The 59,447-nt window shown below is 57.3% G+C and overlaps 1 protein-coding gene across 1 annotated transcript; it reads right to left on the bottom strand.

Moving 5' to 3' along the window:
- Nucleotides 1-6,494: 6,494 nt before the first annotated feature.
- LOC308233555 (uncharacterized protein) lies at nucleotides 6,495-56,782 on the bottom strand. The gene is made up of 13 exons (XM_080640578.1): nucleotides 56,648-56,782; nucleotides 26,869-26,931; nucleotides 26,273-26,311; nucleotides 26,080-26,154; nucleotides 25,467-25,503; nucleotides 24,793-24,842; nucleotides 16,436-16,508; nucleotides 15,546-15,667; nucleotides 8,876-8,914; nucleotides 8,625-8,699; nucleotides 7,108-7,144; nucleotides 6,927-6,957; nucleotides 6,495-6,657 (listed from the first exon to the last, which is right to left on the bottom strand). Exons 2-12 carry the CDS (start codon nucleotides 26,924-26,926, stop codon nucleotides 6,933-6,935), a joined length of 630 nt encoding a protein of 209 aa, XP_080496704.1. The 5' UTR covers nucleotides 26,927-26,931; nucleotides 56,648-56,782; the 3' UTR covers nucleotides 6,495-6,657; nucleotides 6,927-6,932.
- Nucleotides 56,783-59,447: the final 2,665 nt, after the last annotated feature.

The raw sequence follows: 59,447 nt of genomic DNA, 5'->3' as shown, positions 1-59,447 counted from the left end.
AGGCTCGGGGGTAACTTGCCCATAGTCCCAGAGTCCACGACTGGCTAAGCCAGGGCTCCAATCCGGGCCCGCCAGCTCCTTGCACCTAACCTTAATGGTGATGCCCAGGAGAAAGTGCCGCTGTCCTGGACCCGGCCCAGGCCCCACCCTGTGGGCACGCACCCACACCCACATGCACCCACACCCAGCCGCTGCCCAGAATGTAGCACCCAACGGCCCTCCTTGCCCCTTAGGGAGCAGGAGGCAGAGGACCCAGATGTAGGTAATCCCTGTACACTCACGCACTCCCTCGGTCATCAGTGGAGCTCACTCACCACACACTCACTGAGCAGGAGCCCGGTGCCGGAATGGCTGGGAACTGGGGACAGGAAGGCTCCTCATGCAGCTGGTGGGGGTAGGGGGCAGACAGACAGGGAGGGGTGGTCGGAATCAGGGAGACGCGAGGCTGTCCCCGAGCCCCCTGGGCCAGGAGTGGTGGGGGTAGCCACGGCCCAGCCGGGCCCATCCTGCTCCCGCTCCAGATGGGCAGGCCCCGAGGGCGGTGGCCACTCTGCCGCTTGTATGACCTGCACACGGAGCATGGGGTCCCCGCACAAACCCTGAGCCGTGTTTACCTGGGAGCAGAGCGCGCAGGCCAGGCGGGCATGAGGTGGCTGCCGGCCTTTCAGGAAACACAGAGCAGGAGACTCTCGCGGGCCTGGCTCGCCGCCAGCGCTCCTCAGCTTTGTCAAGCGGGTCGTCTTGTCTGCCTGCACTGCCCGCCCAGCGCCTCTGCGCTAACTCCTAGGAGGGAGCAAGTGTGTGGTGTGTGTGTGTGTGTGTGTGGTGTATCTGTTGTGTGTGGAGTGTGTGTTGTGTGTGTGTGGTGTGTGTGTGTTGTGTGTGTGTTGTGTGTGTGTGGTGTGTGTGTGGTGTGTGTGTGTGGTGTGTGGTGTGTGTGTGTGGTGTGTGTGGTGTGTGTGTGGTGTGTGTGTGTGTGGTGTGTCTGTTGTGTGTGCAGTGTGTGTGTGTGGTGTGTCTGTTGTGTGTGGTGTGTGTGTGTGGTGTGTGTGTGTGTGTGGTGTGTCTGTTGTGTGTGGAGTATGTGTGTTGTGTGTGTGTGGTGTGTCTGTTGTGTGTGGTGTGTGTGTGTGGTATGTGTGTGGTGTGTGTGTGGTGTGTGTGTGTGTGGTGTGTGGTGTCTGTGGGTGGTGTGTGGTGTGTGTATGTGGTGTGTGTATGGGTGTGGTGTGTGTGGGTGTGGTGTGTGTGGGTGTGGTGTGTGTGTGTGGTGTGGGTGTGGTGTGTGTGTGTATGGTGTGTGTGTGTGGTGTGTGTGTGTGGTGTTTGTGTGTGGTGTGTGTGTGTGTGGTATGTGTGTGGTGTGTGTGTGGTGTGTGTGTGTGTGGTGTGTGGTGTCTGTGGGTGGTGTGTGGTGTGTGTATGTGGTGTGTGTGTGTGTGTGGTGTGTGTGTGTGTGGTGTGTGTGTGGTGTGTGTGTGTATGGTGTGTGTGTGTGGTGTGTGTGTGTGGTGTTTGTGTGGTGTGTGTGTGTGTGTGTGTGTGTGTGGTGTGTGTGTGGTGTATGTGTGTGGTGTGTGTGTGTGTGGTGTGTGTGTGTGTGGTGTGTGTGTGTGGTGTGTGTGTGTATGTGGTATGTGTGTGTGTGTGGTGTGTGGTGTGTGTTGGTGTGGTGTGTGTGTGTGGTGTATGTGTGTGGTGTGTGTGTGTGTGGTGTGTGTGTGTGGTGTGTGTGTGTGGTGTGTGTGTGTGTGGTGTGTGTGTGTGGTGTGTGTGTGTGGTGTGTGTGTGTGGTATGTGTGTGTGTGGTGTGTGTGTGTGTGTGGTGTGTGTGTGTGGTGTTTGTGTGTGGTGTGTGTGTGGTATGTGTGTGTGTGGTGTGTGTGTGGTGTTTGTGTGTGTGGTGTGTGGTGTGTGGTGTGTGGTGTGTGTGTGTGTGTGTGTGGTGTGTGTGTGTGTGGTGTGTGTGTGTGTGGTGTGTGTGTGTGTGTGTGGTGTGTGGTGTGTGTGGGTGTGGTGTGTGTGTGTGGTGTATGGTGTGTGGTGTGTGTGTGTGTGGTGTGTGTGTGTGGTGTGTGTGTGTGGTGTTTGTGTGTGTGTGGTATGTGTGGTGTGTGTGGTGTGTGTGTGTGTGTGTTGCACCCGTGCCCACACACTGCTTTTCCCAGCCCAGCTTTCTCGGGAGGAGGGACTGAGGGTCAGCCAGAGCTCCCACTCACCCTCCCTGAGCCCCTTCCCTTGGAAGCCAGTGCCTGGGATTTTGTCCTGTGTTTGCTTTTCCCAAAGCCAAGTCCAGAGATAGACCATGGCCTTCTCAATGTCACACAGGGCAGCACTGGCCCGGAGCCAGTTCTGTGCCTTCCCAGCTGGCCGTGCTGAGCTGCAGGGGACACGCTGGCCCAGAGGGGCCGCCCCAGCGTGGAGCCCCCCTCCCTCCTGCTGTGCTCACCTGGGAACTCTCAGTAACAGCATGGGAGCCCCGGGGGGTGACAGTGGGAGTTTCTTGAAAAGGGAACCAAGTTTAAGCAGCTGAAGGGACCAGCACCCAGGTGCAGTGTGGAGAGGCCCAGGCTAGGGTGGGGCTGTGAGAGGCACCCGGGTCAGGGCCGCAGCCCCAGGGCCAGAGCGGAGCTGCCGTCCAGGCTGGGAACTGCCACCCCACAGCCTGTGCCAGGGCCTGGCAGGGTGACGCTCACCCTGCCTCCTATGTCGCCTCCCAACCCCCGTGTGTCTGCTAGGCTAAAGCGGCACCATGTCCCGGTTCTAACGGATCTCTTCCCAGGCCCTCTGTCACTCCTCCAGCAACAACGGAGGGCCCCTGTCTGGGAGGCTCCATCTGCCACCAGCGGGTAGGAGCCGAGGCTGAGCACAGCTCTCCCAAAGGCTGGGCCCTGCGCCCAGCTCTCCCAGCCCGGCTGGCTCTGCCCTGCCTTCCCAAGGCCCCAGAGAGGGGCTGCCAGGCCCTGGATCGAGGCCCAGGCCAAGGACTCCCCACGACGGCAGGACAGGCTGGGTGGCCCTGTCCTTTGCCTCGTCCCCTGGCCAGGCAAGGACTGGGTCTGGCTGAATCACATGCAGCTCAGCTGCCTGGGCCGAAGGTCAACAGGGAGACGGTCCATCTCTCCAGCAGCAGCCGCCACCCGGGGCCCAGGAGTGAGGGGGTGCAGGACACATCTGAGGGGAGACTCAGCACCCCCCTGTCCTGGACCCCCCTTCATCACAGCCCCGCCCCGACCCTCCACTGTCTGCTCAGGGAGCCCACTCCTGAGCAGCGGTAGGACCAGGGGAGCGGTAGGGCCAGGGGAGATGCCCAGGGTGTGTTTTGGGGGGCCTCCTTCTTGCTCAGCTGGGGGAAGTTGAGATTGCTTGCAGGGTCTCCCCAAGGTCCCGAAGTTTAGAAAAACCAAAGGCTTGTGCCAGGGGCGCCCTCCCTCCGGAAAAGATGTCAACGCCTGTGGGGTCAGAAGTCATCCATCCCAGTCCACCCTTCTGGTTCCCCAAGGGTAACCCAGTACCCGGAGAAAGCCCCCCCACCCCCGGCCACCAGGCCGGGGGGCCCGTCAGGCCCAGAGAGGGAACCTTCTCCCCAGGCTCCTTCTCTGCCCTCCCCACCCCACATGTGTGAGTGCCCATTCATTAAAGGGTGCAGAGGGGTTGAGACTGGGCAGTAGACAGGGGTGTGGGCTGATGGGCTCACAGTGCCTGCTCCTTGCCCACCCTGGGTCTGTACCTGCTCCTCCACAGTGCAGTGAGGAGAGGCCGGGGTGGGGCAGGCTCAGAGGGGCCCCAGGCCCCGTGTCCAAGGCCACCCCAGGCCTCTGGGTCCAGAAAACACTCCCTGGAGGTGGGAGGGAGCAGAGGGGAGGAGTTCTGGGGCAGGGGGGCTGCCTGCTCCTCCCCTACACAGCAGGTCCAGCTGAGCTCTCCGGGACCTCCCAGCCCCCACTCCTAGGTCTGGCCACCACTCTCCTCAGGCCCCGCCTCGGCCCTGCCCACCTACCAGGCCAGTGATTTCCCACTAAGTTCACCTGGGGGGGTTCCAAACCCCCAGGCCCCAAACATTGAGTCAGACTCTGCAGCTGCGTCAAGAAGGCCCCTCCCCCTCCCCCTGCACCACACAATGTCCCAGCCTGAGGGCTGTGTCCTCAGGTCCTGCTCCTGATGCTGAGGAACTCAGACTGCTGGTTGGAGGCTGTGGGTCCCCAGCCCTGAGGAAGGTGCAGACCTCCTCGCTCCCCACTTCCCAGAACAAGCGAGGGCTCAGGACCCCGGCCTAGAATCACCCCACAGGAGAGTGTGGTGCCCCTGAGAGGTGCAAGGGAAGGAGGCGAGCTCAGCGCTCTCTCAGGAACCTGGCCTCCTGGCAAACCATTCTGGGGGCCCCTCCTCCCTGCAAAGGCCCTCACGCCCAGCCCTAAGCAAGAGGGTGCAAAACCCAGGTTTGAAGAGTTCCAGTAGGACACGCGCCCCCTCTGGTGGTGAGGATGGGACTGCAGGCCCTCAGACAGGCCTTTTCTGTCGCTGTTGTGATGGAGAGAAATGCATCCAATCGCTTCTCGGGCTGGGCTACTCCGTGATTCCATTTGCATGGATTGTGGAAGGTCCCCAAAGGAAACGAGAGTCTACGTAGCTCCCGTCCACGAGACCTTCATGGGAAGGGAAGGGCCCAGGCCGGGAGCGGGTCCAGGTCGGCAGGATGCCACTGGGTCCCTGGCTCTAGCACAGCCGCTCTCCAGAGCACCTGCAGCTTGTCGGGCGCCAGCCTGAGGGGTCCCAGCCCAGTGGACAGTCCGCAGGCCTGGAGGTGCTGGGTGTCTGGTGGCTGAGCAGCACCCCAGGTCCTCCAGCCGATACCCTGGTCCCCACAACGCCTCGGGTTCCCTGGGATGGAGGGTTTGCAGCAGCGACAGAGAGGGGCCGTCTCCCTCCAGCGCAGCCGGCAGACGCGGGGCCTGTGTGCAAACACTCCCTTCACGCTGCTGCGTTCTCCCCGGTGGCCACGGGCCTCTTCCTGTGGGTGCTGCTGCTCATCCAAGAAGCTGCAGGAGCCCCTGAAAGCCTGCAGGGGACCCGCCCCTTTCCTGTCCCCGTCCCTCACTGCCATGGACAGCCCACATGTGTGCCCATCTCGTGGATAAGAATACTGAGTTCTATGCAGGGCTTGGCCCGTCACATTTTATTTGTCACCAGTGCGCCCCATGCAGGGCACATTCTGAGGAGCGAGGCTCTCCTTTACTCTCTGAAGGATGGTCTGCGTCTTAAGGGGGTTCTGTGTGGGCTGTGGTCTGGGTCCTGGGGCAGCGGGTAAGACAGAGAGCTCCATTCTCACGTGGAATGGTGTCTCACCCTGCCTCTGCTCCCCAAACCACCCTGCTCATTTTATTTTATTTTTAAATATATTTTCATTAATTTCAGAGAGGAGGGGAGAGGAAGACAGAAATAGAAACATCAGTGATGAGAGAGAGTCATTGATCGGCTGCCTCCTGCACGCCCCCTACTGGGGATCAAGCCTGCCACCCGAGCATGTGCCCTGACCGGGAACTGAACTGTGACCTCCTGGTTCATAGGTCGACGCTCAACCACTGAGCCACTCCAGCCAGGCCCCCCGGTCACTTTAAACTCCGCACACTTGCTACTGACGTAGCTTCCCGGCCAGTCCTCCCCTCCCTGCCTTGGAGGCCTGCAGACCCAAACGGGGAAACTGGACACCAGGACCCGCCATCCCTCTAGCCCCCTGAAGGCCTCCGTGGGGAAGGCAGGGAGAGGGCAGACACTGCCCACGGGGAGCCTGTGGCACTGCAGGGCCCACAGGCATTAGGAAGTGGGTGTGGTGGGAGGGCCAGCCTGACCACCTTGGGCAGAAGCTGTCTTGACCGGGGCCCGCCGGGATAGACAGGGGCTGCAGGAAGTGGTAACAAGACCCCCCTCACTACTCACTCCCTAGCCCCTCGTCCTGGGATCAACCAAACAAGCACCCAAATACAAATACACGGGGGTCAGGGGAAGAGGGGCAGGAGGCCTCGATGAGTCCCCGCACCCAGAACAGAAAAAGCGCGGCTGGGGCTCAGCACCAGGGTCAGAAGGCCGGCAGGGGAGAGCACGTGCTGGGCCGCAGAGCACCGACCTGGCATGTGGGTGCACGTGGGGAGATGGTGCACAGTGTGGCCACCACCTGCTGCACATTGGGCAGCCCAGGCCGGTGCACAGCAGCCTGCAGTGGGTGCCTCCAAGCGGCACCCAGGGCCTGGCCAGCTGCCCTAGCAGCTCTGAGCCTGTGGCCTTTGGACTCCTGGTCCCTCTCGGCCTGGCATTTGGAAGACGGGCTGAGTCCTCGTCCAGCGCATGGTGATTCAGGTCAAGGAGAGGCCTGCAGGCTCTTACGGGCCCGGGCGCCTGAGCCATGAATTAGAAAGCCGGAGACAGGGCTGTATCGCACCCCAACCTGGAGGAGTGAGTCAGGGCGGCTAAGGGAGAGGCGGGAGCAAGGCAGCAGAAGAAGCCATGTCTGAGCTCTGCTTTATTATTAGGAAGAGGCGGCACTGGGGGGAGGGGGGACCGTCCAAGGTTTCCACAAAGCCTGGTGATCCCTTCAGCCCAAGGGCCTGGCCCCGCCGGGGACAGAGGCCTGCGGTGGTGGTGGTGGTGGCCTGGCCGATTCTGGAAGACAAAGGCAGGGTGTGGGCAGTGACGGGCCAGACCAGGATTTTCCCGTCTTTCCTTATTTCTCTCACCTTTCTCCAGGGCATCTCTGCAGCCCCCCTTGGCCGCACACGCCATGCCAGGCACTTGGCCATCATTTGAAACGCATGATGGGTGCCAGGCTGCCTGGTGGATGAATGGATGCCCTACCACTCTCCCCGCCCAGCCCCAAACTCCTCCTTTCTCCACTGCCACCCGGCCGTGCCCACCCAGCCCTTCCTGCGCACCTGCCATCACAGCTCCTCGTCTGCGCCCGGCCTGGGTGGGGAGGAGAGGAGGCGGGTGAGAGGCCAGTAGGGAAGATGGGAAGTCTAGGGTCCTGAGGTTGGGGACCCTTCCTAAGGGGCCTCAGAGACCTCGGCGGCCCTCCTCGTCCCCGCCCACCTCGGCCATCCTGCAGGCACTCACCGGTGCTTCCTTTGGCCCCCGCAGCGCAGCCTTTTGCCTTAAAGAGAAAAGCGGTCGGTTTCCGTGGGTCCCTCACTTCCAGGAGGCCTCCTCCCCTGGAGACTCATCTCTGGCCGGAACTTCCCTCCCCGCTGCCAGCTGCACAGAGGGCCAGGCCAGGCCCAGGGCAGTCTGTCGGTCAGCGAGCACCGACTCAGTGGGTCCACGGTGGACCTGGGCCCTGGCAATGCCCTCATCCCCGTGCTGGGCACAGAGTAGCTGCTCAGTGGGCCTTGGAGACCGACGGTATGAGTCCACGGTGCTGCCTCCGCGCTGAGAGTTCAGCACCACCCTGTGCCGCCTCCAGGGGCCCAGGGAGCCGGGCGTAGTGTCTGCAGACAGAGCCCGAGGTGGAGAGCGCTGCCCAGGCGCATTAGGTCCCGGGACACCGCCCGTGCCTCTGTCCACTCAGCGCATTTCCGTGTATTTTTCTTCTGGTTGCATCAAAACAAATCAACGCATCCTTCTTGTCCCTGTCCTTGCCATCCCCGGAACCCACGGCCCACGTCGGCCCCTCTGCGTGCCTGCTTCCACCTTAGGGGGCGAGTGGGATCACCCCTACTCCACAGCAGAGCAGCTCTGGCCCCGGGAGCTGGGGTTCCACGTGAACCGGCAGCAGGGCCCCCGACCTCAGCTCCCAGCCACCCAGGCTTCCCAGCAGCAGGTGGGAGTGGGTGCAGGGTAGGCACCCCTGGGTGCAGCTGAACCAGCTCTGCTCTGAGCAGCTGGGAGCCCGTGGGGTGAGCCTACTTTCTCATCTGAAGAATGGGGACAGGCGTGGCCAGGGATGCTGAGAAGAGTAAATGGGCTGGAGGTTGCTCAGGCCAAGAACGTGCCGGATCTGAGGGTGTGAGTGTCCGGTAGAGGCTAGCAGAGGGAACCTCCCTTCCCTACCCTCCTCCATTTATGGGGGACCTTCCCAGCATCAGAGGGAGCCAGTAGCCCATCCTGGCAGCTCCTGGGTGCCCTAGAGGGTGCACTTTATTTCATTTTTTCTTTTTCTATATCTTTTTATTTCAGAGAGGAAGGGAGAGGGGGAGAGAGAGAGAAACATCAATGATGAGAGAGAACCATTGATCAGCTGCCTCCTGCACACCCCCTACTGGGGATCGAGCTCACAACCTGGGCATGTGCCCTGACCGGAATCGAACCTTGACCTCCCGGTTCCTAGGTTGACACTCGACCACTGGCCCACACCAGCTGGGTTAGGGTGCACTTTAGAAAGATGGAACCTCCTCTGTGTGGTCCAAGGACCAAGCAGGGAGACACCCCAAGATGCCTCCCTGCATCAGGGCGTTGCTGGGTCCCCACATCCAGCCCGGGGCAGGGAGAAGAGAGGAATGGAGGGGAGGGGAAAGAAAGGGGAGACTCATTCCTCCCCCAGGGCCTGCACAGGGGAGAGGGGTCCCCCCACCGGGAGGCAGGGATTCAGGAAGGATGTGCCCCCTGCCCCCCTAATATGAGGCAGCCCCACTTACTGAGGATGATGATGAGCCCCACCACGAAGGCCAGGCCGGCAAAGATCAGGCCCCCTTTGCGGACGGCCTCATAGTCTGGAGACGGAGAGGCAGGGAGGGTGGGTTACAGGTAACCTTTCCTGTAGCCCAACTGACAGACCCCTTACCCGTACCTGGGGAAGGTGGGGTCACAGCCCGGGCCGGGGAGGGCTGGGCACCCAGTGGGGGAGCAGGCGGCAGCTCAGGGCCTGCAGAAGGGGCACCAGGCTTACCGTAGTGGAACGGGTCCACGTCCCCCCCAGGGCTGCCACCTGGAGAGACAGGGGGAGGGCAGGTCATGACGTGAGGTGTTCTAGCCACAGACACGTGGGGCTCTGTCCCCTGCCCCACACTCCCAGAGCCCAGTGGGCAAGAGTGGGCTGGTGAGGGGAGTCCCCTGGGAGAGGAAGCTGGCAGTGCGTGAACACCTCTGCCCAGGGCTGCCTCGGAAGGACGCGGCCAGCCCCAGCCGGGGACCAAACGCTGAGCAGCCACGCGCCCGGCCTGGCGCTGGGAGGGCCGCCTCCCTCCTGTACCAAAAGCAGGAAAAGGCCGCGAAGACGCCTCCCACTGGACTCCCTGTGGCCTCCCGAATAAGACTCATCCCCGCAAGGGGCTTTGCGACGCCTGCGAGGCGGACCGACAGATGGACAGAAGGGGGAGGGAGCTGAAGCCCAGTTGGGAGACTCATCTAAAATCCCAGGAAGGCGGGAGGCAGGACGGTCCTGAACCAGGCTTCTAGATGCTTCTCTCTGAGCTGCTCTCAGTGGGGAGCAGGCTAGTTGAAGAGACATTGCCACACGGTGCCCCATGCGCCAGGCCGCCCCATCCTCAGGAGCCGCGGGCACTGATGGTCCAGCAGCCACGGGGAGGGTGCGGCTTGGAGGGGCCGCGCATCTCACCCCTCAGGCAGCCGTGAGGGGCAGCCCTGGGGTTGGAACCCAGAAAGTAGGTGTGAGGATGGAGGGACTTCAGCCTCTTGCTGGGCTGCCTCTCAGAGAGTTGGAAGGAAGGAGACCTGGAGGCCACGCTGCTGGGCAGCCCCGCCTCCTGCTGCCTCACCCTGGCCTCAGCCCTGGTACCCACCTGGCACAGAAGTGCCCGCAGCCTTGCCCTCGGCCCTGGAACTGGACGCACTCGTCCTTGGGGACCTGGAGGGCAGCCAGAGCTCCCCGCCATGGGGAGGCCCCTCTCCTGCCCTCTTTGAACCCCTCCTTGGCACAAGGGAAGTGGTGCCCGAGGTGGAAGGGGAGAGCAGGTTGGCACCTCCTGGGCTGTGCTGAGCTGTGCCCTGGAGGCCGCAGGGCTGGCGACCCAGCTGTCCTGACACAAGCTCCCTTGGCCTGAGTGAGCAGCTGGGAGGGCCAGCCTGGGCCTGGCTGCCGCCAGAGGCCGAGGGGAGGCAGCGGGGCCGGGCCATCCCCACACAGAGGCCTGGAGGCTGTCCGAGTTCAGGTCTCGTCCAAGGTCCCATGGGAGTTAGTGTCAAAGGCCTGCCTACAGGGGCCCCTCACCACACAGGGGCCCACCTCCTCCTGAGTGTCCGAGAAGCCCCCAAAGTCAGCAAAGGCCCCTGTTGGCATCCAGGCTGAGTCCCCTCCATGACGGCAACCCTCTGGGGCTGGGCCCTTTATTGGGGCCTCGCCAAAGCCCAGGGAGGCTGCTGCCCCCCATCACCCCCACCCTGAACTGCCGACTGACTGAGCCCAGGCAGTCGGGAAACGAGGAACCAGGACAGGCACCCATGCCCAGGCCCACGCTGGCACCCCCTGGGGCCCGAGGTTCTGCATTCAAGCTGTGGTGAAGGCAGGATCCTTTTAAAAGCAAATTTCCTTCCATAGGAGGCAGCTCTGGGGAGGGAGGGCACTGTGTGGGGAGGCAGAGGCCAGCAGGGGACACGTGGGAGCCGGCTCCCCCTCCAGACGTGGTCCCAGCGAGGCCGCCAGTGTCCCCATGCATCTGGTCTGCACACACTCACCCTCAGCTGTGGACACCCCTGCCATTGCCCGTAGACTGGACTGGATCCCGCTGCCTCTGCCCACCGCCTCTGCCCGGAGATTGCCGGGCGGCCGCGGGGTGGCCGGGATGAGGTGGGGGCATTAAACATTAACAGTGCCAGCTAATGTTTACCCGGGACCCAGAGAGCCTGGTGTGGACAGGGGGCTCCGCTGGGGCGTGAGGAGGTGCCTGGCAGGCAGGGCAGGAACTGGCTGGGGTTCCAGACCCTCCCCACGGAAATTTCCAGAGCACGGGTGGGCCAGGAGGGTGGGCCAGGGTGCTCCTCCCCATGCCGGGCCTGAGGAATTTCAAACTGTTCAGTGTGTGCTGTCCCCAGGGGCAGGGCAGGCCCGCGGAGGCCCCACCCTGCAGCTACCCCTGAACCTAGTAGTGGAGGTCCCTGTCTCAGCTGAGTTTCACCAGGTACTCACTCTGCAGGGCGGTCCCCTCCCACCTCCAGGCCCCCTGCGCCCTCCAGACATGGCACACCCCCAGGCCTTTGCTGCTTCCCTCTCTCATCCCCTCCCCCCAGCTGCACCCAGCTGCTCACACCTCCTCAGAGAGCTCAGCCTAGCCCCGCCACTGCACTTCCCTTTCCAGCCACTAGGGGCGGTTGGCATCCAGGTTCCAAGGTTGCAAAGGAGGACCCACAAGAGGGGGCCAAGCTCACACAGGGCAAAGGCCCTGCTTTTACAATGTACGATGCAGGCTCCTGACTGGTGCTTTGTCTTATTTCCCCATTTCCCAGGGGAGTTGCATGTGGCCCAGAGAGGTCAGGGCTCTGTCCCAAGGTTGCACAGCCATGAGGGGGAGGGGGAGAGGACAGCCAGGCGCTGGGCTGTAGGTCAGGTGCTTTCCCATGCCTCTGATACCGCCCCCCTCCGCTGTGGCCTCCTTTACCTCGGGGACCCTGGCGCTGGGCAACCCATAGGTGCTCAGCTTCCTGGCTGGGTGAGTTCTAGTCCATTGAATTGGCCTCCAAAAAAAAAAGCTGATGCTCAATAGCACCAAGGCCAGGGGTTCGTGCAGGGGGAGGCTCGTCACTGCAGGGGGACCCTCCTTGAGCAGTGGTTGGGGTCAAGGGGTGAGTTCAGGGCCTCTGCCATGTGACTGAGCTCTCTGTGCCTCAGTCCCCTGCTGTGAGGTGAGGTGGGGTGCCCCCCTCACAGGGCATAGGGCTGGGGTGCGGTGTCGTCATGGCCACTGGCTGTGTTGACGGAGGAATCATTGCACCTGTAACTTTGTGTGGAGCGTCAGCTGTTGGATGCAGAAACCACCCTCCAATGAGAAAGAGATGGGCCCTGCAGCCGGGAGCCAGGCCCACTCAGCTCCCCTTGGCATTCGGGGCTGTGGCCTGGCCAGTCACACTCGCATGCACTGACCCCGGAGGCCAGGCGTGCTCCTTCTACAGATAAACAAGCTGAATCTGTGCTCCCCACAGGACCCCTGGAGGTGCCTGGGGTGGTCATGGTGCCACTGGGTGTGCCGGGAAGACTGGGCACAGGAGGCCGAGGGGCTTGTCTGAAAACCCCCTCAGAGGCCACACCAGGGCTGGACACCCAGGCTCCGAGGCTGTGCCCGCAGCGCCTGCACTCTCCCCAGGGCACCGCTGTCCTCAGTGCACGCTCTCTCGGCATCTTGGCATCTGTTTATGTTGCAAGCCATCCTGAGTCTTTCTGGAATAATAGGGGATACAAGCACAGGTGGAAAGATGGATAAATGGATGGATGGATAGATAGATAGATAGATAGATAGATAGATAGATAGATAGATGATAGATATTTAGGTGAATAGATAGGTGATAGATGATAGATGACAGATAGATGATAGACAGATAGAGAGACAGGCAGGTGGTCATAGACGAAAGAGGACTAGGAGAGCGCGCTGATACTGCATTTTTGAACTCTGTGTGCAAGGCCCTGTGCTAAGCTTTACAAAACCCTCATCATGTAACCCTCACGGTGCTGCAAGTGAGGAAGGCGCTCACCCACTGGGGTGCGATTTTAATTAACTTCCCAGCAAGTATGGGAGAAGTGGAAAAGCCAAGATCTGAACCCAGCAGCCTGGCCTCCGAGTTCCTGCAAACGGACGGACGGATGGACAGACACAGAAAAGGAGGCTTTGGGTGGTCGGCTCGCCAGCACTTCAGCTCAGAGCGGGGACGGCAGTGAGCCCAGGCCTCGGCACACTCAGCACCGAGAGGGCCTCCCTTGCTCCTGCCCGGCCCCTCTGGGAGGTCAGGAGGTGCACACCTGGGTCGGAGTCTGGGAGGGGGAGGGACTTAGGGGCTTAGGGGACTCACCCAGGTACCACCTGCCCATGGCGGAGCTGCTGTGTCCCTGTGGGAGAGCCAGGAGTGCCTGTGGCTGAGGGCCTGGGCGTCCCTCCCTCCACACCACAGCCACCCGCGAGGAGGAAGAAACGAGCCAGGAGGAGGGGCTGGCCAGGCAGCCTCACCTGTGCCAGCATGCCGAGCGGGCGCGTGAGGCCCAGGAGCCACGTGAGGGCCAAGGAGGGGGGAGCTGGGAGCACTGCAAGGCACACCGCAGCCCACATGGCCCTCCGCCCAGGCCCCGGCCACATCCAGACCCTCCAGGCTGCCAGGTGCCCGCCAAGGTCATAGGGACCTAGCAGGGTGACGGCTGAGGCTGGGCCGCTGGTGGCTGAGGGGGACGCTCAGGGGCATTTGGGGGGCCCTGAGCCTTTATTCAGCTGTACCTCATTCCTCCAGCCTGGTCGGCCTTTGCCCTGATAGCCCTACCCCAAGGCCCCATCTGTAGCCACGAGTCCCTGGATATGGGACAGCAGCCTGGGAGCCGCCCTGGGGGCAACAGGTGCTCTTGGGGGCCCCAGCAGCCACTGAGGTGATTCCCGCAGGAGGAGGGGCTGCTGGGCTGTTGTCCCGAGGGTCCTGCCCCCTCAGGTGCCCCCCACGGGGTCCTCGGGGACCACAGTAGGTGTGATGTCAGGCCTGCACCCCAAAGCCGCTTGGAGACACCAGCAGCCCTGTGAGGCCTCCAGGACTGCAGCTGGTGGGGGGCATGGCCGGCAGCCGGTTCCGAACGAGGGGCAGGCATGGGGGCTGCATCCCAGGGGCAGGCGTGGGGGCTGCGTCCCAGGGGCAGGCGTGGGGGCAGGACCAGCAGGGGCGGTCCCCACAGGCTCAGCCTATCCCGTCCCCTGGCTGCTGGCTGGGCAGCACCTCATGGCTGCCTGCTTGGGCCCCAGCACAGAGGCTGAAGAGCAGGGCCGGGAAGGTGCTGCTGTGACCCAGCCTCTGACCTGTGACCACGCACCTCTCTGTCCCTCCTCAGCCACACTCCCCCCGAGAGGACCCAGGTGCCCACAGGGAGCAGCGGGACCTCCGTGGGAGTGGAGAGAGCTGGCCAGCGGGGCTTCACCTAGTGACCAGGCTCTGACCCGGGCCCCACCAGGCAGCCCTGACCCAGGTGCCTTGCGACTCTTTCTACGGCCTGGCAGACGGGGCAAACCTGCCCAGGGCAGGGCCGCTGACATGACCAGGCCGTGCCACGTTCCCAGGAGGAACTCTGAGCACCCAGGCAGCCCAAAGCGACCGAGTGGAAAGTGCCCACGCTGGGCCCTTGTGGGGGTTCCTAACCCTTGGGGTTAGATGGTACTTCAGGTTACCTGTGCAACACATCAGTGGTCCAGAGAAGTGGGCATTTCAGCCAGTCTCCCCCCACCCCTGCCCCCGGTGCTCCCTGCAGACCTCCCCCAGGAGGAAGCAGCTCCATCTCACCTGGAGACCTTGGGCCACGGGCCGATTGCTTCGGGAGGACCTGCAAGGCCATCGCCTGGCACTGTACCATGAAGGGGCTCACTCTCCGCTCAGACCCTCCTAGGGCTGCGGTTAGGCCCAGCCCTTCCTGCGTCTCACAGAACCTCCATGTGGCCCTGCGACCTCTCGGCAGTCACCGGCTTCCTGTGCGCTCCAGCCCGCTGTTCTCCGGGAGGCCTCTGCCTGCTGCTCTCTCAGGACCTTTGCACTGGCCATCCCGCAGGGAACGCCCTCCGCAGAGCGGCTCGGCCAACCCACTTCCTTCACAGGCCCCGCAGGCCCCGCCTCTCACCCCTCTGCAGGGCTCAGACCTCCGTCGCTGTCTTTTCCTCAGTCACACTTACTGTACCTGACCAAGTACCTGTCCTCCTTCTTTTGTTTCCCTCTCTTTTGACTGAAATGTGAGCTCCCGGAGCCCAAGGATTTTTGTTTCCTGTGTTCATTCCTCGACCCCCCGGCCCCCGCCCCAGAACGGGGCCAGGCACACAGTGCCTCCCCCCCGCCCCGCTCCCCGTTTTGTGAAATGAATGAATAAGTTCCAGAGGTAAAATGACTTACTTGCCTGGGGGCCCAGGCGCACCCCAAACTTGCAGCCTCTTCCCAGGAATCGCTGGCCCTGTAGCAGGCAGCGAGGTCTGATGGCTCCCACAGAGAGTTCCCCAGCCCTTCTTGGGGGTTCGCCTTCCCTGCCCTCCTCACGCGGCCCTCGGGCTTCCCCGGGGCCCTGCGCGGTTTTCACAAAAGAATTCATTTGTCCTTTCCAGGGAGGCTGGCAGGTGCAGGAGGTCCCACCCACTCACCTTGCTCACACCCAGCCTCCCCCGGGCTCTGCCCTGTCCCCATACCCCGCGGACTGAAGTGCTTGCTCAGGTTCTGGCTGACACTGGTGACAGGAAGCCCTTCTCTCCGAGGGAACCCTGGTTCCTTTAACCCGAGGCCCAGGATCCCCGGAGAGCAGCAGGGGAGCGGCAGCGTCGGGGGGAGGGACAAGCATCCTCCTGGTCTCACATGCCGAGGCCAGGCACCCCCTGACAGCCCGCACCGGCCCCTTCCCCATGGCTGTGGCCTGGTCTCCCTCGTCTACAGAATGAGGCGGCGGCACCTACCTCTCAGACCCGCTGTAGGATTGAGAGGACGTCGATGCGCGGCCAGAAGGTCCCGGTGAGCCAAAACCATCGTCCTCTCCTGAGCTGCTTCCAGAGCAAGGACACTCGCCACAGCTCCTTCCCTGGAGGGTCACCCCTGCCCATGGCCATTCCAGCAAGACCCCCAGGCACCTGCCCTCCCTGACCCTCAGCGTGGTCCCCACAGCCTTCCCCACCGGGCACCCTGACCCGCCTCTCCTCCTAGACCCCACGCAGCATGGATGTTCCCTGTTGGGTCTGGCCTCACTCTCTGTTCTCCCACTTTCCCAGGGTGGGCCCGACGGGGTGGGAGCGCTACCCTGCTGCCCAGAAAGGCTACAGAGGGGATAGCAGCCCTGCACCCCTCCCTCTGATTGTTCCAAGCTGAAGCCACTGCCACCAGGGGTCAGGGAGTCTGTGAGGAGTAGGAGAGGCAGCCCCACCTCCCCTGTCAACACGGCCATCCCCTTGGGACAGTGCCCCCAGCGCCGCCTGTCCCCCATCCCTCCCAAGCAGGCCTCCATTGGTCCTGGCCTCCATCTTGTGGGGCAGCAGCCGGGGCGCCCTGCTGGTTCGGCGGGGCAGAGAGGGGCCCCCCAGAACAGCAGCTGGGCTCTGTCTGCCTGGAGCTCAAACAGCGAGGCACAGCCCTCCCCACCAACCTCCCTGCTGGGGCTTCTCAGCTCCGCCAGCCACACGGGGCTGCAGGGAGCGCGCCCAGGCTCCAGGCCCCAGCCATCGCCCCACATGTGGCTCACAGCTGTACAGAGGCCCCAGAAAGCCCCACTCCCTGCTCAGGTCTCCATGGCACAGCGGCCATCGGCAGGGAGGTGGCGCCTCCCAGGCCCCATCTATGCTACCAGAAGCCTGACCCCCAGGGAGCGCCAGCTCCTGCCTCCTGCTGTGGCCACAGAGCCAGGGTCACCGGGGTCTTATAAGGCGGGCCTGGGAGGAGGTGGCCGAGGGTCCGTTCCCTAAGTGCTGGCATTGAGATGGCCAAGCGGGGGCACCGAGGTCCTGGGAGCTGCCAAGGGCGATGTACTTGGAATCAAGGTGACTGTGTCCTCTGCTCCCTGGGCGGGGGGGGGGGGGCGGGGGGGGGGGCCGGGGCCTGGGACCTGCCTGACCCCTCCCGCTGCGAACCCTGGAGAGACGCGCATTCCTGACTTGTCCCAGCCCACGCCTGGGCCTCACCGCAGAGGCTGTTTCACCCCCGCTGCCTCCTTCCCTGCCCCTGACCACGTCCCTCCTCGTCTCTGACAGGCAGCTGCAGGCTCACCGCCACCTCCAGGAAGGTGGCAGGAGCCACGCCACTCCCAGCCCCGCCCTGTCCTCGGCTCAGCAAACACCTCTGTCGCTGATTCCACAGGCTGCTGGTGATCCGGCCTCTGTGCGGACTCAGCACGGTGTCTGGTCACTGTGGTCTCGTGTCTGCTGCCACTCTCCTCACTAACAGGTGCACCCACCTCAAGGCTCCAATCGTTCCTGAGAGCCTGGGCCTTCCTTGGCTCCCTGCCCCGACAGCCCAGCCCAGCAGGTTCTGGGACACCTGCGTGACCCCGCGTGACCCTGCTTGACCAGGGAAGCTGCAGGGGGACACGGACAAGTCAGAACTTGAAGCCTGGTCAGGCAGACAGAGGGAATCTGCTATTAAAGCAAGAAGACAAGGAAATGGATGGCAGTATTCATGTTAATAACACGTCTTCACATAGAATCTTCTAAGTGTCTTTATGTCCACCAGTCTCATTGACCTTGGGAGGTCACAGGAAGGGTATTGCTGAGCCCATTGCACCGTTGGGGAGACTGAGGCTTTGGTGGCCCAGCATACCCTCTGGCTTGGAAGGGCTTCATTCTGCAGAGAAGGAAATGGGCAGAGATGCTAGGCTGTGCCCAAGCTCATGCAGCTGGAGGCAAGGGGGGACCTGAGAGAATGAGTATGCCCGAGACTCCTGCCCCACCAGCCACCCCCATCCTGGCTCAGAGGGGCCCGTACCCCAACAGCCCGTGCTACCCGTGACCTTCAGAACATCCCATGGCAGCACCACCTGAGGCTTCCATTGCCACCTTGGCAGGCGCCCCACCATTACACAACCAGGCACGGGCTGGGGCTGGCTCCGTAAAATCAACAGCTCATGCTGGAGCGGCTGCTTCGGCCCCTGGGGGTCAGCGTGACAGCAATGAATCACACTAATGCTGAGAGGTGACCATGCTTCCTCTTCGTGGCCTGGAGACAGGTATTTCCAAAGCTCTCCCCTGGTCCAGCAAAGGCGCCTGACTCTCTCTCCCCCTTCCCTCCGTCCCTCCCCAGGTGAGGCAGAGCAGCCAAGGACAAGGTGGGGTGAACCAGACCCAGCTGGACAGCCCTCCCTCAGCAGCTCTACTCGCCCCCCTGCCTGCATGACCCTGGGGAGGGCAGGCCTTCCCTCAGAGGGCGGGAGGAGCCCGTAACCTTGGGTGTGCTTCACCAGCATCCCTCTCACCCCCGCCCTCCCTGCAACTTGCTCTCTGCCTCTCTTTCAAGAACAACTTGGCCAGGTCCAACCCACAACCTGGAAAACAACTGGAGTGGTGGGGGGGCCGGAAGGCAGCGTGACCTGGTTTGATGTGGTGTTAAGTAACACAAACACCTCCACGCAAATAGACTTCAAAATCTGTAGAGTGGACCTCATGGGGGCGTCGCTGAGGCGGAAGGTGCAGGACCCCGAGGTCACTGTCACTAGCAGACTCAGCTATGGCGCCGCAGGGCAGCTCTCCCACGCAGTCTGCATCAACCAGGTTACAGAGAGGAGTCGTGCGCCTACCGGGCTGAGTGCACAGACATGGGTGCGGCAGGAGAAAGACACGTTAACCAGCTCCGTGCAGGGATCCTGGATTCTCCTTCCCAGGCCCTGCCGTGCTGGGCCACAGAGGGAGAAGGCTGACCCGCAGGCGAAGGGGCGGGTTCTCCCAGTTTGGGCTTGAACACTTTGTCACCTGGGTAGTTTCTCAGTGTCCATTTTGCCTGGAGGACCCCACTAGCTGCTCACTTTCCTGTAGCTCAAACACCTCCTGGGGTGGGACTCACTCTGGTTTGGGGTCATAACACCTGTGTGGACGAAGGACTCCTTCCCACAAGCCAAGTCCTGCCACCTCTCACGCCAACCTGGCGGGCCAGTGCCCTTCTCCGCAGCGCAGAGCGGCACTGGCCTGGGCTGGGCCTCGGCTAGGCCCCAGCAGTGCGGACTGGGGCAGACCATCTGGGAAGTAGATGGCATCGCCTAGGGTTGAGTTCTGAATGTTGCTACCTGGAGTCCTCCACCCAGAGTTCAGCACAGCCAGTGCCTGGAACATGTTTGCTGCTTTCATTCATCACTAGAGGCCCGATGCACAGAATTCGTGCGAGAGGAGGCCTTCCATCCCCCAGCTGCTGGCACCAGCTTCCCTCTCGCACCCGGGACCCGGGCTTCCCTTGCAGCCCCAGCTTCATCTGGAAGGACGTCCAGTCTAATTAGCATATTATGCTTTTATTATTACTAGAGGTCTGGTGCACGAAATTTGTGCGGGGGGAGGGGGAACCCTTCAGCCCGGCCTGTACCCTCTCCAGTCTGGGACCCCTTGAACATCCCTCTCCAAATCCCGGACCACTGGCTCTTAACTGCTGGCCTGCCTGCCTGCCTGATCGCCCCTAACCCCTCTGCCTGCCTGCCTGATCGCCCCTAACCGCCTCTGCCTCGGCTCCCAGCCTAAGCCGCAGTCTGGCCTCCCTCTGCTGGAGGTGATCTGGCAGATCAGGGGAAGGCGCTGCCCCATCACCCTGCTGCTGCTGCCACTGGTGGCTACCATGGCTGCCTGAGCCTGGGGCTGGCCCTGGGCAGCAGCAGCCGCCATCCACGGCTTGCCTGAGCCTCAGGCAGCCCCTGTGGCTTTGTCCGGATGGACATCTGGAAGACGTCAGCCCTAATTAGCATATTACCCTTTTATTAGTATAGATAGTTATCACCATGGTTATTATTTTGATGACCAGTCTCTGACCTTTATGTGTGGTTTCCAGGCTACTCACTGCCACACAACCCTCCCCAGAGCAGCCTCGCCCCAGGGGTGGTCTCTCCCCTGGGTCTGGACAGCACACACACACACACACACACACACACACACACACACTCACTCCCCGGGCAGGGAGCCCAGCCACGCGTGTGCTGTGCAGAGCCTTGGAGACAGACTGTGTCCCTGGATCCGTCACGGGTTTTTCAGCGAGAATCCCCCCTCCCTGCTTCCCTGGAGAGCATGTTGGGCACCAGGAGACAAGTGGCTGCGTGGAGCCAGGCAGAGCCAGGCAAAGTGTCCGTACGTGCCAGAAAGGAGCAGGCTCTGCCGTCAGTGTCGTTACTGGAAAGCCAGCGCCTCCCTCCTGGACGTCCTTCCGCTTGTTTGTACAGGTGAGCCTCCTCTTTGTGGGTGTGGGAGATGCCCAGTCTTTGTGACCCTGGCCTCTGCAGACCTCCTGGGGCTGAGCACAGCCAGGCCTGTGAACCCCGACCCTGTGCTCCCCAAATGGGCGTGAGCTGGGTTCACAATGGTGAACTTGACCTCAACTACACAACTACAAACCTCAGTCTCTTCAAAGCCCTGTAAACGGGGAGGGGGGGGGGGGAGGGAGCGCCTAGAGACCGTGCAGAGGCAGCACAGAGGTGGGGCAGGGAGGCGGGCAGGGAGTGGCTGGGGCCCCCATGCCCAGTCCCTCAGGACCTGTAATGCTGAAGCTCTGAACTCACAGAACCTACACAGACTCTAGGACCCTTCTGAGTCCCCAAAAAGCCCCAGGCATTCTTACATTAGAGTAAGACGCAGGCCCTGCCCTCCAGACTGTCTCCCGATGAAGACACCCAACATGCAGAAGTGGGAGGTGGGCGCACACGATGACCCCAGGGGCTGCCCCCGCTGTGCATAAGTGGCCAGCAGCACTTTTTACCAAACTGAGTTGGAATGCCTTTGACAGACGCTCTAAGTGCCCTGGGCTACAGCCCCATCTGTGATGTCACCACAGCTGGTTCAGACATCCTCTGCCTGCTCTATGCGGCTCAGAGTGTGGGCTGTGCTGTGAAGGGGGCCCAGTGTGACTGGAGCACAGGAAAGAAGAAGCGACTCTCCCTGAAGTCCAGGAAGGCTTCACGGAGGAGGGGGCATTTGGATTGGCAGAAAGAGAAAAGGCTTGGATCATAACCCGAGTGTCACCTGTGCACCTCTTTGTCAAATCCTTTGGTAGTGGCCCCCAAAATGGGCCAAAGGGAGAGGTTAGAACCTTTTGCCCCAGGCCAGGGAGCCCTCAGTTAGGCCAGAGGGCACAGGTCCTCGCCCATGGACTGGGAGGAGGTGGTGGAAATAGGGGGGGAGTAGGAAAGGGGAGAGTGAGGAGGAAGGGGAGCCAGGAGGAGAGGGGGGCAGCGGACATACACAGAGCAGCTGGACCACACGAGCACCACTCAGCCGCCTCCTCAGCCCTCACCGCCTCCCTCTGACCCAGGTGGGGTCCCTTCAGCCCTTCACATGTGAGTCCTTCCCCAGAAAGGAGCGCAGCCCGGCCGCCAGGAAACAAATGGTATTTTATTCCGTGTGGAGAGGACAGATCACAGCAGACAGCAGTCCGTCACACGCTTGCCTCGTTTCCACATTAACATGACGCATGGGAGGAGCAGGGCTGGTTTGGCTTCCCTCTCTTTTTGACCTTTGACCTCTCTGTTTTCCAACAGCCAGGCCACTGCACCCCACACCCTGGCCAGTGACAGGCCGAGGGAGGGTGCAGGCCATCACTGCTCACCTGGCCAACAGGCATGGACAGACGGAGGCCCCTGGCTCTCCCCGCTTCCTCCCGGGAAGCCGGCCCCAATAGAATGGATCGCCTGCCCCAGACCCAACGCAAGGGTGGGGGTCCGAGTCCAGAAGAGCTGGGCTATAAGTCAGAGTCTGGGAAGCGGGGGGGTGGTGGGGCAGGGGTCCAGAGCCCGAATGGTTATTGCTGAGAAGATATGCCAGGGCACATTCCCAGGGCAGAGCCAGGGCCTGCCTGCCTGGCCACTGCATGGGGCGGGGCAGAGGGGACCTGGGGGAATCCCAGGAGAAGATGGCCAGGGGAGGGGGTCGCGGCCTGAAGCACAGCTGGGCTCCTAGCTCCTGGCTGTGAGCCTCCAGTTGCTAAGACACCCTCAGAATAGGTCAGGTCAGGGTGAGTGTGGAAACAAGATTCTTGCAAAATGAGTGGAGAGGCCATGAAGAAAGATCACAAAGCTGATGCACACCATCCCAAGTCCCCATGAGTGGAGACTCCCTCCCAGGCCCCAACCCCTCACCCACCTCTATGAAAGAGAGGGGACTGGTCTCAGGAGCAGAAGGGAGGGGCAGGGGGCACAGGGAGCAGGAGGAGCTGATGGTGACCCAGGAGGTGCGTCCAGGTTCAGGAAACAGAGACAGCCACAGACAAGCAGCCATGAAGACCACAAGGCATCACACGCACACACACACACACAGACACATCATAGGAGTGGACATGCCACGACTGCGTGGGAAGGTGGGTTCAGGCGCGGCACCAAGTGGAGGACTGTTCAGGGGGTGGGGGTGCGGGGAGACGCTGTCCTGGACTTCTCGGGAAAGAGCTGCTGCTGGCGTGGCTGGTTTTCTTAAGCATCGGCATTTGCATCTAAAGGTCCAAGCGGCTGCTTCCAGGTTCTGCAGAGGGAGAGACCTTAAGTTAATGCGAAACCCTGGCTCCTCTCCGAAACCGCCCCGCGCGGGGTGGCTCTGGCTGAGCACCGTGCCGTGCACCGAAAGGTTGCCGGTGGATTCCCGGTTGAGGGACACACCTGGGATGCGGGTTCGGTCCCTGGTCGGGGCACGTACTGTCAGTGTTTCTCTCTCACATAGATGTCTCTCTGTCTCTCTCTCCCTTCCCCTCCCTAGGCATGTCCTCGGGTGAGGATTTTAAAAATAGAAATCTTGCCTGGCCAGCGTGGCTCAGTGGTTGAGCACCGACCTATGAACCAGGAGGTCAAGGTTTGATTACCGGTCAGGGCACATACCTGGGTACAGGCTCAATCCCCATTGTGGGGTGTACAGGAGGCAGCTGGTCAATGATTCTCTCTCATCATTGACATTTCTATCTCTCTCTCCTCCTTTCCTCTCTGAAATCAATAAAACAAAATATAATTTTAAAAAATAAAATAAAAATAGAAATCTCTAACTGCTCATCTCCCCGTAGCAGCCCCTCTCCGCTGCCCCCTAAACGCCCGGGGTGAGACCCATCCTAAGTGTCAGGTTCTGAGTGAAGCAGGAGAACACGCCTGAGATGGGGAGAGATGGAGGCCTGGGAGGGGGGCCTCCAGGGAGGGTCCCCTGGAGGCTGGAGCCTGGCTGACATGGCAACTGTCAAACCCAGAGTCTCCATCCCAGGACACCCCCATGTCACTCACAGCCCTGACCTGGAGAAGGGGCTCTGAGGGAGTCCTCATGAAAAACGCGACACAGAGTCAGCGGCTAGCTCTAGAACTCCCTCCAGCCTCCCCACGCCACACCCCGATGCTGACCACCAGCTGCCGTGATGTGGACAGATGCCAAGTTACCTCCAAGGATGGGCCACAGTCTCCTCCGGCTAGGCTTGGGAACCAGCCCTAGAGCCCCCCTCAGAGCTGAGACCCCGACCCCAGGGGATGCTGGGAGGACGTTCAGCCCCAGGAAGGATGCCACGCTGAGAACTGCACCTGCCCTACGACCCGATATGCTGCGGCACAGGCACTGCACATCCAGAAACCCCGTCTAACGCATGTTAGAGCAACGGCATGTGCCTTATTTTATAAGGAAGAAGGTGAAGAAAAGGCTAAGGGAGCTATGGAGGGCGGATCCCAGCTGAGAGTTCCCTGGGGCCTGGTGTAAAGGCGCAGGAGCATGTGTGGTGACACTGGCACAAAATCCAAGGCCTGGTTAGGCTCCCGCGGTCACTCAGCCGTATGGCCCTCCCTGGCCTCCGCTTCGTCACCTGAGTGGGGGGAGCTGCGCTGTCCCGCTCCTGTGGCTCCAGCGAGGGTGCAGGCGGCATGTGAAGACGGGAAAGCCTCGAGCAGGTATTGCTGCCCTGGTCCCGACAGTAGACAATGGGAAGGACACGCCAAGAACGGACCACACTGGTGTGCTGGGTGCAGGGGTGGCATAGACTATTCTCCTGACTTTTTGAAAATAGATTTTTATTCACTTCACGCCCCACACTGGGGACCGAGCCCGCAACCTGGGCCTGTGCCCTGACGGGAATCGAACAGTGACCATGCCGCCGCCGGGTTATTCTCCTGACTTTGGCGTAGGGTGGGAAAGTTTCATAATAAACTGCTGATTTTAAAAAAACGGCCCGAGGAACTTTCTGAGTCGTCTCTGAGCCGCTATCTTTATGCCACCTGATACTAGAAGCATTTCACAGTGGTCGGCAAACTCGTTAGTCAACAGAGCCAAATATCAACAGTACAACGATTGAAATTTCTTTTGAGAGCCAAATTTTTTAAACTTAAACTTCTTCTAACGCCACTTCTTCAAAATAGACTCGCCCAGGCCGTGGTATTTTGTGGAAGAGCCACACTCAAGGGGCCAAAGAGCCGCATGTGGCTCGCGAGCCGCAGTTTGCCGACCACTGCACAACCAGTCCTCTCCCAAGCCAGGCCCACTCACAGCTCGGGCGGGGCCTGATTAACCTGACCCCGGGCCTGTGTCCGTCTGTCTCACCATCCCTTTCAGACACGAGCCTCCGGAGAGCCCTGCTCACAGTAAAAACTGTCCCCATGGCAACAGCCAGCCAACCCCTCCCCGTAAAGGACAGGGTGGTGACGGAGGGCCCGGCAGATGGCACCTTACCTTCCGCAAGGGCTGCCTCAGTTCTCTGCTTTCTGGGGCTCTGCTGCTGGGAAGGAAACAGACAGACTATAGGAAAGGGGCCCCTCTCCCCAGAGGCCCTGCAGCAGCCTCCACACTGGTGCCGACTCTGGGGGAGCCCGACCCACAGGACAGAGGTGACTGGGGTGGGGCTTCAGGTCAGACAGGTCGGGGGCACATTCCTTAACATTGGATGGGGATGCCCGCCTCACAGGCCGTGGGCACATGCCATGACACGGGGTCTGTGACACACTGTGTCATGCCTGACACTGAGCAGACACCCGCAAACAGCCGATCGGAGGGGGCCTGTCCGGTGGGGTGAGGAGACGGGCAGGCGGCCGGGACATACCGTTCGCAGTGATGAGGTTCTCCACCTGCGCCTCCTCGTCGCCCGGGGCCCTGTAGGGGGACAAGATGCAGCCTCCGTCAGGGCCCAGGGTGAGCCCTGCTCCTTCTGGGGTCAGCACTCCGCCCACATGGGGCTCATGGGGAGGGAGAAGTCGGGGCTGAAGGGGCAGAGCCAGGGGACGCACAGGCACCCTTCAGTGTCGGCCCCCAAGAACTAAGGACTGGGAAGGGGTGACCCAGGGCCCCCAGGGGCTTGGGGTGACCCTGCCACAGACTTTGGGCTTCTGAGGCCCAGTGCTCTCCTGGCCATGGAGGTGGCCAGGACTGTGGTGACGGCAGCCAAGCTCCTACTCAGCTCAGAGAGCCCCAGTGCCCAGCTGGCCTGCGTCACAGAGCCTGAGGGGAGGAGGAGACCGCAAAGAGGCCCGAGGTCTCTGCCCCTTCTCTCGGTCCAGCACCTTCCTGCTCACTCCACCCCATGCTCATCGGATGGAGAAGGAGCTAACCGTCGAGTCCGCCTGGCAGCCCTCAACACTTCTGCCCCACCCTCCAGGCACATGGCCTGGTTCCCAGCTTCCGAGGTAAGAATCTAAACACACTCATGTGGGAGGCACACCGGGAGGCCCCACCCCATCCCCCCTGCCACCCGGATGTCCACAGCCAGGGCGTCCTTACCTGGGCTTCTGGCTGAAACTGCACTTGCATCTGCGACCTGAAAGGCAAAGAAACCACCCGAGGTCATCCTCCCGGCTTGAGTCAAGGTCATGCTCCTGCTGGGCCACAGCTGCCCTAGGGACGGTGCAGGCTGGGGGGCCGGGCATGGCCTAGGTTGGAGGAGGCCTATTCTGAGGCCCAGGATCAGCAACAGCTCAGAGGGCTACACCCCATCCCAGGGTCTGCTGGTGGTGCAAGTGCAGAGGCCTCCCTGCAGACCAGGCTTACCCGGGGCAAACAAACCCAGGGCACATCCCTCAGGGTGCCCTCCGGACAGGATAGGCTGTGTCCTATGGCCTGAGACACCCCCACTAACACCCTGCTGGGCACAGCACCAGGGGCCACCTGCTCCTTTTTCTCATCTGTGCTTATTTTCATTGAGCATTTATTTGTTCGTACTTTCCTGTTTTACTGAGCACCTATTATGTGCCAGCACGTAGTAGGTCCTAGAGATACAGGGAGAACAAACAGGCTCCTGCCTCTGCAGGGAGGGGCCAGCCAGGCTCCCACACTGCTCTCTCTCCCCACCGCTGAGCAGAGACCCTGCTCTTCCTGGGTGAACAGAGAAACTTACTCAGGATGAGGAGGATTCCAACGGAGAAGAAGACCACGGCAAACACCAATCCCCCGATCCGCAGGGTCTGGTAATCTGCCGCAGGAACAGGGAGAAATGGGAGAAGAGGAAGGGCCAGGGAGCGCTGCCCGTCCCTCACCAGATGGGCTGTGCCTCCCTCCTCCCTCCCCCCAGGGATGCCCTCACCACTCACCATAATGAAAAGGGTCCTTTTCCTTCTCCTGCTCATTGGCTGCAAAAGTAAACCAGCCTGGTCAAGAGGGGACAGCTACGCATCCTGGCTCCCAGAGACAGCCTGTCTCCAGGCCTCCCTCCCGCAAAGGGCTCTGGGAAGCAGTGCCTGTTAGCAGAGGGGCTTGGGAACCAGGCAGGCTGCCCGCTGGCAGGCACATGGGAGCCCCGGTGAGAAGGGCTCACAGCACAGCAGTTACAGTCGCTTTTTATTCTCACGTCATCCCTCCTCCTTACAGATGAGGAAACTGAGGCCCAGGATAAACACAGGACGGGCATAAGGCCAGAGGCTAAAGACTCCCGAAGTGCCGGCCAAACATCTCCAGGGGCTGCTGGATCTGAGGCTTAAGGCAGAACCTGCAGGAGCCTGGGAGGGGGCAGGCTAGAGGAGGGCCGGGGATCGCTGTGCCTCCCAGGACTTTCTCTGCTGACTAAGGGGGCAGGGCTGACCAGACATAGAGACTCCGAGAGCCCCAACCCTAGAGCCCAGGAGCCAGGACCTCCCGCCAGAACAGGCCACAGCCGCCGGGTGCCGGAGCTGGTCCCATGCGTACTCACCACTGGCCAGAATGGTAGGGGCCAGCAGGCCGCACAGCAAGATGAGCAGCACCTCCATTGCGTCTGGGAAGAGGGAGGAGAAGCAATGCCCTGGGCAGAAGACCCCTGCTCCAACCCTCAGTCCAACCAGGGCCCAGCGAACCCCACTGTTCCAAGCACTCCCCACATGGTGGGAGTGCAGACCCGGGCAGAGGCCACGGACACTGGGCTCCCACGCGGTGCTCTCCCGCACTGACCCATCACCACCTGCACCCACTCGGCCAGCGGCCACCGTGACTGACCCCCTGAGAGGAAGGACCGGAGCTCAGAGGTAAGCGACACTCAGGATGGCATGCGAGCAGGAGCTGAGGGCCCGCAGCCCAGTCGCTCCCCGCCGCCTGCCTCTCGGGCCCCCAAGCCATGCGGCCCTAGCGGTTTGCAGATAAGTCCCCCTAGATAAGCCCCCCGGTGACCCCTCTCAGTCACCCCCTGGGGGCAGCTCTGGCTCTTAGGCCTGGGACTCCCGCCTGCTCCTCACAGCCTGACCCACTGCTGCACGTCCTGCCTCCTGCGAGGTTAGATGCTGCAGGGACACTGTGCCAGCTCCGGTCCAGCCGGCGGTGGGCAGCTCTGAAACACAGGCAGCTCCCCCAGATCACCCTCACACTCTCACCCCTCTGGGCCCACGGGCTTCAGGGCACAGTCCTCCAGAAAGGCGGTTTGGTTAACAGAGGGGTGGAGACGGGCTCTCTGGGCATTGGTGCCCAGGCCCCTCCCCAGAGATGCAGAGACCGTGCTCTGGGCACCACCTCCAGACGGCCCTGGATGGATGCAGAGGACAGGCCGCCCGTCCCCTCCCGCGGCAGCTGGCAGCGGTTACATACACCTCACTCCTGGGCTTAGGGTGTGGGGAAAAGCCACAGAGGAAGAGGGGGAAACCCTGAACCAGGGAAGCAAAGTTGTCTGCTCGTCTCCCAGGGGGTGCGACTGGCAGTGGCCGGACCTCCTGGACGTCTGCCCAGTGGTCAGGACCAGGCTTGTGCCCAGGGATCTCGCCCTCGCACTTCCCCTGGTCCACGCCAGCGGCCCAGTGCCCTTCCGCTCTCGGCCACCAGAGGTCAGACTCTGCACCCACCACACAGGCACACTCTCTAAGGAGATACTTCAAAAGGCACTTGTGCTTCTAATGGTACCTCATTTAATAACCGAATTTCTTTTAAATTTTACATGCATTAAAAATATCTAACACACACACTAAAGCACAGTAATGAGATAAACACCCACAGACGAGTGACTTCAGAACTAGAACTTCACAGATACTGCTGCACGTACCTAGCTATTCCTCCTTCCTGCCCTGTCCGCGGGCCCCACTCCCAGACAGAAAGAGGACCCTGAACATATGTATTTTTAATGATTCCATTGCTCCTCTTCAAAAAAAGCTTTACATTAAGAAATCACAAGCCATAAAGTTCACCATTTGAAAGGGTATAACTCAATGGCTTTTAGTATATTCACAAAACTGTACAAGCATATCATCAATTTCAGAACATTTTCATCACCCCCTAAAGAAACCCTGTTCCCACTGTCAGTCACTCCAATTCTCCCTTTCCCCCAACAACCACTAATCTACTCTGTCTCTATGGCCTTGTCTACTCTGGACATTTCATATTTTAAAAAATCATAAATATGTGGCTTTTCACATCTGATTTCTTTCCCTTAGTGTGTTTTCAAGGCTCATCCATGTTGTAGCATGTGTCAGCATGTCATTCCTTTACCATGATGGATGAGTGTCCATCCTGCTCTTCTTTTTAAAATATATCTGAATAATATACAGTTTAGTGGAGCTTTTTTTGAGCTTTATAAGTTTTTTCAGTCTCCTAAATCTGGCTTTTTCTGTCCAATATTTTTATTATAATTTTTTTTTTCTTTTCAGAGAGGAAGGGAAAGGGAGAGATGGAAACATCAATGATGAGAGAGAGTCATTGATTGGCTGCCTCCTGCACACCCCACACCAGGGATCAAGCCCACAACCTGGGCATGTAACCTGACCGGGAATTAACCGTGACCTCCTGGTTCACAGATAGATGCTCAACCACTGAGCCACACCGGCCCGACTTTCTGTTCAATATTATGTTTCTAAGATTTGTCCATATTATTCCCTGTAAGCACAGTCCATTCATTTTCAATGTTGTGTAATATTCCGACCATTATGCCAGTAAATTATCTTCTCCCGTCACCGCCCCCCAGTGTGTGCTCTTATAAATAATGCAGCTGTGAGCATTTCTGTGCACGTCGCCAGGGCGCACACATGTAAGAGTTCATTCCAAAGGCACTGGCTTTCAAATCTCTGACACCACTTTCATAAGCAATGCTTTCTACACGGGAGCCCAGTATAAATGAATATTCGTCAGTACCAGAAACAGTATCACCAAATGATATGCAACCTTAAAATGAATGATGCCCTCTGACATTTCCTAACCTACCTTTTTATTTTAAACTAGAGGCCCGGTGCATGACATTCGTGCACTTGGGGAGAGGGGTCCCCTCAGTCTGGGCTGCAACCTTTAGCAGTCCAGGAGCCCTCGGGGGATGTCCCACTGACATCCTAAGCCCAGTCGGACATCCTTAGCGCTGCCACAGAAGCGGGAGAGGCTCCCACCACCACTGCTGCACTCCCCCTGTGAGAGCACACTGACCACCAGGGGCAGTTCCTGCATTAAGCGTCTTCCCCCTGGTGGTCAGTGCGTGTCATAGCAACCGGTCGTTCTGCCGTTTGGTCAACTTGCATATTACCCTTTTATTATATAAGATGGCCGGGTTCACTAATGGGTTACCCTCAGCAGTTTAAAATATGACGTTCTAGAGACAGGCCCAGAGTGAAGTCATTGGGTGGCACATTATGCAAATCGTCAACTTTCCAAAATAACTTCAAATTGTCTTCCTAGGTAATCATCTCCACTTGAATATCCCACCAGCTGCACGGCTGTTACTACTCTACGTAACTCTCAATGCTTGATATGGTCAGACTGCTTAATTTCTACCAACCAGAGGTATAAAATATGCTATTGATTTCATTTTAGACTTAGAACTGGGCTTCTTTCTGATCGTTTGCCATTCCTGGTTCTTCTTCATGTCTTTTGTTCTGTTTTCAAATGAGTTGATATATTACTCATTTCTTATTTTGAGTTCTAAATCGTTGTCATTTAGTATCACAACTATCTCTTCCCAATCAGAGGCTTGTCTTTTCGCTTTCTAAAATTGTCTTTCACATGAACAGAATTTCATCGTTTTAATGTAATTAAATGCAGAGATTTGTGTGTCTTGTTTAAGAAGTTCTTTGTCACCCTGAATCAGGATTTTCTTCTCAAAGTTGTAAAGCTTTGTCTTTTACATTTACTTCTTTATTCCGCCCAGAACTGATGTCTGTGTGAGGTGGGGGCCTAATGCCACCATTTCTGGGCCCCTCCCCCGTTTCCTCAGGACCCACCATGCACCTGTGTCAAGCAGCTGCTGTCTGCGCAGAAGTGGGCTCAGGGCTCCTCCCTGGACTCCTGGTCAAGCACCCACACCTGCATGGCATGTGCCGGAGTTCCACAGCTTCACAGGTGTCTCCCACGCGGTAGAGAAGCCTCTCTCTTCTCTTCTCTCCTCTTTCTCTTCCACCTCTTCCTTTGGGACTGTCTTCCCTATTCTGACCTTTTACTCTCTCTATACATGTTAGAATCAGCGGGGCACATTCACCTAAGACTGCTGGGATTTTCATTGGAATTGCCACGAATCTAGAGAACAACTTGGAGGAGCTGAACTTTTACTAACCTGGAGTCCCCTATCTGACCTTGAGTCTCCTATCAATAAATCTTTTCACTTGGTTAGGTCCTTTTCAATGTCCTTTAATAAACTTTTTTTAAAAAATATATCTTTATTGATTTCAGAGAGGAAGAGAGAAGGGAGAGAGAGAAACATCAATGATGAGAGAGAATCATTGATAGGCTGCCTCCTGCATGTCCCCTACTGGGGATCAAGCCCACAACCCAGGCATGTGCCCTTGACTGGAATCGAACCTGGGACCCTTCAGTCCGCAGGTTGACGCTCTATCCACTGAACCAAACCAGCTAGGACATAAACTTTTATTAATGCTTTCATATAGCTCTTAGACATCTTCTATTTGTTCCTAGGTCCCTTATAATTTTTATTCCTATTTTAAATGCGATGTCTTCTGTATGTTTTCTAATTTTTGCTGGTATAGGGAAAAGCAATAGACTTGAATATATTGATCTTAAATCCAATAATCTTGTTAAACTCTCTTATTATTTCTAATAATTTACCTTTAGATATCTGGATATTCTCTGCACACATGATACAGTATTGTTTCTTCTTTTCCAGTTCTTACACTGTTTATTTCTACATCTTATCTCATTCTTCATGAAATGTAGAATAGACGTACTGATAATGCACGCATGCGCACACACATACACATAAACAGAAACACGTATGGTCTTATTATTGATGTTATTTTACTGTGTTTTTATTTTTCCCATCTCACTGAGATATAACATGCAACTCTGTGTAAGTTTACTACGCACCACGTGATCTGATACACGCATATACTCTAAAATGACTGCACAATAAGGTCAATGCCTCCATCATAGCACATAATTGCCTTACGTGCGTGTGGTGAGAATAAACTGTGATAGATATATATCAGCCATAAAAAGGAAATTATTGATTTTAAATAGTGTTCTAATGTGTTGGTTTTTTTAAATTTAAATATCCTTTTACAGAGAGGAAGGGAGAGGGAGAGAGATAGAAACATCAATGATTTGATTGGCTGCCTCTTGCACGCCCAACACTGGGGATGGAGCCCACAACCTAGGCACATGCCCATGGTCTATCCACTGAGCCAAACCAGCTAGGGCTTCTAATATTTTAAAAGTCCCCCTCTACTCCTGGTTTTCCAAGATGTTTATTTTCTCCTTTAATCTATCAATGAAGTAAATTATATATATGTCATACGAATTACTTAGTGTTAAATCATCCTTTCATTTCTGGGGTACAACCAATGTACCATCTTTTTAATCAACTGACAGATTTGGTTTGCTGATATTTTGTTTAGGATTTCTGCATCCATGTGCATGAGTAAGACTGGGCTGCAAGTTTTATTTTATTGGATTCACTTAGCCTGGTTTGGGTACCACGGGAGCCATGGCTTCACAGGACAAGTGCTTCCTTCCTTGCTGTTCCCAGGAAGAACCTGCAGAGGTCATTTGCAAGGACCTAGCCAAGTGAAAAGATTTATTGGGATAATCTGTCCTTTACTAGAACTAACCTGTAAAATCATCGAGGTTTAGTATTTTCTTTATGGATTTTAAATTGCCTATTCAATTAAGTAATGGCTATAACACTTCAGATTTCTATTTCTTCTTAAATATCCTAATAAAAGAGTAATATGCAAATTAACCATCACTCCGCTACACCCATAAGCCATGCCCACCAGCCACGCCCACCAGCCAATCAGGAGCAAATATGCAAATAAACCCAACCAAGATGGCTACGGCCACAGAGAGCAGGAGGGAGGCTTGGGTTTCCCCGGCAATGGAGGAAGCCAAGCTTTCCGCCTGCCCTTGCCGGCCTAGGCCTCCAATCAAGGCTACAAAGTTTCAATGATAGAAGATACATAAATGAAAACAGAAATGGCAGCAGCCATGGAGCTGGAAAAAGCAGGAGGCTAGGGTTGCCCCGGTGATGGAGGAAGCCAAGCTTTCCGCAGACCCTGGCTGGCCCAGGCCTCCGTTAAAGGCTACAAAGTTTCAATTATAGAAGATACATAAACCCCAACAGAAATGGCTGCCGCCACAGAGCAAGCAGAAGGCTTGGCTCCACTCCAGGCTACAAAGTTTCAATTGTAGAAAATAAATAAACCCCAGATACCAGGGCCTCCACTTGGGTCGCCAGGGGCGTGGCCGCCTGCAAACCACCACAGGCCCCTTGCCCAGGCCGCCTCACGCCCCAGGGGAACCCCCACCCTGATCCGTGACACCCTTCAGGGCAAACCAGCTGGCCCCCACCTGTGCACCAGGCCTCTATTCTATCTAATAAAAGAGTAATATGCAGATTGACCATCACTCCAACACACAAGATGGCTGCCCCCATGTGGTCAAAGATCCTGACCCCATGTAGACACAAGATGGCCACCACAAGATGGCCAGCAAGGGAGGGCAGTTGGGAGGGACCAGGCCTGCAAGGGAGGGCAGTTGGGGGCGATCAAGCCTGCAGGGGAGGGCAGTTAGGGGTGACCAAGCCGGCAGAGGAGGGAAGTTGGGGGCAACCAGGCCTGCAGGGAAAGGCAGTTGGGAGGGACCCAGGCCTGCAGGGGAGAGCAGTTGGGTGGGACCCAGGCCTGCAGGGGAGAGCAGTTGGGGGGACCAGGCCTGCAGGGGAGGGCAGTTAGGGGTGACCAGGCCTGCAGGGGAGGGCAGTTAGGGGCAAACAGGCTAGCAGGGGAGCAGTTAGGCATCAATCAGGCTGGCAGGGGAGTGGTTAGGGGGTGATCAGGCTGGCAGGCAGAAGTGGTTAGGGGCAATCAGGAAGGCAGGCAGGTGAGCAGTTGGGAGCCAGCAGTCCTGGATTGTGAGAGGGATGTCCGACTGCCTGTTTAGGCCCGATCCCACTATCGGGCAGTCGGACATCCCTTGAGGGGTCCCAGATTGGAGAGGGTTCAGGCTGGGCTGAGGGACACCCTCCTCCCCCATGCACGAATTTCGTGCACCGGGCCTCTAGTATCCTATATAATAAAACCATAATATGCAAATTGACTGAACAAGGGAATGACTGGTCGCTATGATGCGCACTGCCTTCCAAGAGGGAGGCGACCGGCGGTGGCAATCAGGGGTTGGGGCCAGCTGGTGAGCACCCCGCCTGTCGCCTCCTGCCTCCCTCAAACTGGCAGTCAGACATTCCCCAAGGGTGCAGGCTGGGCTAAGGGACCCCCCCACCACCCCTGTGCACAAATTTCATGCACCGGCCTCTAGTTGAGTTATAATTTTAATAAGAATTTGCCCTTTTCTGCTTTCAAATTTATTGCCATAAACTTATTTCTACTGTTTTCTTAGCATTTTAATTTCTGTAGGATCTGTAGTTATGCCCTTTTTTACATTCCTAATATTGTTTGTGTGTGATAACTTTTTTCCTGATCAATCTCATCAGAGGTTAACTATTTTATTAAGCTTTTCAAAGAACCAACTTGGTCTTGTTACTCCTCCACAAGGTGTTTTAAATTTTTCTTAATGCTCCCCTTATACATTCTTGAATTTATTCCCTTGTTCTTTCTTTATATTTGCCTTATGTTGGATATATTAGTATTTAGCCTTTCTTATTTTCTAATATAAGCTCTTAAGAGTCTTAAGTCTTAAGATTATAACCTCTAAGTGTAATTTTCACTCCAACATATAAGTTTTGAAATGTATTTTCTGATCATGGTTTAGTTCTTAATACTTTAACCTGCATTGAGATCTCGTATTGGACACCTGCATTAGGAAGTGTTTTTGCAATGTCCACATGTGGAGTGATTTCTAATTTACTTTTTTTTATTGACTTCTAGCTTAAGTGCATGTGGTCAGGACATGGTCTACAGGGTACCGACACCTCAAAATTTATTGAAAGTTTATGATTTAGTTATTTTAAAAATTCGTTCCATGTATTAGAAGGTTGTGAATTCCCTCATTGTTGGAAAGAAGGTTCTATATGCCATTAAATTATAATTAACCATGCTAAATTTCTATGTATTTTCTCTCTTTTTGACCTATCAAAAATTGAGATAGGTGCTTTAAATTTTATACTATGGGAAGGACTTATACATTTACCCCTCTTTTCCTTACAATATTCTAACAAAGTTTAAAATTGTTATATGGAGTGCGCAAAATTAGGTTTACAGCTGTTCTTATGGGAAAGACATACAGATGATGATCATTACAACAGCTTCATTAGCTCTGAGGAACATCACAGGCAACTGGAAACTTGCCTCCCACCCCATTCCTGTCCTGTAGTTGGCCTCTCGGAATTATATAGTGATCCTCTCTCTTAAATTCTATTTCACTTTCTACCTTTTTGTGCCTTATGCATTTTGTATGTCTTGTAAACAGCGAAGAGCTAGATTTTAAAACATTTGAACCTAATAATCCCTAGTAACTGTCAAGTTTACTTCATTTAACTTTATTGTGATGGTATATTTGGTCTAATTTCTACCATCTGTTTTTCCATTACTTTTCTTGTGTATATTTCTTAAATTTTTTTTAATTAATTTTTTTCTTATTCACTTTCTCCCTCAACTGACTAAGAAATTGCACAACCTATTTCTGGTCTTTTGGTGTTGCCTTTGGAATGACCACATATGTTTGCTCTGGATAAAATGTGTCCTCCAAAACTCCCATGTTCAAACCTGATCCTCACTGTGATGGTGCTAGGAGGTGAGCATTTGGGAGGTGAGCAGGTCATGCGGGTGGAGCCCTCGTAAATGGAATTAGTGCCCTTATAAAGGAGACTGCAGAGAGCTCTCCCACCCCTTCCTCCAGGCCAGGGCTCCACAGGATACGCTGTGTATGAACCAGGAAACAGAACTCCATTGAGCACCAAATGTGCCGGGACCCTGACCTCGGACTTCTAGCCTCTATGACTGTAAGAAATAAATGTCTGTTGTTTATAAGCCACCAGTATATGGTGTTCTGCAGCCTGAACTAAGTCAGTATTCAATTTACCAATGACTAAAGACATCTACGTTATAAGGTGTAATAAATATTTGGTATAACCCCTTCCTGATATATACGCTATTATTTGAGTGCAGTAGCCAGCCTATAATTCTTCCTGATATTTATTTATTTTTAAAATATATTCTTATTGATTTCAGAGGGGAAGGGAGAGGGAGAGAGATAGAAACATCATGATGAGAAAGAATCATTGATTGGCTGCTTCCTGCAAGCCCCACACTGGGGATCAAGCCCACAACCCAGGCATGTGCCCTGACAAGGAATTGAACCATGAGCTCCTGGTTCATAGGTTGACTCTCAACCACTGAGCCATGCCGGCTGGGCACTCCTGGTATTTTCATGCCTGTGTAGTCCCTCCACAAGGGTTAGTCTGTGTGACCAATAAAATATGGCAGAACTGATATGTCACTTTCATTATTAGATCATAAAAGGTACCACAGCGCGCGCGCTCTCCCCCCGCCCCCCGATTGCTTGCTCTGGGGAAAGTTACCAGCTGTGCCTTAAGGATGCTCAGGCACCCTGGGGAGAGCCCATGGTGGGAGGGCCTGCCAGGAGCACTCAGTAAGCCTAGAAGCAGAATCCAGCTTTCACAGAAGTGCCCCCTGGCAGACAGCAGAGTCGCCTGACTCCGGATCCTCAGGACTGTAGGAGGTAATAAATGTCTGTGTTTCAAGCCATTGAGTTTGGGGGTGATTTGTTACGCAGCAATAGATAACTAATACGACATAGCGATGAACTGATGTGTTCACAGTCCTTTCTGAGTCTCAGTCAGCTTCAAACCATGCTCTTTATTCCTGAAGAACATCTTTTGGGACTTTCTTTAATGAAGATCTATTAGTTGTAAACTCAGTTTTTGTTTATCTGAAAATGTTTGCATTTCAACCCTTGTGATGGGAAGCCTGTAAAGGGACCCCAAGAATTCCAACTTCTCGTGTTCAAGCCTGTGGCTGTGATCCCCGCCCCCTGATGGGAGCAGGAGCTGGGACTTGCTTCTAATAGACTATGGCAAAGATGATGGCTGTCACTCACGTGATGGTTGTTATGTCAGACTCCATCTTGGCAGACAGACGCTAGAGCATTCTCTCCCTTCCTGGCTTGGAAAAGTAAGGGCATGCTGTGAGAGGGTCTATGGAGAGGAGCACGTGGCAAGGGATTGTGGGAAGCCTCTAGCAGCTCAGAGCAGCCCCGGGCCACAGCCAGCAGGAAAATGGGGACCTCCACCCTCCTGCCACAGGAGATGAACGCTGCCCACGACCCCAGGGAATCTGGAGGTGAGTCTTTCCCCAGAGGCTCCTGATTGGGTCACAACTGCAGCCAACATGCAGGCTGAGCTTGGTGAGACCCTGGAGCAAAGAACCAGGTGAGCTGTGCTGGACTGGTCTACAGAAACCAGGAGATAACAAAGGTGTGTGAGCTCAGCTGCTCGGCTTGTGGCCATTTGTTCTGCACCCACAGATAAGGAACACAACATCTGAAAGGTCGCTCGGTCATGCCCACAATTCTTGGCTGATAATTATTTTGACTCCGATGTTGAAGATGTCCTATCCATTGTTGCTGCTTATTTTCCTTCTGTCACAGATGTTCTCTTTTCTCTCTGCCGTCTTATTTTTCTCTTTTGGTGTTCAAAGTCTCACTGGACCAGAGCCTAAATGTGGGTTATTTCTATGTATCCTGTTGTTTCCCTTTCCTGTAGAATCATCCATTTCAACAATTATGAGAAATTCTCGGCCATTATCTCTCAAATATTGCCTCTCCTCCACTCTGCATTTTCTTCTCGAGATTATGACCACATCAGATATTCCATTACCATTTTCCTCATCACATCACAGCTCTCTCATGTTTTCGACTTCTTTGTTTCTCTGTGCTGCATTCTGGGTAATAGTTTCAGATTTATTTTCCACTCACTAGTTCTCTGTTTAATCCATTCGTTTAATTTTCCGTTTCAATGATTATATTATTCATTTCTAAATGTTCTATTTAGTTATTTTGCAAACTGCCTGGTTATTTTTGGTAATCTTTGTTGCCAGCACATTTTTCTTACCCATTTTTTATTTCTTTCAATGTTTCCCACATAGTTATTTTATGTTCTGTATCAAATTCCAAAATCTTAATTTCTTGGGGGGGCGGGGGTCCTTAAGGTATTTGTTGTTTCAGTGCCTCTCAATCATACATGACTTGATTTTTCCCACATTGGGTAATCTTTGATTATGAACTCATATATGCTAGATTCTATTCTGTGGGGTATTAGCAGCCCTAACATGGGGGGCTTCCCCCAGAGAGGGTCTGTTCTGCTTTGCCATGCAGGCCGAAGGCGGTGCATACCAACCTGAGATCACTCCAGCCCACTCAGGGGTCCCGGCTTAAGGCAGGAGTCTCCGGTTTGGCTTCCTAAACTTGTTGGGACCGAGGTGTATTAGTTTCCAGAAGCAATGATGTCAACTAGCATTCATCTATGAGCAACTCTGGCTTAACCCAGTGCTAGTTTATCTTAAGCGTTTTTCGGTTTTCTGGTTTTTAGGCAGCTTTGGTTTGGGGAGAGGCTGAGGACTGGTGGCTGGATGATCTCCCTCCTTCTTATGAGCCAAGCTCTGTAATAACAACATGAGTTTATCTGCGATCAGTTCTTTTATCATGGGATGTTCCATCCTAAATACATTTTGCAAAGTATGAAAATAAGTTTTAAGCAGCTCCTATCTGTAAAACCTTTATGTTTTGAGGAGTGGGGGCTGGGTTTACTGCTATTTCTCAGACCAAGTCTCATCTACAAATTACATCTTCAAGTTACATCTGCTCCTCGCTCAGCCGTGAGGAGACTGGACTCAGGACCTGGAAGGAGGATGGGCCTGGACACTGGACGTCTCCACATCCTACCAGCTCTGGGGTGAATGCTGAGGTGACGGAGGGAGGGACAAGTGAGCCAGGCTTCCCACCCTGCCTCCTTTGAATAATGGGCTTTGAAAGGACCAACTCCATCCTGTCCCCCACCCTCCATCGGAACCATAGGCACTCCATCTTGTTCCCGTAACCTCCATTTTGTAAGAACTGCCGTTTAAATTTTCCTGTAACCACAGATGGTCCTTTGTTGTTAATTCCAAGAAGTAACTAAACCGATAGCCTCCCTAATAGAAGTAACTCTGCTATTTCTAGCTTCTGTAAGCACGCTTGCTCAAATAATGGGAAAAATAAGACATTGGGGGTGGGAGGGGGCTGGCAATCTGAATCTGTGCCAGTAACCTAATGCACATTCTTGTTAGCCTGTAGTCTAGCCAGTGGTCGGCAAACTCGTTAGTCAACAGAGCCAAATATCAACAGTACGATTGAAATTTCTTTTGAGAGCCAAATTTTTTAAACTTCAACTTCTTCTAATGTCACTTCTTCAAAATAGACTTGCTCAGGCCGTGGTATTTTGTGGAAGAGCCACACTCAAGGGGCCAAAGAGCCGCATGTGGCTCGCAAGCCGCAGTTTGCTGACCACTGGTCTAGTCACTGTCCCCTCTTAATTATCTGGTCCTGCAGGACCTGTTTACCTAAGCACTACCCTCATTTTAGAGAGGCCATAACCATGAACAATACACAACCCCAGACGGAGTTATCAGCGCTGGCGCCAGGCCAGGCCTTCAGATGTGGTCTCACTGCCCCCACCCCAGCACATGGGTTTTTGTTTTTGTTTTTTTGCCTTTATAAGCTTACCCTTAAGCTCATTTCGGGGCCACGTTTTGAGAGGCTTGAGCCCACTCGAGGCCGCATAAAGACTCTTAATTTGGCTTACTGACTAAGGCGTCCTCTATTCAGCTCGCTGAACTCCAATATAACACTTCACAGCTCCAGCCAGGAGAGGGGGCGTGAGGCAAGTGGGACCCCCTGGGAGTAGACAAGACACACGTCAAGGTTGCAGGCCTTCCCTGACGTGCCTCCCCGCCTCCCCCCACCCCAATCACCTCCATAGACGCTAGGGTTCGAGTGAACCCCACCGCACAGGCTGCTCTCTGAGAAGGCGCACAATGCTCCGGGTCTGCAAGGGGTCAACGGCTGACTGAAGCCTGAGCTTCCTTCCCAGGAGAGGCAGGTGGAGCCAAGGGCTCAGATACGCCTGCAAATGTGAGGAGCGTCCGGTTGGAGAGACAGCCGCAGGGAGAGCCATGGGGCCAGGAACTCAGTAAGGATATGAGCAGGGAGCTCAACACAGAACCTGGGCGGGTCCACGCAGGCGTGGCATTTCAGCCGGACCTTGAACCTCGACAGGAGGATGGCACGTGATGAAAGGGATGAGAAGAGAGAAAAGGAAGGGCTTTCTGGCACATCACCAGCGCAGACAGCAGTGCAGGCAGGGAAAATGGGAAGCAGGGGTCACAAGGGTTCAGTTCAAGTTCGGTTCCAGTTGCACCTCAAGGCACCTCCCTCCGCAGGGGCCGCCTGCAGGAATGTCCCGCTTCAGGGTGAAGCCTAGCAGGAGAAAGAGCTGCGTAACCCAGGAGGCACCGTGACAGCAAGCGGCCACGTCTCCGCCATTTCTAGAGCAGGAGGCCTCCCCAGACAGCGACTGACCCGCTGAGCACACCTGGGGGCGAGGGTGGGAGAATTCTGATAAAACAGTTGGAGTCAAATGATGGAAGATCGTGAAGGCCACACTCAGGAACAAAGACCTGCCTTTGTATTCTAAGAGAACATTCCTGATCAGGTTACAGTCTGCTGAAAGAAGCACTGTTACAGATTTGGGGAGCAACTCCCTACTCCTTCCAGCCTCCCCCAGGCCGGGCTGCCCCACCACACAGCAGCAAAGGCCTCCTCGGGTGTCCCTTGGCCCCTACATCCATTTTTTAAGATGCCATTGGTACCACTGACCTTGACCCTGCATCAGGTGGTCAAGTACAGAGCCTCTGAAGGGACACAAAATGCCTCTCTCTGCTGCTGCACCAAGAAAGGTTACCTGGGCCTCTGGTCCCTCTCACACAAGTGCCTACACAGGCCTTTCTGGCAGAGGAAGCCAGGCTGCCGGAGCGGCTGGGGAGGGGGCCGAAGGGCACTGAGAAGTAGAAGACATAAATCCTACTTCCCAGAAGAAAGCGAGGAGGGAGGGACTTGGGGGAGAGGGGAAAGCAAGGTAGATTGAAGTGGAGCTGGGAGAGGGGGTTCGGGAACATTATATTCCCCTCTGTGTCATATTGGGGATCCTGCCTCTGAGGCCCAGGACCCCTGGCCTGGGATGCTGAGGGCCTGGCCCCTGGGGCGGGCTCTGCAGCCTCCTCCCTCCCTCCACCGCCGTCCCAGCTTGACTCCAGTGCATGCAGACGGTCCTCCCATCTGGAAAATGGGCCCAGCTCCACGTGCTGCCTCTAGAGCATCTCAGAGAAAGATTTCCCTTCCCACCTTTCTCCTCCTCCCATGTCCTTGCTGACTGACAGCCACCTGGGAAACTGCCGTCCAGTGGCCACAGCATTTCCGTGCCAACTGTCCCCTGACCCCACCTCTGTGCAATCCTCCTGCCTGTACAGAGAAAGCAGACAAGAGTGTCTCCGGCAAGTCTCCGCCCACACCGTCATGTAACTTCACACAATTGCTGGGGAGAGGCAGCTTGGAAAGAGAAGCCGCTAGTTGATGACACAGCAACACACCATGTTATTTCTGACTCCGCAACAGTGAGGTACATCAGATACCCATTCCATTGAGAACACAACTCAGGGACAGCCTCCCTTTTTAAATAAAAGGATCCAAATCACAGGGGAACGTCATTAACTCGCCCTCAGCCTCCATCCCACAGCCCCAGAGCCTCCCTCCTGGCTCCTCAATTCCACCTGCTCGCTCTCCTTCACCCTCAGCCCAGGGGACACACCTGAGGGCTCACCAAGGCCTGGATTCCAGCAGGATCCCCACAGAACGATGAGGTCCCCCACTCCAGACAGGACGTGCCAAAAAGGACTCTCTTATGGGGTCACAGAATGCCTGAGCCCCATTGTTTGGGCTAACTGCTTATGGCTGTTGCCGTAGGCCAGGGGACATGACAGCTTATGAGGGTGCCTCCAAATCTTTCCAAAAGAAGCCGGCAGAGAGAAAAGCCCACTGCATATAAATAGGACATAACCGAGATGTGCGGCTTCCCAGGTGAGTTAGAATCTGCGCGCCAGCTAGCACGACTCAAGGAGACTGAGGCCCCAGCAGAGAAATGTCAGGTGATGCAGGGGTCAGGTGCAGAGCCAGGCCTTGAATCCGTGCGTCCAGCTCCTGCTGGCTGCCCTGATGCGTGGGGACTGGGAGGTGCGTGGGGACTGGGAGGTGCGTGGGGACTGGGAGGTGCGTGGGGACTGGGAGGTGCGTGGGGACTGGGAGGTGGGCAGGCCAGAGCTGGAGGAGGAAGTGGCTGTGAGGAGCTGCGGGGAAGGCTGAGTCGTACCTGAGCATCCGGGCAGCCCGACAAGGCACCTACAGACATGAAGGTGACCAGGGCAACGAGGGGGTAGAAGGGAAGGCCGACAGGTCGGTGGCTCCATTAGGCCACCTTTGCTGGAAGATGGGGGGTAGCAATGGAATTACGTCTGAAAAGGCCTTCAGGGGGCATGGCGCCCACCTCCTCACACTCTAGGGGGGCGAGGGGATGATAAAAAAGTCCTTTCCCATGACCCCGGCTGCAAGTGCCGAGCGTGGCGCAGGTGTCTACGACTCGGCACAGATCTGGGCGGTCTCAGGCCAGGTGAAAGGCCGGAAACAGAAGGCCCAGGACTCCACGCTGGTCTGCTTTCCTGGCCAAGGCGGGCACTTCAGATTCCCAAGACGCGGTAAGTCTTAAAGTCTGGGAGGAAACGAGGGGGGGCAGTCTGGCCTCACTGTGTGAGCAAGATCCCTTTGGAGACAGGAGTGGCCCAGCACCTGCCTTGTGAGGCCCTGGGCTTTGGAGCGGTGAAGACGGTGCTGCAGTCTGCATAGGACACGCGTACATGCGCGGTGAGTGGGGCTGGGGAGTGGTTGGCGCAGACCCGCAGGTGATGCTCAGCCCTTGGCTCTGGGAGGTGCTTCACTTCCATGACAACTTGGGCATCACAGAGCCTGCATGCCTGGGGGCTGGGAGCTCTTGATCTACACTGGTCCCCCACCCCCGTGTCCTCCTGGCCCCGCCTCCACCCTGTGTCCTCCTGGCCCCCCCTCCATCCCGTGTCCTCCTGGCCCCCCCTCCACCTCGTGTCCTCCTGGCCCCTCCACCCGGGGCCCAGGCTCCTTGCACTCACACACAGCCGCACCTTTCCTTCCTACTGCTCATCGCCTCCCTGGTCCCATCTTAGATGCTGTGGCCCAGAGTTCTCCCCCTACCCGTGTCCCCGTGACCGGTGGCCTGGAGACAGTCAAGGACCACACCGTGGCCTCAACCCCCCAACTCTGTGCCCTTCAACACTCTGACCTTGAAGTTCCCCAGCCATGTGACCCAGAGCCACAACCACGTTTCCTCAGTTTCTGTAGAATGAAGGGTGGATTCCTTTTCATCTCCGGCCCCTTCTGGGAGGCCGCTAGGATTCCCTTTTCTCAAGGAGCCCCAAGACCCGGCAGCACCTCCCTGACTGTCAACGCCTCCTTGTGACGCAGCCCCCAGGTCAGTGTGCCCTGACCCAGGTCCACCGCACGGGAAGGGTGCTCTGAGCCAGTGGCCGGGGACCGTCCACCTCCTGCAGCTCCTGGCAGCTCCAGAGCCCAGCCCCACGCACACGCACTTCCTGGGGCCATGGCCTTGACCTGAGTGTGAAAGGGGGTGCAGACAAGATGGGGAGTCTTCCCGGGGGTACAGAGCACTGAGCATGGCGAGTGCAGAGTGGGAGTGTGGGATGTGGGAGTAAGTGAGGTGTGGAGGGGGGAGTGTGGGGTGTGGGAGTAAGTGAGGTGTGGAGGGGGGAGTGTGGGGTGTGGGATTAGTGAGTGCGGAGGTGGGAGTGTGGGGTGTGGGAGTAAGTGAGGTGTGGAGGGGGGAGTGTGGGGTGTGGGATTAGTGAGTGTGGAGGTGGGAGTGTGGGGTGTGGGAGTAAGTGAGGTGTGGAGGGGGGAGTGTGGGGTGTGGGATTAGTGAGTGTGGAGGTGGGAGTGTGGGGTGTGGGATTAGTGAGTGTGGAGATGGGAGTGTGGGGTGTGGGAGTAAGTGAGGTGTGGGGATGGGAGTGTGGGGTGTGGGAGTTAGTGAGGTGTGGAGGTGGGAGTGTGGGGTGTGGGATTAGCGAGTGTGGAGGGGGGAGTGTGGGGTGTGGGATTAGTGAGTGTGGAGGGGGGAGTGTGGGGTGTGGGATTAGTGAGGTGTGGAGGTGGGAGTGTGGGGTGTGGGAGTAAGTGAGGTGTGGAGATGGGAGTGTGGGGTGTGGGAGTAAGTGAGGTGTGGAGGTGGGAGTGTGGGGTGTGGGATTAGCGAGTGTGTAGGTAGGAGAGTGGGGTGTGGGATTAGCGAGTGTGGAGGGGGGAGTGTGGGGTGTGGGATTAGCGAGTGTGTAGGTAGGAGTGTGGGGTGTGGGATTAGCGAGTGTGGAGGTGGGAGTGTGGGGTGTGGGATTAGCGAGGTGCGGAGGTGGGAGTGTGGGGTGTGGGATTAGCGAGTGTGGAGGTGGGAGTGTGGGGTGTGGGATTAGCGAGTGTGGAGGTGGGAGTGTGGGGTGTGGGATTAGCGAGGTGTGGAGGTGGGAGTGTGGGGTGTGGGATTAGCGAGGTGCGGAGGTGGGAGTGTGGGGTGTGGGATTAGCGAGGTGTGGAGGTGGGAGTGTGGGGTGTGGGGTTAGTGAGGTGCGGAGGTGGGAGTGTGGGGTGTGGGATTAGTGAGGTGCGGAGGTGGGAGTGTGGGGTGTGGGATTAGTGAGGTGCGGAGGTGGGAGTGTGGGGTGTGGGGTTAGTGAGGTGCGGAGGTGGGAGTGTGGGGTGTGGGATTAGTGAGGTGCGGAGGTGGGAGTGTGGGTTGTGGGATTAGTGAGTGTGGAGGTAGGAGTGTGGGGTGTGGGATTAGTGAGTGTGGAGGTGGGAGTGTGGGGGTGGGAGGGGAGAGAGGCCCTCCTGAGGCACAGTAGTCCTGCCAGGGACTCTGCAGAAGAAGCTGAGGGGACGGAGAAGCCGAGGTGGAGAGCCGACCTGTGAGACCCAGGCCTGCAGCCTGGGCTGCAGAGATGAAGGAATGCCCATCCTCATGACCAGCGGTGCAGGCCAGGCACTGTTCTTAGTGCTCTCAATGGCCACTCCCATCTAGTCCAAATAGCCTACAAAGTACGTGCTACCACCAAACCCATTTTACAGGGAAAGAAACTGAGGCAGACTGAGGTCACCTGCTGAGTAAAAGATGGATCCCAAACTTCAACCAGCTCGCCCTGCCTCCCTGCTGGTTGAGGAAGGGTAGTGTTCCTGCTGGGAGCTTCTCACTCCACCCCTGGGCCCCTAGTCTCTGGGGAGGGCTCCCCTCCCCGCTCCTGGCAGCGGCCACTTTGCTGCTTGCTCCTATCCAGCTCGGAGGCTGAGCTGCAGGCTCAGACACCTGAGGAAGTCACAGCAGTTCTGCAAAGAGGCACAATGAAGGGGCTCCTGCCTCTGGGGAGCACTCACCAAGGCACCTCCCCGCACCTCCAGCTCACAAGAGAGGAGTAAGCAGAGACACCGTCGGTGCCGCACACCCCCGAGGACTGATACTTCCTTGTTGGAGGGAGAGCTGTTTACTCAGAAGGGGTTTGTTTTAACCGATTACAGAATTGTGTAGCTGGTTAGGCCGGGGTGGGGGCAATGGGGCAATGAGGGCAGTGGGGCGGTAGGGGATTAGCCAATCCATTCCCCTGTCTACCTTCCTATTACAAAGGTTAGTATAAAGGTCAAATGAGCTAACATATGGGAAAGTTCTTTGCAAACTGTAAAGCGTTGTGATAACACCTACCATTTGTTAGGCATTCATGTCAAGTACATTTAATCCTTACATCGGTTCTAAGTGGCTATGATTATGATCATTCCCATTATACAGACGGAGAAACTGAGGCCAGGAAGGTTGAGTAACTTGCCTTAAGTCCCAAAGCCAGAAAGTGGCAGCGCCCAGATTAGAACCCAAGCGATCTAGCTCCAGCGCCTGTCCCCTGAACAAGCTGCCACTAGTATCTGCCCTGCACTTCTGGAACACAAACACGGGAATGAGAGCTGCGCTGCAGGAGCTGGGGATCAGAGGAAGCGCCCCTGCGCCGGCCGGGCAGTTATGGCTGGTCTGCCCTCACACACCCCTCCCAGGGCATCTTCTCTGGAGGGGACATGGCTCTGCCCACTCCAGCCCTGCAGGTCTCCAGGGGGCTGCCAACCGCAGCCTCTCCCTTGCAGCTGAAAGGACCGTGTGAGATTCAGTGACCCGAGGAGAAAGGGTATAAGCAGCCGGGCTGTGACGTGTGGGTGGGGAGAAGTCTGCCAGCAGCCGACAGGGGACGCAATGGCCAGAGAACAGAGCTGGGAGAAGGGACGGGCGTGTCCTGGCTGCATGTGCCCCTGGCCCATCTGCTCCCCGACCAGCTCTGCGTGCCCACCCCCAGCGAGCCTCTGTGCCTGAGACCCCTGCCTTGCCAAAGCTGTGTGGGGTGTGGGTCTGTTTTCATTTGCAACAAAAAGAGATACCGATACCATGTCAGGCCGAGCTCTGCCACGCCACGGCCACTGCTCTTTAAGCATCAGCTGTTCCTATGTCGACTCTTTCCCCCAAGGCTTCGCTCAGCTCCTCTTCCATTTTCTACCTTCTTTTGTGAATGGGGAAGAGAAGCAGAGATGGAGCAAGGAAAGGCCCATCCTTCCTCTTCCTCCCCTTCTTCCTCCTGCTCTCTAACCCAGGAAGGCCTTGGTCTCGGGTCAGAGACGTGGATGGGGCAGGAAGGACCGGCCCACAGCCACACCAGCAGAGGCCTGACAGACTTGAAGGCTGGCTCCCAGCCCTGGCCTTCTGCCGCCTCCAGAAAAGCAGCCTGCGTCACCCAGCCCAGGCGGCACTGAGTCAGCCGGAACGTGAAACACCCTCCCACCACACCCCCTCCCCATGGGCCCCCACCAGACACAGCAGCAAGACCAACAGAGGGCAGGAAACAGCAGGAGGGGAAGAAGTCCAGAGGAAGAGGAAGCCAGTGGGAGAAGCCCAGAGAAGTGGGAGAGGCAGCGAAGGGGCGAGGCCAAGGCTGCCAGGCAGACAGAGGCTGGGGGAGGGCGGAGGGCGCTGCTCAAGGCAGAGACTGAGAAAAGGAGGGGCCCAGGCGGCAAAGCAAGGGGAGGCGGAGACTGCTGAGAGGACAGATGTTCTTTGGAAAAAACATCAAGCAGCTGCCATGCGATCATCCTCCCTGTGAGACCCCAGCTGGGCCTACACTCCAGGCTGTGGCAGTCGCCCCCACCACACCCCCGCACGCCCTGGTCACACTGTGGGTGTAATGTCTCCCCCCAACTCCCTGGCTGCAGGGGGCTTCCTCGTGGGAGACACAAGCTCCCTGCGCCCGGGTCTGGTCCGGCAGCCTGCTGAACGGGGCCAGAAGCCCAAGACCTAGCCCTGGAGGGCCCGGCCCCCGCCGCTCTGGCCAGCATGCCGTCTTCCTCTAACCCAAAGCCCTTCCAGAAGCCACAGCCTCCCCCGGGGGCCTCAGTGTTGCTCCAGGAGGGCTGGCCCCAGAGAAGCTCAGGCAGGGTCATGTGAACTCATGCAAAGCTCGGGGCGGCAGGCGGGGGCGGGAGGGCGGGGGGAGGAGGGTGCCGAGGCTGCCGGGGCCCTCCTGTCTCTCTGGGTTTAGAAAAGATCAGAGCAAGATACATCAGAACAGAGACCGGTCCTTCAGCCCCGGACCCTCTCGGGGACCTGCGGCTGTCCTCAGAGAAAGGGGGCAGCTGGGTTGTGTATATTGCACACCACACCTGCTCCCATTCCCTGGAGGAGGCGATGGTGGTGGGATGCGGATGCCTCCCAAACATCTGGAAGACACCCTACTTACCAGGCAACGTCACCAGCATGAACTCAAAGGACCTCACAAGCCCAGGCAACGAGAGGCATCGCTGCCCCTTCACAGGTTAGAAAGGCGGGCTCGGTGCTGGCACCTGCCCAAGGCCCCGCAGCTAACAACGCCCTGGCCGGTGTCAGCTCCTAACTCTGTGGATACCAAATGCTACACTCCTCCACGCTGTCTTGCTGCCCTGGCAGGTGTGGCGATGTGTGGGAGCCGAGGAAACGGGAAATGACTCCAGGCCTGGCTGCCCCACTGGGGGGAGTGTTCCCAGCTGGGCCAGGGGAGGGGAGCCAGGGAGAGAAGAACCCAAAGGAAGCGAGAGCGTGTCACTGCATGCCAGCGTGCTCTCTGTCGTTTCCCTTTCCCGTGTCCTGCCAGCTCCGCTCTGTCACTGTGACTGGTGTTGGGGTCATGCTGGGACCCTAGAGCCACAGGAGGAGGGCGGAGGGGGTAGGAGACAGGCCACTGTCCAGAGCTCTGCCCCTCACTCCCACTGAGCCTCAGAAGCAGCAGGCACTCTTGTCTCCCTCCTCAGCCCCCCCACACCTCCCAGCAGCTGCCGGGCATCCCCCGGCTCTCCACCCAGCAGAGCCATCTATGCCAGGAGCTGGGCAGGGGCCCAGGCTGCTGTCGGCGATCCTGCCCTTCAGAGCTCAGCCGAAGGGGATGCCCACAGAACAACTAGCCGGGAAGCTGCCAGCCTCGGAATGGGCCGGCAAGACGCAGACCCCACTTTCTCTAGTCTGGCTCGGAGTTAGTTTGGGGGGTAGAACGGAAATAGAAACCACCCCTCCTCAAGAATACATCCACACCCACAATATTCCCCCAAGAAGAGAGCTTTAAATTTCACCACATGCTTCTTTAAAAAGGTAAATGCTTCCGATACTAACAGTCATGCATATCCTGGCCTGCGTTACTTTAATCCAATTGCTTTCCAAACAGCTGAGATTGGCCTGCATTTAGGGAGAGAAATTGGTGGAGAAAAGGAGGGGAATTTTGGAACAAGGTGTAATTTGGGGAAACATGGCACCATTATTGCCCTAGTAACCAAGTTAACACACATGTGTGAATGGCCTGCTGTTCCCAGAGCTGGCTCCTCAACCAAGACTCTCACTAGCACAGCCCCTGCCTCTGGGGGGAGGGAGGGGGAGTGTCACAGACAGAGGCTGCCCCAGGTGGAGAGGCTACGCCCCAGTCACCACGCCCAGGACTGAGAACCCAGACCTGTCCACCCGCAGTGGGCTCCGCCAGCAGCACTCTGGAGGGGAGGCCAGAGCCCACTCTGATCATGAACACATCGGCTGAGGGGCATCTTACAATGCCCTGCCCACCCTCCCCATTGCCATCGGGGCCAGAAAAAGGGTGGGTCTCAGACACTGTCCTGGACAGGAGCCCAGGGAGGCCTAAAGACAGGATGGCATGTGGGGCGCTGGGTGGGGCCGGAAAGGGACAGTGGATAAAAACTAAGGACATAGACATAAATTCTGGATGTTAGTGTCACTATTGGTTCATTATTTGTGTGAAAAATAATGTGAACAGAGCCACTTAGAACCAGTCTGCATGCCTTACTCCTCAAACCTATGGGACGTGGAGACTGGGCTGAGCGGCCCTGCTCACCAGGCCCTGCCCACCAGGCCCTGCCCACCAGACCCTGCCCACCAGGCCCCGCCCACCAGACACTGCCCACCAGACCCTGCCCACCAGACCCTGTCCACCAGGCCCCGCCCACCAGGCCCCGCCCACCAGACACTGCCCACCAGACCCTGCCCACCAGACCCTGCCCACCAGACCCTGCCAACCAGGCCCTGCCCACCAGACACTGCCCACCAGACCCTGTCCACCAGGCCCTGCCCACCAGACACTGTCCACCAGACAGACACTCCCCACCAGACCCTGCCCACCAGGCCCTGCCAACCAGGCCCTGTCCACCAGGCCCTACCCACCAGACAGACACTCCCCACCAGACACTGCCCACCAGGCCCTGCCCACCAGGCCCTGTCCATCAGACCCTGCCCACCAGGCCCTGCCCACCCGCTGGAAATGAAGGACACCCTTTAGGATGAGCAGCAAGCATCACTGACGGGTCTGCTACTGGAGAAAGCCCTCCTCCCACTCCACGTAGTCTCCCCACCCTTTCCTACAGAACCCTGGCCCCGCCCCACCCTGGAGCCAGCTCCGCCTGGGCTGGGCCGAACCAGCCTCCAGGGCAGCTATTCCTTGAGATCTCAAGGAAGCGCTTGTCCTCTCTCCCTCGACTAGGACAGTGTTAGTAACAAATGTGCCGCACTCTGCACAATATTAACAACGGGGGACACTGTGGGTGCGCTTGGGTGGTGACTGGAACTCTGTACTATCTGCTCAAATTTTTCTTATAAATTTAAAATTGTTTTTAAAAGGGCTATTAAAAGTAATTAACACTTTTAAATTCAGTTAACACAGAAACAGTTCCCTAACCTCCCCCCATCACCGTGCTGGCATCCAAGCTTGGAGCCAGAGCCAGCAAAGCCTTGAAAGCTGCCTTTTAAACAGGCGCTTTGGGGCGACACAGAGGCTCTCCACCCTCTGGACACAATGCCGCCAGCTCCCTCGATTTGCATTTTAGATGCCCCTTGTCAATCCTCATCTGAGGATATTGTTCCATTGCTTTTTAGAGGGAGTGGAAGAGAGAGGGAAAGATAGAGAGAAGCATCGATGTGAGAGAAACACACCCATTGGTTGCCTCCTGCATGTGCCCTGACCAGGGCCCAGGCCGGGGAGGAGCCTGCAACCGAGGTCCATGCCCTTGACTGGACTCGAACCTGGGAGGCTCTATCCACTGAGCCAAAACGGCTAGGACCAATCATTCTGTGTAATAACCTGACTTAAAGTGACTGGCCCCTCAGAGTTCTAACCGGATACTGAGGAGAGCAGAGGTGGTGATCTCCTAGTGGCGAAAGGACTCACAGTGGCCGGACACCATGCTGGACCCCCACATTGCCTCAGGCTGCTGGACAAACAGGAGCAGGGCCGGCTGTCTCCACCCCATCCTCACTGTTGCTGACACCTCCCTGGGGGTCCCTTTCCACTGGGTCCCCCACACCGGGAGGTCTGCCCTCCCCCCCGAGGGGGACACCCTGGGCCCACAGATCCCCATGACTCAGAGCTGTCTCTCTGGAGCCCAGAACCCACCCAGCCTGGCTGCACAGGGGCGGGTATATGTTATATTGCCTTTAAGATGGAGTGACTTCTCAGGAAGAGGAACAGGAAGGAAGTCACCAGGAGAAAAAGGAAGTCCCCTTCCTTAGAAAGGGAAACAGAATTCACAAATCACAGACGCAGGCTTGGTTTCTGAGTCCCCCGGGAGACCCCTAGCCAGAGGGGGTGCAGCGCCTCACTCTCCCCCACGGTCCCCGCCGATGTCTCAGTCATTCTCCCAAGGGCCTCTCATAGGGCCTTCAAAGGCAGGAGCTCAGCGCAGTACCAGGCGGCCACTGCCAGCCAGCCGAGAACGTGCGGTGCCAGCCAGCTAAGAGCATGCATTGCCAGGATGAGCGCAAGAGTGGGACCCCGGCCGCTCCGGCCAGCACGAGGCCAGGCCCCTGTCCTTGCAGTGATCACGCCACCTCCAGGGGTTCTGGCGGGCAACTGCTGGGCATAAGCGAGTCAGGCCAGTGCAGGCATCGCCTCCTCCGCAGCTGCTGACAAAGGGCCATTCAGGAGAGGCTCACAGGCAATCCCAGCTGTGGGAACGAACTCAGAGCAACTGCGCGGGCAAGGCCCCTACCCCACATCCCCCCAGCCACACCGCAGTGCCCAGGCAACCTCTGCCCGCCTCCCTGAAAGCCCTGCTCTGCATATAATCCCACTGTCTTGCTTGGGACATGGGGTGTGGCCTGGGGATGAACTGTGACCCATAGGGCCTCCTCCCTGGAGATCTGTCCTAGGTCTGGGGGTGAGGGTGGGTACATGCACTTATGGAGGGTTTACCTGACCTTGTTCATCTTGGCTCCAGGAAACACACTGTCCCCAGCCCAGACATGGGCCCTCATTCCCTGTCCCCACAGAGCACGGCCACACCTCCTCCCACACAGGCACTAGTGTGTGTCCCCATCAGGCTACGAACTCCTTGGGGCAGAGCCACGTTCTAGGCACATCTGAATCTCCAGAACTCAGCGTAGTAGCTGCTCAATAATACTGGTGACTGACTGAATGAGTACCCATATCATTTACCCTCAAGTCCTAATCCAGTCTAAGCTCAGAATAGCCTAAGGGTGTGTATTGACTTTCCAAGGAATTTTAAAACTTTCTCAGTGCCTAGTCCCCAGGTCCTCTCTTCTGCTCTCTAGGTCTCAGTCAAACCCCAATCACCAAAATGCTCAGAGTCCGCTCTCCACTGACCTCAGCCCTTAAGCATCCCATACCTAAGCTAGAGTCAAATGCTTCATTGGACACTCTCCCAAAGGAAGCAGGCTGGGGATGAGAATCTACACCTCAGGAATGTGTGGAAGCCCTGCGTGTGACAGGCAGAAGGCAGCTGGGAAGGACGAACGGCGTTCACCTCTCCTGGTGGGAGAACGGTCCCTGCCCAAGCTCATGGGCTTCCTCAATGGCCCCGCACCGAGCCAGGCACTGTCTAGGGCAGGAGTGACCTTGCCATTGAAGAGGGAAGTGGGAGTGGAGGGGAGAGGGCATGGACATAAGTCGTTAAAATGAAAGCACAGTGGGCCACAGAGCCTGGGGGGCGGGGAGTAGGAAAGCCTGCGTGTCTCCCGGGAATTAGGAAAAGTAGTTGAAAGAATGAGCACTGGAGAAGTGCCTCAGAGGGTGATGTAATAACAACAAAATGACATTCTAATAACAACATCACTGCAAGCATTCCAACAGCAGCCGAGACCACGGAGTGTTTACTGTGTGCTGGGCACATTGCAAGCACTTTACACACTTCCCTGCTCAGCTCTTGTGCCCATTTGACACACGGTAAGAAAACTAGCGAGCCTGAGAACCCGGACTAGAGCCCAAGCGTGTGTCCCCAAAGGCCACCCCAGTTAGCAGGCTGCAGTGGAGAGCTCCTTCCAGAAGGCCTGGCACAGGCAGCAGGAGGAACTCATCAGAGAAGGTGGCTGGGGCGCCAGGTGACAGAGCCCACAGAGCCCGTGCAGTGCCAGCGCCACACTGCCTTATTCGCAGGCGACGAAGAGCCACCGTCTGACAGGCTGATGAGGTCAGCAGGTACAGACTGGGCCTGAGCCAATGGAGCGAAGGGGCCATCACCATGGTCTGGGTGAGACGCAGCTGGCCACGGTGAGCGGGCGTGAGGCCCTGTGAGCGCGTGCTGTCTGCCTCAGGTCCGCCAGCTTATGTATGTGTCTGAGAGGGAGAGTGTATGCAAGTGTGAGTGAGCATGTGAGCGAGGGTGGGCCTTCCTGTGGAAGAAGGAGGTTGCAGAGCCTTCCTGGTGGGGGGTGGGGGGTGGGGTCAGGACAGCAGGGGGAGAGGAAGGGACAGGACAAATCCATTGCTCTGCCTGAGCAGGAGGGCCTGGTGAGTGGGCAGCCATCATTCCACAGCTCTGTGAACTAAATGAAGGCCACGGAGCAGGCATATCGGAGGAACTCAATGATCGTCTGTTAAAATGATGTGAATGAATTGAAGCTCCTGGCCTCGGGTCTCTTTACCCTTTGGCTGTGTGGGGTCACTGTCATTGGCACTGGACCCTCCCTCATCGCCGGCCCCCTCCACCCCAGATCAGACATGCTGAGCTGGAACAGCTGCACTCCGAGTCCCAGCCCTCACCCTGGGCCTGTGCGCCCTCGCACATCTTTCTAGCAGACTCCAAGCAGGCTTCCTACTTTCCCAGGTCAGGCTCTCCCCTCCTCCCTCCTGTTCCCTAGCAGAGATGCTGCCAAATGGCCCCACGCTTTTGTCTGGGCTGAGACATGCTGCTCTCATGGGGGCCGAGAGAACTGGCCAGCACCTCCCGTCCCACTCTCTCACTGGCCAAAGGCTCCCCCCACTGCCAGAGGAAGGCCCCCCACCAACGGAGGGCCCAGTGTTCATCCTCCCCAGAGGACACTTCTTTCAAGACTCCACCCGCCCCAGTTTGGGTCCCGGCAGAAGAGAACCAGGTGGACCAGTGTCCAGGGAGTCTGGCTCCCACAGCCCAAGAGAAGAAAGCTTGGGCTTGGTCTCTTGGGCACCTGGGTGCAAGCGGAGGCTTTCTCTGGAGTTAAACGGAGACCAGCCCCTTTCTGCTCAGCTCAGTGGCAACCCTGTTTTATGAAATAATGATTATGATTCAGCACCAGAAACAAGGGGTCTCTTTCAGATTGTATAATGGACAAAAATTTAGAGGAAGAAATGCCTTTGAAATCATGGAACCTAAACCCCCCTAAAAACAAGGTGATATTGACAGACATGAGGTGGAAATAGAGGTCTGGAATCTTGGAGGGTTTCAGTGGCTAAAGATCAGTCTAAGCCATTTCTGGCTTTCACCAGAAACATCTCTGTGGAATGAATGTGCGGGCCCTCAGGGCAGAGCCTGGACTAGAGCCGTCTGTGCTCTAGGCTCACAGCCTACAGCTGGGCCTCTGCCTCCTGGGGCTGGGCTGTCAGGGCTGCTTCATTTCCTTGGGGCTCAGGGCAGAAGCAGACGGGTGGTCTGTCAGGCAGTGAGCCTGGGGGCTTCCTGGCACAGTCTGCCTGCCATCAGATGGCAGCCACCTGAATCCAACAGGGCTGGGGCAGGGGAGTGTGTGCTGATTTACAGGGCGTTTTCAGGGTCTAGGGAATGGCTCCTTCTGCCACACCCTCCAAGAAAACATAATGCAGCAGGCTCCCCCACCCACAAGGGGACCCACACTTGGAAAAGACATACCAGTTTCCCGAGGGCTACTGAAGGTTAGAAGGCCCAGCCGCTCTTGGGTGTGAGCCTCAATTTCCCACCTAAGCCTCAGTTTCCCCATATACACAATGTCCTGATTGGATGTTCCCTCAAGGCCCCTTCTGGCTCTTAAAAATCTAGGACTCTAAGGTCAGGGGCTGTGTCTTCCTCCTCTCCTTCATGGCCCCAGCAACTAACACACAGTAGGTCCTTAAACAAGCTCACTGGATGAATGAGATGGGTTCTCGGTCAGTCCTAGGATCACAGAGGTCAGGAAGACCTGCCTCGTGCCTACCGCCTGATCCTCCCAGAATCCACAGGTCTCAGCGAAGCACTGGCAATCCCACAGCCCACTGCAAACCTGCTTCCTCTCTGGGAAGCAGAGATGTGGCTTGAGGAGCCACGCAGGAAAAGGTGCCAGGGAAGAGAGGGAGACCTGGACACCAGACAGATCTCCGACTTGCACTTTGCTAACTCACCTGGCTCCTCTCCTTCCCGCTCTTCTGAATTCCTTCATCTGTGGCCCTCTCTCCCCCTTGTAGCAGCTCCCGGCCCCTCCCGTCCCTGCCACCCTTGGGAGGCTCCAAGCCTTCTGCTGGCCCCAGACTGCCTGGCCCTCCGTGAGGCAGGAAAACGGGCCTGAGCCGACTCCTAGGCTGGTCCAGGAGCCTTGGGCTTTCTCAGGGGCAGGGCATGGAGAAAGCAGCCGTGAAGACTTAAATTCTGACCCAGGAGAGGGGCTCCCCTTAGAGAAGATCTCTCTACCTGTCTCTCAGGGTTTCTGGGAAATGTGTTCCTCCAGCCTCTTGGCCCTCCCCCTATACCCATTGGCATAGAGCCTGTCAAGGCAAGAAATGTCCTCTCTTCCAGCTGAGATCTACTTAGAAGCACCGTGTGTGTGTGTGTGTGTGTGGTGTGTGTGTGTGTGTGCATGTACGCTATGATGGCAGGGTGTATGGGTGGGTGGTGGTGTAGAGTTATGTGTATGTTGTGTTTGGTGTGCATGTGATGTGATATACGTGTATCAGCGGTGGTATGATACAGTATGGTATGTGTGCATATGTGTTTGTGATGTGTACTGTGGGAGGATGAGGAGAGTGGGTAAAGGGGCCATGTCAGTTTGGGTGGGAGCTAGCTAGGCGGGTCCTCTGCCAGAGAAGCCACAGATACCCAGTATCCAGGCAGCCATGTTGTGGGGCGGGGAGGAGACAGGAGGTGAGGAATGGGCAGGAAAAGGAAGGAGGCTGCTGAATTAGAGGCGTTTCCATGGTAACTACCAGGCAGGTCACATGCCAAAGGCTAACTTGCTGGAAACGTATACACGTCCACAATATGAGAGCACGAGGCCCCCCGGAGTGGGGGTATCTTCAACCATCTCCAAACCTGAGCATCAGGCCTGAGAGCACCCGCCAAGGAGACAGGGGAGAGGGGACAGAGGCCACCGGGTGGGGCGAAGCCGCAGAGCCTTGGCCCCACCGCCGGAGGCGGGCAGCGGGTCTGGGCAGGCCCGTTTCTCTGCACAGCAGCTCTCTGCTCCCACCTGGGAGCTTTCTCCTCCAGCCACCACTTGTAAGAGCCAGAAGCCGGCGCCAGGAGCGCCTCCAATTCCGTACGGAAGCTCCGGGAGACACAATGGGGGAGGCTCTGCCGGTCTGCCCCGCCCGGGAAGAGGCTCGATAGGAGGAAAGGAGGGAAGGGGGGGTGGGGGGGGGGGCGGGAGCAGGGCTCCCTAGAAGAAATCGGGACTGGATAAACAAGAAGGAGGAAAACACTGATGCAGACGTCCTCATGATCCCCGCGCCCTGGAACCCCAGCCTTTCTCTGCCTCCCCCCACCGCCCTGCCGCTCCCCTAACCAGCAAGTTCCATTTTGTGTTGCTCCGTTGTCCACACTCACACCCAGCCGCCCGCCCAGGCTCTGCTCCGGAGGACACGGCTTGCAGGTAGCAAAGGGAAGGCGCCCGCCAGAAACAGGACGGTGCGGCCCTTTCCCCTTTTCCCCAGAACCACAGCCCGCGCTCCAAGCGAGCGCTTTTACAGCCACTGGCCTCGCCGGGCCTCTCCCCCAGGGCCCCGCTCCCCTCCGACGCCCACCTCCTCCTTTACCGCCGCCCGGGAAGACGGCTCACACCCGCGAAACCAGCAAACCGCGCAGCTCGCCGGCGCCTCCGACCCTTCCCCGCCAGAGCCTCTCCCTTCAGGAAGGAGAGCCCAACCTCGCCCCTCGCAGCCGCTCACCTGCGCAGCGCGCTCCTCTCCCAGGCGATGCCCAGAGGACGTGCCGAGTCGGAGGAGATGGGAGTGGCGCCCGGGGCAGGACTACTGGGGAGGCTCTCCGCTTTCCGCCTCCTTTCGCGGGCCGGGTGGGGAGGTGGGCGGGGCTCCTTGGGCTAGGGGTGGGGAGGTGGGCGGGCTGCTGATGGGGGGGAACGGGGGTAAGGGCGGGGGGGGGGGGGATGTAAGGGTGGGGGGCGGGGCTCCGCGGGCTGCGGGGGGGTGGGGTGGGATGGGGGCGGGGGGGCGGGGCTCCGCGGGTTGCTGGGAGATGGGGTGGGGTGGGGTGGGGTGGGGTAGGAGTAGGGGTAGGGGAGGGGGCGGGGCTCCGCGCGCTGTTCAGGGACCCCCTCCGCTCTATCAGCCCCCGCCGGCTCCCGGGCACGTCCACGCAGACCCACGCCGCCCCGCCCTGGGTGGAAGGGGTTCTTGCGAAGCGCTGCCACTTCGGAGGAGCAACAGGAGCTGGCGCCGGGGGCGGGCCAGCGCCCGCCGCTGTTTGATTTCCCTCTGATGCGGGAGGGAAGGGAGCGAGACAAACAATGACAGCCACTGTGGCTCTGCAATAGTAAACCGAGGGGACGGGAATCAGATGAAATAACCCAGCGAGACATCAGCCCACGCTCCTCGCAGCCTGGCAGTGCGGGGAGCGCACGCATGAATGGCTGGTTGTGGCGCCGCGAGTCTGGTTGTAGCTGCCATTCAGAGAGGGCCAGGTGGGGCGCTCACCCCAACCACAGATTTGCTACCCAGAACCCCATTTTCAAGACCCCTGCCAAGTCTTAGTACTGCCCCCTCCCCAGCGCACTCCTCAGGATCCAAATTCAAGATAGAAAACTGCGCTTGAAGATTTAAATCCTAGTTCTGCACAACTCGACCGGCGGCTTGAGCGAGCACCTCCACTTTCTCCTGTGAAATGGCTGACCACCGGCCCCCTGGAGGCTTAGCCCAGCCCTCAGCACTCAAGAAGCCAGGGTCACGGGAGGAGCAGGCCTGAAGAAAGGGAAGAGGCCAGCTTGGCAGAAACCACAGAAACTCAGCAAGGCCTGGCCACTGGTTGGCACCCAGGAGGCCATGCTGCCTGCCATGAGGCTGCCCAGCCCAGCTGAGATGGGGGTCCACAGGAAGAGGGGTGGCTGGTGAGAGAGGCTGGACCTTCCGAGCCTGGGCAGGGCCCTGGGGACTTCATTACAAATCCGGGGAGGCAGGCACTGCTAGGAAGAGTCCCAGCCCTGGGCCTCTGTTTTCTGATTTGTGCAATGAAGGAGGTGGACTAGGTAATACTGAGGCCCCTTCCAGCGCAAAACCTAGGTAATTTAACTGTTTAATAAGTGGTCCGGTCTTAAAACCTGAATACAGGAAATATGCGTACATTCAAGAAAGCTGTGCACTACTTTGGAAGCCACAGATGGCTCCTGAAATAGTGAGGCTCAGAGTGGGTGAGGGGTAAGGGGGGGAGATCCCTGTGATCCATGTGACTTCCCACAGTGATATCTCCAACTTTGCTCTTTCTCAAGATTGCTGTGGCTAGAAGGGGTTTTTTGTGGTTCCAAATCGGTTTTAGGATTATTTATTCTGGTTCCGTGAAGAAAATGCCATTGGTGTTTTTTGTTTTTCTTTTTTTTAAGTATATTTTTATTGATTTCAGAGAGGAAGGGAGAGGAAGAGACAGATAGAAACATCAATGATGAGAGAGAATCATTGATCAGCTGCCTCCTGCACACCCCCCCCCCCCCCCCCGCCCCGGGGATCGAGCCCACAACCCAGGCATGTGCCCTTGACTGGAATCAAACCTTGGACCCTTCAGTCCATAGGCTGATGCTCTATCCAATGAGTCACATCAGCTAGGGCACAATTGGTGTTTTGATAGGGATTACGTTGAATCTATAGATTGCTTTGGGTTGTGTGGACATAAAATCCACGTAACATGACATTCTGTCTTTACAACCCAACACCCTTTTCTGCTTCATCTCCTGAGATATTCTGTGCACTGCCTTCCCCATCCATCCAATCCTTGCCAACACTGTCTCCCTGCTCAAGAGGGCCAGTCACAATTATTCAAGTACACTGCTTGCTTTTCTGCCCCCAAACTATGACTCAGATAATTTTCTCTCCTTAAGACATCCTCTCTCTCACTACTTTACTTACCAGAATCCTACCTACTGGGCAAACCTAATATAAATACCACCTATTGAAATGGAAACTATCTTGGCCATGAGAAGTGTTATGTCTCCACATCTGACTTTGGACATATCAGAGTCTGACTTTTATGATGTCTAATTACATGTGTGCTGCCCAATAGAGTGGGACTTCCTTGGGGTCAGACGGGCATATCACTGCACCCATAGGCCCTGGTATCTTGCTTGGTAACCCACTTACACTGGCTGAATTTAAGGGAATCATACCTCACAAGACCCTACATGATTGTGCCCCCCAACCTTTTCAGATTCATGTTGAATACTCTCTTGCTCGCTGGCTCTCCAGCCAGCAATCCCTCCGTTTAACTGTAGGGTCTGCAGACCTGGTTCCCTGAGCACTGGCACCTGGGGCTAGGCAATGCCTGGGAAGTGCATTTGCTTTGTTCTCTTACCAAGATGAATGGATGAAGTGGCTGCGCTATGGAGGCCACAGGCAGAAGAAAAACAGGTGGTGAGTCTCACAGGGCTCCTAGGCCAGCAAAGGGTGGGGGACCCTGACACTGACATTGTGGTTACAGGGAAGGACATCTCCATGGAGCTAGAGGGACTGGGGAGGGTGGCAGATA

Source organism: Plecotus auritus (genome assembly GCF_963455305.1).
Source record: "Plecotus auritus genome assembly, chromosome: 9".
In the NCBI taxonomy this organism is placed as follows: Eukaryota; Metazoa; Chordata; class Mammalia; order Chiroptera; family Vespertilionidae; genus Plecotus; species Plecotus auritus.
Note: the sequence above shows the minus strand (reverse complement) of the source record. Positions and strands in the feature narration are given on the sequence as shown.

Coding starts and splice junctions, on each gene's coding strand:
- LOC308233555 (XM_080640578.1), bottom strand. CDS start 26,926: ATGGAGGTGCTGCTCATCTTGCTGTGCGGCCTGCTGGCCCCTACCATT. Junction 25,504..26,079: donor TGGAATCCTCCTCATCCTGA/GTAAGTTTCTCT, acceptor TTTGCCTTTCAG/GTCGCAGATGCAAGTGCAGT. Junction 7,145..8,624: donor GGGGCTCATCATCATCCTCA/GTAAGTGGGGCT, acceptor TTTCTCTTTAAG/GCAAAAGGCTGCGCTGCGGG.